Raw genomic sequence first — 72,089 nt, 5'->3', positions numbered from 1 at the left:
CCAAGACCTGCTTTTCACAGTTGTTTTTAACTGTTGCAAATGGAAAAATTTCCACCTAAACTCGTTCTAACAGATATCAAATTTGTGTGCCTTCTTCCATTTCCTCGCTTCTGTCCACCTGAAGCTGATGAAAAATACCATGAACCTTAAATAAACTCAGTATACCAGGCCTTTGCAGACCTACCTGATTCTTTCTTCATCAATCAAAAATGAGATGTATTTTATGAACCGTCTATAACACTGGGCAGCAAACTACAGCCAACCAGGTGTTTTGTAAATAAAGGTCTATTAGACCACAGCCACACTCTGTCTTCATGTTGTGTCTGTGGAAGCTTTCACATACAACAACAAAGGTGAGTAGTTGCAACACAGAACATAAAGGCTACAAAGACTATAATATTGACTACCTAACCCTTTTACAGAAAACTACTCATTCCATCTGGTCTAAGAGGCTAGCTTTCAATACTAACAAGAAGAGCTACCATGAAACCCCTTCCTAACACTTAAAAACCCCTCAGCAAACTATTCAATAAATTTAGTTCTGTGTGTGCGTGTGTGTGTGCGTGTTGCTAGACCTAGAAGCTCCTGTGAAATGGCCTTGATAATCACTCACAAGTGCTGACCCTGCTGGACTTTCACTGTGAAAGTTTACATCCTTTCAGTCAGGGGTCCCACCATGGTTGGTCTCTAGTTCAACTCATTGAACTATCCGTCAGTTTATTTTGTTAAGCTAGGCTGTCCACGTTTTCAAAACTCGTGGCAGGTATGTACATTTCTGGCCTGCAGTTTCCAAGAAATACTTTGTTGTAATTCTAAAGTTCTGACAGCTGAACTTTCAGTATTGCACTACTGTCTACTTGTCTGTGATTTGTCTGTGATTTGTCTGTGACGGGGAGAGAAAAGCAGCCCCTGCCTTCTCCTTGGCCTGTTTATACTCCCGGCTAGGCATAAAGTCTAAGGCCAGTGGTAAACGACACATCATTACATGTGTGCCGTTCAGTATCTTCTGTATAAAATATGGTGAATGATTTAAATACAGTTAACGCTGCCCTTATGGGAGCCATAGCCTCTAATAAGACTATCCATTCATCCTAATTTTTGTGCCTATCCAGTAATGTGGCAAATTTTAACTAAGCGTGGTTAAGGGGACTTACCTAGTGATGCACTGGTGCAGAATCCACCTGCCAATGCAGGGGACACAGGTTCGATCCCTGGTGCAGGAAGATCCCACATGCTGTGGAGCAACTAAGCCCATGTGCCACAACTACTGAGCCCGCATGCTACAAGTGCTGAAGCCTGTGCACCTAGAGACCGTGCTCCTCAGCAAGACAAGCCACTGCAATGAGACGCCCGTGCACCGCAACGAAGAATAGCCCCTGCTCGCCGCAACTAGAGAAAGCCCATGCACAGGAACAAACACTCAACACAGCCAAAAATAAATAAATAAATTTAAAAATAAATAAAAAATAAAACCATGCTGTTGCTATATAAAAAATAATTTAAAAATAAGTAAATAAATAAAAGTGATTAAGACTTACAAAGTCCACATTGGGAAACCCTAAACCTTAACATGGTTTTGAACACCCAGAATTCCTCAATAAAAGGAAAAATAAAAAATAAAATGTTACCATAGTAATGCTTTTCAGTTAATCTTAAAAATTTTCAGGACATAGAGAAGAATTAATCAGTTGGTAAATTCTTTTATAATCTACAGCTGCTCTTGTGCCAATTGATTTTTCAGACCAATAAGTACTTCAGTAATTGTACATGAACTCAAATGTTTCAAAGGAAAAAGAAAAAAATCCATGTCTAATGGCTCCTTAAAGAGATTTTTCCTTCTGCATCTGCAGTTCTGAGGAATAAAAGTATAGCAGTGAGTTAAATGAATAACCATAGACAGTGGATTGCAACAGAAGAAAGAATGCTATGCCTTCTCTGCTTTAAAACAATTTAAAGAATTTTAAGACTTGTTCCATAAATGTAAAAGGGAAGACGTTTTTCATATTAGAAAACTTTCATAATATATTGTCTCCATGTTTTTATCACAATATACAAGTAATGATAGCATAATGTACTTTATATAAATCTGGCATAGTTTCTCACAAAAAGCCTAATTAATCGAAATATCTTCAATTTCCTATGTATGTTGTTCTGGTCAAATAAAACAAAAAACTAAGTTTAAGATAAAAATATAAACATGAATTCAAACTAGTCAGAAAACCAGTGGTTTAGTGATTTGTACACAGTGCAACATATCATCTGAACCTATAGAGCTACTTTACAGAAAGTCTATGTAAATTTAAAAAATGTGTTCCTTGAAGATTTTAACATCAAGATTGACACATTGGTCTTTACAATTTTTTGAATTTAACATCCAAGATCTTTTACTGAAACCTTGAAAATCACTAATGAACATGTTTTGGCTAAAGTTTCCTATGGAAATCAGAATTTTAACATTGAGTAAACAAACATACTTACTTATTTACCATGCAATAATTTTACTCCTATTCTTTCCTACAAATATCAGGGGTCAGCAAACTTGTTCTGTAGAAGACCACACAGTAAATATTTTAGCCTTTAAGGACTATACCGTTGGGGCTTCCCTGGTGGCGCAGTGGTTGAGAGTCCGCCTGCCGATGCAGCGGACATGGGTTCGTGCCCTGGTCCGGGAAGATCCCACATGCCGTAGAGCGGCTGGGCCCGTGAGCCATGGCTGCTGAGCCTGCGCGTCCGGAGCCCGTGCTCCTCAACGGGAGAGGCCACAACGGTGAGAGGCCCGCGTACCGCAAAAAAAAAAAAAAAAAAAAGGACTATACCGTTTCTGCTGCAGATAATCAACTCTGCTGTTGTAGGATGAAAGCAACCATAGACAACAAACAAACAGGAGACACCATGTAACAACAAAACTGTATTTACAAGAACAGGTAGTGGGCCAGACTGGACCCACAGGCAGGCACATGCCAACCCCTATATGCATAATCTTTGATCTTTAAAGGCTTAAATTCTGAAATTTACATTATCAATGTAGAATTTACATTATCTTAATATAAGTGTAATTTTATTCATGATTGAAAATTAAAGCTTTATCTTACGTTATGCATGATTATAGAATGTCTACATACATACATACACTGGAATGATGATGCTGGGAAGAAAAAAAGGTTAAATATGAAAAAGGGGAGGACATGAAAACTATGACTTTATGTACACTAGCTGTTCATCATATGAAGAATAAATAAATATTGTTGGCTTTTGTATACGCAGGAAAAAACAAGCTTAATTTTGTCTCACAAGAATACTTTCAATTTCCAAGAGTCCTTTTGTGCTTTGTTTCTTCCTATAACCATACTCCTCAGGCTTTTTTCTTTTTTTTTTTAGGTTTTATTATATTCTACTTTGTAACGGCTGTGTTCCCAAACTATGAAGTACAATTTCAGTGATATACTACTATTGGCTTAGTTTTGCAGGCTGAAGAACAGGACACATAATGTCAAAATGATGGAAAACATCAAATTAACTGAAGTTTATTGGAGGGTCCTCTCATCATACCCATGTTCAAGAAAGGCAACTGATGTATGTTGTCATGAAATGGTAAGTAAGCCCCCACCTGTTGGAGCAGGGGGCAATGGTCAGAACATTCTGGCACACAACTGTTTAGTTACAAAGGGTCTCCATGTGTCTTCAGAATCTCTCAGGGTGATGACCTCTCTGCTTCCTGCTAGCTGAATTCTATATGCTCCTATCCTAGCTTCAAACACTCCTTAGATTTGCACAAGCATACCAGCTATAAGATTACAATCAGTAGCCCATAGATTGTGGAGACAGCTCATTTGTGGAGAGAGAATTTCATTTGCTATCATCTATCTACATCCTTGAAATTTCCCTTTAGGATAATTCATAAACCTAACAAAAATCTCACCACCACCATCCATTTCCTTTCCTGCTCTTTCCCACAAATAAAAGAACATGGGACTAAAGAAGGTAAGGGAGGAGAGAGAGAGAGAGAGAGAGAGAGAGAAGCAGCAAACTCATAAGGCCCTAGAATATTACCTTGAAGCCAAAGCCGGCCATAGTGCATCCATATGCAGAGGGAGATAAAGTAATGAGGGTTTCCATAAGAGAAAGGAGGGTAAAAAGAGGGAAAGGATAGAAATATAAAGTGTATTAGTCAGTGTTCTGCAGAGAAATGCAACCAACAGAATGTGTATATAGAGAAGAACTGATTCATTTTAAGGAACTTCACTCGATTTTGGAGGCACTGTGAATCCAAAATCTGACGGGAGGGGCCAGCAAGCCTGGAAGCTCAGGAAAGAGTTGTGGTTTGAGTCCAAAGGCAAAATTCCTTGTTGCTTGGGGAAGATCAGTCTTTGTTCTGTTATGCCTTCAGCTGATTTGATGAAGCCCACCCATATCCTAGAGGGTAAACTGCTTTACTCAAAGTCCAACAATTGAAATGTTAATCTCCTACAAAACATACCTTCACAGAAACATCCAGAGTGTTTAATCACATATCTGGGCACTGTGCCCCAGCCTAAGTGACACGTAAAATTAACCATTAGCAGTGAGGAGAAAGGCCTGTGCATTGGGAAACAGGAAGAATCTTTTGTTTCTGATTACTCTATTCCATTGTGCATTCCTACAACGTAGCAGGAATACGTGAGTTCCAACTAACTCAAATACTGTAAAATTCATAAAAGAAAAAAAGGCCTAAAATGTGTCCCAAAAATACTTCTCTAACCCTAATGGGATGGAGTATATCCAAGATTAAAGCAGGAGTCTCTACAGAGTTTTATGGCTTAAAATTTACCTTGGTTCTAGGACTTCTCTGGTGGCGCAGTGGTTGAGAGTCCGCCTGCTGATGCAGGGGACTCGGGTTTGTGCCCCGTCTGGGAATATCCCACATGCCGCGGAGCAGCTGGGCCCGTGAGCCATGGCCGCTGAGCCTGCGTGCCTGGAGCCTGTGCTCCGCAATGGGAGAGGCCACAACAGTGAGAGGCCCGCGTACCACAAAAAAAAAAAAAAAAAAAAAAAAAAATTACCTTGGTTCTCCTTTAAAAATAAACTTTTAATTTTGAGATAACTGTACATTCACATACAATTGTAAGAAATAAAATAGAGATCCTGTGTACCCTTCGTGGTGTTCTCCAGTGGCAACATGTTGCAAAACTATAGTACAAGTATTTAACAAAAATATTCATATTTAAACAATCCATCAATCATATTCAGGTTTCCAAGTTTCATATATATGAATTTGTGTGTGTGCATGTGTATATTTACCTCATGCAATTTTACCACATGCATATGTCCATATATTTACCACTAAATACACAAGAGAGTTTCATTACCACAGAGATTCCTCATGTTGCCCTTTTAGCCACACCCACCTCTCTCCTGTCCCCCTAACCTCACCTTTAACCCATGTTAACCCTTACTATTTTCTTCATAATTTTGTCACTTTAAAAAATATTATAGAAGTGGAATCATGTAGTATGTAACCTACTGGGATTGGCTTTTTTCACTCAATGTAATTTTCTGGAAATTCATCCAGGTTTTTGCTTTTATCAATAGTTCACTCTTTTTCATTGCTGAGTTCCTAATATTGAACCAGCTTTGCATATGTGGAATTAATTCTACTCGGTCATAAGGTATCATGCTATTTATATATGGTTTGATTTAATTTGCCAATTTGTTTGAGAATTCTTGCTTGTATCTTCATGAGAGATACTGGTATGTACTTTTACAGTTTTGTATTTCTGCTTTTGGCATCAAGGTACAATGGCCCCATAAAATAAATTAGGAAATGTTCCCTCTTCTGTTTTCTGTAAGAGACTGTATAAAATTAATCCTTCTTCCAATGTTTCATAGAATACTCCAGTGAAATCATCTGGGCCTGGATATTTCTCTTTCAGGAATTTTTAAATTATAAATTCAGTTTCCTTAGTGGTTATGTAACTATTCAGATAATCTATTTTATCTAGAATTTTGGAATGTGGTTTTTCAGGAATTGTTCCATTTTCTCTAGACACAGAATTCGTGAGTATAGTAAAACTGTTCATAGTAATTCCTTATTAACCTTTTAATAGCTACAGGGTCTATGGTGATATCCCATTTCATTTTTTTTTAACATCTTTATTGGAGTATAATTGCTTTACAATCGTGTGTTAGTTTCTGCTTTATAACAAAGTGAATGAGTTATACATATACATATGTTCCCATATCTCTTCCCTCTTGTGTCTCCCTCCATCCCACCCTCCCTATCCCACCCCTCTAGGTGGTCACAAAGCACCGAGCTGATCTCCCTGTGCTATGCGGCTGCTTCTCACTAGCTATCTATTTTATGTTTGGTAATGTATATATGTCCATGCCACTCTCTCACTTTGTCACAGCTTACCCTTCCCCCTCCCCATGTCCTCAAGTCCATTCTCTACTAGGTCTGTGTCTTTATTCCCGTCTTACCCCTAAGTTCTTCATGATGGTTTCTTTTCTTTTCTTTTTTTTTTTTAAAGAAGATGTTGGGGGTAGGAGTTTATTAATTAAGTTATTTATTTTTGCTGCGTTGCGTCTTCGTTTCTGTTCAAGGGCTTTCTCCAGTTGTGGCAAGCGGGGGCCACTCTTCATCACGGTACGCAGGCCTCTCACTATGGCAGCCTCTCTCGTTGCAGAGCACAGGCTCCAGACGCGCAGGCTCAGTAGTTGTGACTCACGGGCCTAGTTGCTCCGTGGCATGTGGGATCCTCTCAGACCAGGGCTCGAACCCGTGTCCCCTGTATTAGCAGGCAGATTCTCAACCACTGCACCACCAGGGAAGCCCAATGGTTTCTTTTCTTACATTCCATATATATGTGTTAGCATATGGTATTTGTTTTACTCTTTCTGACTTACTTCACTCTGTATGACAGACTCTAGGTCCATCCACCTCAATACAAATAACTCAATTTCGTTTCTTTTTATGGCTGAGTAATATTCCATTGTATATATGTGCCACATCTTCTTTATGCATTCATCTGCTTATGGACACTTAGGTTGCTTCCATGTCCTGGCTATTGTAAATAGAGCTGCAATGAACATATTGGTACATGACTTTGAATTATAGTTTGCTCAGGGTATATGCCCAGTAGTGGCATTGCTGGGTCATATGGTAGTTGTATTTGTAGTTTTTTAAGGAACCTCCATACTGTTCTCGATACTGATGATTTATAGCTTCTCTCTTATTTTTGTCATAATTATAAGAGATTCATCAATTTTATTTTCCTTTTTGAAGAACCAACTTTTTGTTTCCTTACCTCTTGTTTTTCTGTATGAATGATATTGATTTCTGTTTTTATCTCTATTATTTCCATCCATCTGCTTCCTTTAGATTTGTTTTGCACTACTTTTTCAAGTTTCTTCAGGTGTGAATTTAAATTACTGAGTTGAAACATTTCTTAATGTATAATGTGAGCATTTAGTGCTGTATATTTCCCCTCTCATCTTGGCTGTAGCAGCATTCTACAAGTTTGATATGTTGTATTTTCATTCAGTGCTATGTCTTTTTAAATGATTTCCTTTGAAATGACTCCCTGTTTGACCCATGGTTTATTACTGTGTTGTTAAATTACAGAGTCTTTGGAGGTTCTCCTTTTGTCTGTTATTTATATATAGTTTGATTCCATTATGGTTAAAGAATATACCCTTTCATTTAAACTTGTTGAAGTGTGTTTTATGGCCCAGGATATGGACTGTCTTGGTGAATGTTTCATGGGTGCTGGAAAAATAAACATGTATTCTGCTGTTCTTGGGTGGAATGATATACGTATGTTTGTGTGTGTGTGTGTGTGTGTGTGTGTGTGTGTATAAATTAGATTCTGGTGTTTGATTATGGTGTTCAGGTCTACATCCTTGTTGATTTTTTTTGCGATACGCGGGCTGCTCACTGTTGTGCCCTCTCCCGTTGCAGAGCACAGGCTCCGAATGGGCAGGCTCAGCGGCCATGGCTCACGGGCCCAGCTGCTCCACGGCGTGTGGCATCTTCCCAGACCGGGGCATGAACCTGTGTCCCCTGCATCAGCAGGCGGACTCTCAACCACTGCGCCACCAGGGAAGCCCATCCTTGTTGATTTTTGTTCCAGTAGTTCTGTCAGTTGATAGAATACCAACAATTGTCAATAATAATGAATGTTCTCATTTTCTCTTTCTGCTCTATCAGTTTTTGCTTCATGCATTCTGTCATTTGGTTCATATACATATATCTTTCTGGTGGATTGATTCATTATTATTAAGTAATGTCCGTCTTTGTCTCTAATAAATTTCTTTGCTCTGAAATCTACTTGAGTATACTACTGGTTTTTAAAATTGACTGCATGATATGTCTCTTTCCACCCTTTTGCGTTCAATCTACCTATGTCATTGACTTTGATAAACAGCATATTATGATTTTTAATCCACCCTCACAATCTCTCGAATGGTGTAATGAGAACTGTTACTTGCTGATATGTTAGGGCTTATGTTAGCCATTTTATTATTTATTTTACATTTGTTTCCTCTGGTTCTCATTTTTCTGATAACTTGTTTCTTGTTTTTCTGTGGGTTATTTGATTATTACTTAAGATTCCATTTGGATTCATTCTTAATGTTTTTTAGTGCATCTCTTTATAGTTTTCTTAGTGGTTGCTCTGAGTATTAGACAGTATACATGCATGCCTTTTCATGGTCTATTACCACTTGTAGTTAAGTGTGAAAACATTACTTTCATTTAGGTCCCTTTATCTCTCCCATTTTAAAATATCACTTTCTAGAGTACCAGTCTTATAATTTTTGCTTCAGTCATCACATGTGATTTTAAAATCTTGTGGGTAGAAGGAAGATCTATTATATATACTCACATTTGTGTTCTTTTCATTTTTTCTTCCTTCCTAATACGCCAGTATTTCTTCTTATCATTTACTTCCATGTGAAGACCTTCCTTTAGACATCGTTTAAGGGTAGGTCTGCTAGCAACAGATTCTTTTAGTTTTCCTTCATCTAAAAACACGTTCATTGCACTGCATTACTAGAGAATAGTTTTGCCAGATGTGCATTCATCAGTTGACAGTCTTCTTTCAGCACTTGAAGAAAGGGATTGTGCCCCCTCCTTGTGAGCTCCAGCGTTTCATATGGTATCTGCTTGTCATCCCCTCTCCCCTATGGGTAATGAGTCATTTCTTTCTGGCTGCTTTCAATATTTTTTTGTCTTTGGTTTTCATAATTTTAAATATGATGTCTTAGTGTGGATATATCAGGATTCACTTAATAGTCACTTGGCTTCTTGAATCTGCACACTTAGGTCTTTTGCCAAATATGGGAAGTTTTAAGCCATTATTTATTTAAATAGTTTTTCCGTCCCATTCTCTCTTTCTGGGACTCTGATAACATAAACGTTAGCTTTTTTATTCTTGTCCCAGGGATTCTTTTTTCATCCCCGTCTGTTTACTCCCCCTTGTTCAGACTTGCTAAGGTCTACTGACCTGTCTTCAAATGACCTGATTCCATTTTCTGTCATATCAACTCCACCATCGACCCCCTCCAATGAGTTTTAAATTGTCTAAGTTTTAGGTGTGTCATTTCCACCTCACTTTTTGTATACCTTCCTTTTGTTGAAATTTTGTACTTTTTCCTTTGTTTCAAGAGAACTTACAATTGCTTGAAGCATTTTTATGATGCTGCTTTACTTTCCCATCTCAGTATTGGTGTCAGGTGATTATCTTTTCTAATTTGTGATTCCTGGTTCTTGGTATGATGGGTAATTTTCTATTGTATCCTGAACAGTTAGCTATGATGTTAAGGGACTCTGCATCTTATTTAAATGTTTCATTTTAGCAGGAAGTCACTCTGTCTTTAGGTTTGGCTCCCAGGTCCCAGCCTAGCGCTATGGGCTGTGTCTGTTCCAGCGACAGTTTGCAAAACTCTTGTGATACTATGCATGTGTTTGGTTTATTTGGTAACGGTGTTGCTCCCACTTTTCCCTGCTGGTATTTTTGGAGAGTGTGGATGGAGCTTCCCAAAACAGGCTTCTTTGTGTCTCTAGGTAGGGGATGCTGTGGCCCAAAGTAGGAAAAGTTTCACTGCCTGAGCCACTGTTGTATCAGGGTCCCCCTTCCCAGTGTCTCCTGGCCACTTGGTATCTGTCAGTAGGGGAGGAGAATCTCTTCCTCTGCTGGGCAATTTAAGGTGGGGGAGAAGGGACTTGTCCTTGCTGGTGCTGTCTAGCTGCCAGGTGTCTTGCATGTAGCTGGGGAGTCTCAGGTATGTGGGGATGAAGAACACTTTGTGGGACAGGGGGACAGGTATTTCTTTGGCAGAATTGCCCTGGCTGCTAACAGCCAACTACCTAGTGTCTCTAGGTGAGGGGAGGGGAGTGTCAGTCCTGTGAGAAAAGAGAGCACCTCTCTTCACCATTTACTGTTATCAGGGGTTGTAATTGATACCACGTGCAGGTGCTGCTGGGCTCACCTGGTGTTGTCAGCAGGACTTCCGTTCCATCCAGGGAGAAATGAGCCTATTTGGGCTGTCTTTTGCTAGTTTTGGATCCAGGAAGTACTGGGCCACTTTCTTCTATAGGGTGGGGGAGTGTGAGAAGCACTGTCACTATGTTGTTATTCTGGTCACAAGGTCCATTCTCCAGGAAGTAGAGCTTAATTCCCCTCCCTAGGAGTATGAGCTGCACTTACTAATTACTTTTAACAAACAGGGTATGCAAAGAGAAAAATGGTTGATTTCATAGTGGAGAAACCTGTCCAACACTACCTTTATCAAGTGATCAAGGTTAACATCACCAGGATTAAATCATATTGGCATCATGTACCCCTTGATATGGTACACTTCACTTCTGTGGTATTCTTTCAAAAAGTCCATGATGCAAATCTAAGGAGAAAACTTCAGAAAATCCCAAATTGAGGGGCATTCAATAAAATAGCTGACTAGCTCTTTTCAAGTGTCAAGGTCATGAAAGACAGAAACAGTGAAACTGTCACAGATTTGAGGAGACTAAAGAGACATGATGACTAAATGCGGTGTCACATCCTAGACTGGATCCTAGATCATAAAAAAGACAATAGTGGAAAATCTGAATACAGTGTGCAGTTCGTAATAGTGATGTCCCAAAGCTACTTTCTTATTAAAGCTACTTTCTTAGCTTTAATAAATGTGCTATGATTATATAAGCTGTTGCTATTAGGAGGAAAAAGTGAAGTTACCAGTTGCCATTGGCATTCTACTGTAAGCAATAGACTTCATTGACTTATATATTTATTGTTATAGACTTGTAAGTTTCTCTTTTTCTTCCTAGTGGTTTATAAATGTACTCAAGTAGTTTGGTGCTCAAATCATCCCAGATTTGGCCAGTGGGTTGGAATCCCTTCAAACTGGCTCCCCAGTCCTAGTGTCATCCTCCAACATGTTTTTTTTTAATCACTTTTTTACTTCCTGGATCCAGAATCATCTAGTACTTACCCTATCCTAACCCTGGAAGCAGCCAGTAAGCCAAGAAGCCAGGGTTTCCACTAATGGAAAATGGTGTTAGAGACTAAGATCTGGATGCTAGATGTGCTCACTGCTACTGGAGCATTCTTCTTGCACTTGTCAGTGGACACAGAAAATACATGTGTGTATACACACATATACAAATATATATGCATACAAATATGCATGGGCACATAAGCATGTACAGACACACATATACAAATCTTACCAAATCTTAAGTTCACACCAGTACTTCCCGATTCCCGCTCATCCTCATGGGATTCTTCCCTGCTTTGTCCCATTCCATATTTGTATGACTTTTCTTCCACAGTGAAAGTCCACTACTGTCTCCTTGTCTGTGACGGGGAGAGAAAAGCAGCCCCTGCCTTCTCCTTGGCCTGTTTATACTCCTGCCTAGGCATCAAGTCTAAGGCCAGTTATAAACGACACATCATTACAGGTGTGCCGTTCAGTGTCTTCTGTATAAAATACGGTGACTGATTTAAATAGTTAACGCTGCCCTTATGGGAACCATAGCCTCTAATATGAGTACTCATTCATCATTTTTGTGCCTATCTAGTAATGTGGCAAATTTTAGCTAAAAGTGATTGAGAATTACAAAGTCCACTTTGGCTTTAAACATCCAGAAGTTCCTCAATAGAAGGAGAAATAAAAAATAAAATGTTACCAAGGTAATGCTTTTCAGTTAATCACAAAAATTCCACGATGTAGAAAAAAGGTAATCAGTTTATAAATTCTTTTATAATCTACAGCTGCTCTCATGCCAATGGATTTTTCAGACCAGTAAGTACTTCAATAATTGTACATGAACTTAAACGTTCCAAAGGGAAAAAAAATCCATGTCTAATGGCTCCTTAAAGAAATTTTGCCTTCTGCTGCTGCAGTTGTGAGGAAGGAAAGTATAGGAGTGAGTTAAACAAATGACCATAGACACTGGATTACAGCAGAAGAAAGAATGCTGTGCATTCACTGCTTTTAAACAATTTAAAGAATTTTAAGACTTGGTCCACAAATGTAGAAAGGGAACATTTTCAATATTAATCAGAATTAATCCCTGGAAACTGGACAACTTTCATAATATGCCATCTCCATGATTTTAAGAAAATATAAAAGAAATATTAGCATATGTGGTGGTTAATTTTATGTATTAACTTCGCTGGTCACAGGTTGCCATGACAGAGGAAAAGTAGACTTCCTCAATATTAAATATCTGCTCATCAAAAGTTATTGTTGAGGGCCTCCCTGGTGGCGCAGTGGTTGAGAGTCCGCCTGCCGATGCAGGGGATACGGGTTCGTGCCCCGGTCTGGGAGGATCCCATATGCCGCGGAGCGGCTGGGCCCGTGAGCCGTGGCCGCTGGGCCTGCGCGTCCGGAGCCTGTGCTCCGCAACGGGAGAGGCCACAACAGTGAGAGGCCCGCATACCACAAAAAAAAAAAAAAAAAAAAGTTATTGTTGAGAAAATGAACAGAAGAGTTTCAGACTGAGAGGATGTTTGCAAAATGTACAAATGACAATGGACTGGTATCCAGGATTAATAAAGAACTCATAGCACTCAATAATAAAAACAATGAGAAAAATTGGAAAAAGATTTGAATGTATACCTCACAGAGTAAGGTATGTGGTACATATTAATGATCAGAAAGCATACAGAAGGGTTCACTGTCATTAACTGTCAGCGAAATGGAAACCCCCAGAGATAACTCTACACATCCATCACCAGAGATAAAGTGAAAACTGTCGGGGAAGACGTGAAGTGACAGGAACTCTCGTGTGTTTGTTGCTCATGGAAGTGAGAAATGGTACAACCACTCTGGAAAAGTTCTAGTCGTTTCTTATAAAACTACACATACAGTTACCCTATGACTCAGTGTACTGAGTTGAATATTATCCCACCAAAATTAATATCAACCTGGAACATGTGAATGTGGCCTTATTCTGAAATAGAGTCTTGCAGATGTAATCAAGTTAAGATGAGGTTATACTGGATTAGAATGAGCTTTAATTCAATGACTGGTATCCTTACAAGGAGAGGGTGATTTGGATACAGAGACATATAGAAGGAAGAAGCCTATGTAACCACAGAGGCAGAGATGAGAGCGATACAGCTACAAGCCAAGGAATACTAGGGATTGCCCGCAACCACCAGAAACTAACAGAGACAAAGAACAGACTCCATTTCAAAACCTCCAGAAGGAACCAGCCCCTCCAGTATGTTGATGTTGAACTGTGAAAGAATAAATTTCTCTGTTTTAAGCCTCTAAGTTTGTGGTAATTTATTACAGCAACCCTAGAAAACTAATATACCCTAGGTATTTATCCAAAGGAAATGAAAACAAAGGTTTACCAAAAACAAACAAAAAATTCTCAACATAAGAATGTTATAGCAACTTTTTTTTTTTTTTTTTTTTTTGCGGTACACGGGCCTCTCCCTGTTGTGCCCTCTCCCGTTGCGAAGCACAGGCTCCAGACACGCAGGCTCAGCGGCCATGGCTCACGGGCCCAGCCACTCCATGGCATGTGGGATCTTCCTGGACCGGAGCACGAACCCGTGTCCCTTGCATTGGCAGGCGGACTCTCAACCACTGCGCCACCAGGGAAGCCCAATAGCAACTTTTAAAAAATGACTAAAAACTGGAAGCCGTCAAGGTGTCTATTAAGGAGGACGGATAAACAGTCATATATTCATATAATGGAATGCTATTTGATGTTAAAAAAAGAACAGACTACTGATATATGCAACAACATGGATGAAGTTTAAAAACTATACTGAGTCGGGCTTGTAAATTTTGGAGATTAATCTTTTGTCAGTTGCTTCATTTGCAAATATTTTCTCCCATTCTGAGTGTTGTCTTTTCGTCTTGTTTATGTTTTCCTTTGCTGCGCAAAAGCTTTTAAGTTTCATTAGGTCCCATTTGTTTATTTTTGTCTTTATTTCCATTTCTCTAGTAGGTGGGTCAAAAAGGATCTTGCTGTGATTTATGTCATAGAGTGTTCTGCCTAAGTTTTCCTCTAAGAGTTTTATAGTGTCTGGCTTGACATTTAGGTCCTTTAATCCATTTTGTGTTTATTTTTGTGTAAGGTGTTAGGGAGTGTTCTAATTTCATTCTTTTACATGTAGTTGTCCAGTTTTCCCATCACCACTTATTGAATAGGCCATCTTTTCTCCATTGTATATTCTTGCCTCTTTTATCAAAAATAAGGTGACCAGGGCTTCCTTGGTAGTGCAGTGGTTGAGGGTCCGCCTGCCGATGCAGGGGACATGGGTTCGTGCCCCGGTCCAGGAGGATCCCACATGCTGTGGAGCGGCTGGGCCCATGAGCCAGGGCTGCTGTGCGTGCACGCCTGGAGCCTGTGCTCCACAACGGGAGAGCCCACAGCAGTGAGAGGCCCACGTACCACAAAAAGTAAGTAAATAAATAAATGAGGTGACCATATGTGCTTGGGTTTAACTCTGGGCTTTCTATCCTGTTCCATTGATCTATATTTCTGTTTTTGTGCCAGTACCATACTGTCCTGATTACTGTAGCCTTGTAGTATAGTCTGAAGTCAGGGAGCCTGATTCCTCCAGCTCCGTTTTTCTTTCTCAAGATTGCTTTGGCTATTTGGGGTCTTTTGTGTTTCCATACAAATTGTGAATTTTTTTGTTCTAGTTCTGTGAAAAATGCCATTGGTCATTTGGTAGGGATTGCTTTGAATCTGTAGATTGCTTTGAGTAGTATTGTTATTTTCACAATGTTGATTCTTCCAGTACAAGAACACGGTAATTCTCTCCATCTGTTTGTATCATCTTTAATTTCTTTCATCAGTGTCTTATAGTTTTCTGCATACAGGTCTTTTGTCTCCTTAGGTAGGTTTATTCCTAGGTATTTTGTTCCTTTTGTGGTAAATGGGAGTGTTTCATTAATTTCTCTTTCAGATTTTTCATCATTAGTGTATAGGAATGCCAGAGATTTCTGTGCATTAATTTTGTATCCTGCTACTTTACCAAATTTGTTGATTAGCTCTAGTAGTTTTCTGGTAGCATCTTTAAGATTCTCTATGTATAGTATCATGTCATCTGTAAATAGGGACAGCTTTACTTCTTCTTTTCTGATTTGGATTCCTTTTATTTCTTTTTCTTCTCTGGTTGCTTCCAAAATATGTTGAAGAAGAGTGGTGAGAGTGGACAACCTTGTTTTGTTCCTGATCTTAGAGGAAATTGATTCCTTTCATATAACATTTTTGAAATGACAAAATTTTTGAAATGGAGTACAGATTATACTGATTCCCAGGGATTAAGGAAGGAGGGGAGGATGGAAAGGAGGTGAGTGGGTTTATAAAAAGGCACGATGAGGGATCCTTGGAGTTATTTTGTATCTTGACTGTGGCTGTGGACAGCTGAACCTACACAGGTGATATAATTGTATATACGTTCGCACACACAAACAGACACACACAGACATCCACACGCACGAGTGCTAGTGAAACTGGGGAAATCTGCCTGAGATGGATGGGTCAGCTCTATCCATGTGAGTATGCTAGCTCTGCAACACGTTCCACTGGGGAAAACCGAGCAGAGCATGCAAGAGATCTTTCTGTGTTCTTCTTACAACCGCACGTGGACCTATGACTGCCCTCGTAACACTTCCAATTACAACATGACTCATGAAGCCCATGCTCGCTGTCACCTCCTCCACTTCCCCAGGTTACAGTGCCCCGTATCTCTCAGTGCGCAGTGACAATGCAGTGGATATCGCTGGCATGAGCCCCATGACATGGATCCAAACCGTCTCCCTCAAGAAGGTGATTTGACATTGAGATCATGTGACTGATGAATTACTGGCGGAAAATGGAAACTCAGTTGTGCCTCTGCTGTACTTACTAATGGGCACTTGGTGATTTGAAGGCTTAGCTAAGAGTGAAAACAACCACCAAAACCCAAATTGGTTAATTGTTTTACTAGTGCAAGAGCTACTTTGTGATATCGACTTGCACTATATAAGGTAGGATTGTCACGATATAAATAAATGTACTATTTATTTATATAGAGAATATAATACGAATATTTATGTCATACATTATAGATGTTACTTCCCACATTCAGTTTAGTTACTTGTGTTTATTACTAATTTTCACTTAGTATAGTTTGACATACTGTGAAGGAAAATTTTACTGACAAAAAACAAAAAAAAAAGGAAAAGTATATAGCCAAAGCTGTGTTTTAGGATTCTCAATTAGATTCTCACAGATGCATAATAAAATAAAAATTTTGTATCTTTACTATAAATAATTTAAAATTTACATAAAATTTATAAGTAAAAACCTCTATTTTGTTAAAAGACCACTGAAGGTTTAAGAATGATTAAATTCTGGCACATGTGGAGTATATGTAGCAGGAGCCATCAAAAAGGAGTTTATACAGGAAAGGATGAAGGATGTATTTACAATTATATGTAAGATTTTGCCTCACTTTAAACAATATAATCAATGAGAACACTTTTGTAAGGACGGTCCCACTATATAAAATATTAAAATACACTTTTCCAGCGTTCTAAATGTGAACAAGTCACATTTACTGTTTGATAAAATGAATTCACAAGGCAGATGAATCTTCTCAGGATAATTTTTTAGTTGCTAATAACGTTCTAAAAGTTAATATTGCTATTTAAGTTAGTAATGTTCAGATTTCTTTAATCTATGATATTCATGTTTCTGAAATTTTATCAATATGAGTTTGTTAACCCCATTTATTTTCTTTAATTGATGTTTTTGGGGTCTTTATTTTGAGACTACATTATTCTGAGGGGGGAAGTTTAAGTAGAGTATATTTATTCTTAATTCTTTATATGTAAGAAAATAGTCTTATAACTTAATTTTTAAAAAGTATTCATTGAAATGGTAATCTTGTTTATTAATTATTTTAGGTTCAACCCTTGAATAGTGAAGGATCCCTAAATATTTTGCTTTTGGAGACAATTAGATGAATATATTTCAAAAATAAGAAGACAAGTAAGAAATGACTTCTTAGTAGAAGTACTTCTAAGAGATCATGTCTCTGACTGCCCAAGGTCACAGAGCTAGTGAGTGGAGAGGGTCTGTTACAGACACCTGTGCCCTTTACACACAGTCCTGGGATGCGCTCCTGGCAAAGTGGTTCTCCTTCATCCTCGCATAGCAGTAGAGATAAAAGCATTTACTTGTGGCACACTCCAGCTATTTTTAAGCAGGACTGATGGTTGGACATAAGCACCTGGAAACACTAATCTACCATTTGAATGCTCACTGTGAAAATTCATTCACTTCCCAGCAGGCTCTGCGTCCAGATGTGCTCCAAGTTGCAATGCACACGGGGGAAGCAGGTGCGGCCCACCCCACCGCCCTGCTCCAACTTCTTCCACCTACATTTTAGACTCTAGCAGATTTGGAGTGTGAGAAAAGCCACAGGGATTCATTTATCTTTCTTTCTTTCTTATTTTATTTCTAGCATGGAATAGTTAATGTAGCAGAGAATTAGTTTGCTGGGGCTGCTAAAAAGTGCCACAGGGCTGGACAGCTTAAACCACAGAAATGTATTGTCTCACAGTCCTAGAGGCCAGAAGTCCGAGATCAGGATGTCAGCAGGGTTGGTTCCTTTTGAGGGCTGTGGGAGAACTCCTTTTCCCAGACTCTCTCCTAACTTCTGGTGACTTGCTGGCAATCTGTGTGTTCCTTGGCTTTTACATACATGGCCCCTGATCTCGGCTTTCATCTTCATGTGGCATATTCCCGGTGCGTGTCTGTGTCCAAATTTCCTCTTTTTATAAGGACACAATCAGATTAGGCCCCACCCCCCAGTGATTTCGTCTTAACTTGATCATCTGGGAAGATCTTAATTCCAAATAAGGTCACATTCACATGCTCTGGGGGGGTTAGTATGACATCTTCTGGGGGGACACTATTTAACCTATAAGAAGCTCTCTTATTTTCTTTTTGTAGTCTAAGACAGTTTTCAGTGTTTCTGGGTGACATTTTGTTGACTCCTAGATATTAAGAACTTAAACAGAGTAAGTCTTGAGTCTAAAGAGGGGTGCATCTTTCCCCAAGATCAGAAGAGGCAGCAAGTAGAGAATGACTCTTACCTCAGCACCTCTTCCTCCAGCAGTGGACCTCAGAAATGCTTTGCTCAGTTACAATTACTGTAATTATTTTCATTTACAGAATGACTGGCCCTTTATGCTTGCCCCTGAAGCATAACAGACCGTTTTGATACCCTTTAGCCACAAAAATCTGATAGGAGGAAAACATAGTATAGAAATGTGAGGGCAAATCAAAGTGGAAAGACACCAACATGATTGCCCTCTCCTTCTAGTGAAATGATGTCATTTTATAGATAAGAGTCACAATAAATTCCTTTTTAAGTGTTGCTTACATTGAACATTAAATTCTGTTCGTTAATACTCTCTTTTTATTCTTGAGAAATTTGCCATATTTATCCATTTTTAACTTTAAAAAATCAGAGCAGGGGGCTTCCCTGGTGGCGCAGTGGTTGAGAGTCTGCCTGCCGATGCAGGGGACACGGGTTCGTGCCCCTGTCTGGGAGGATGCCACATGCCGTGGAGCGACTGGGCCCATGAGCCATGGCCGCTGAGCCTGCGCATCCAGAGCCTGTGCTCCGCAATGGGAGAGGCCACAGCAGTGAGAGGCCCGCGTACCGCAAAAAAAGAGAAAAATCAGAGCAGTATGATATTTGTTCAGTTAATTAACAGTTGTGAAATTAACATGAGAAATTGGATGGGAGGCCTCTTAAAAGTTTAAAGAATGACATTTAAAAAAAAATACATATAGATGGAGATGAGCTGGTATTTCCTGAAACATCAGATAATCAACAGAAGCAAATGGTCCGACACCACAGCAGCAAGCATCGTTATTCCTTCCGGGTTCCCAGAGGAAAAGGGATGCTACTGAAGGGGCTATGATGACCACCCTCTCACGTGTGGTCCAGAGGGACCACTTGAGGACCATGTGATATTTGAAGTAATTTGGAAGAAAAAGAAATAAATCTGTGAAACTCAGGTGGAGACATCTGTTTGCAGCAGTGTTATGTTTATTTTTCTGTGCAACTTTAAAGAAAACACTTATGTAGTGAGTATGAATGTAAGTGTAATACGTGGATACATTTCTCTGTGAAGGTGGAATAATTGAAATTCGATACTTAAGCCTCCACATAATGCAAATATAGAACACATGTGTACACACACCATAATGTATGTCACTGAAGCATTTTGCAAAGGAATAAATAGTACTGAGCTGCATGTGGATTGATTACTCTCTGACTCTGGAGATGCCTTCCTTTGACTTTAAAAGAACTTTCATTCTCTTATTGCCTATTACTTGGTGATAATTTCTGTAACGGAATAAGTGGAAAAATAAGCTGACCTTCTTTGGATTACAAATAAAAACTTCTCTAGAGCAGTGCTGTTTCTTTTAAAAGAGCCATAATTATATGAAAAATATATAATAGGGCAGAGCCTCTTTGATGTCTGTGGCTGTTAAATGCCATGTGATTTGTACCAAAAACATTAAGGTACTTAATTTTTTAAAGTATCTGGGAGGCACAGAATAACTGAATATTCTCTCCATTCACCAAATTTGTAATTGGATATACCTATCAGTTGCCCTTGAAAAAGTCACCAGTACAATTTTGTCTTTGTCTTTTAAAGTTGATTGCAGTAGCATCTCTGTTGATTAATACCTAACATAATAATTTTTAATAAAGTAGTACTTTTGAAAATGAGGCTGAAGATATTCTGATTTCAAACATGAGAATTCATGAAGCATTCATCTAAATTGACTGTTTCCTTAAAAAAAATTTTTTTTCATCTTTATTGGAGTTTAATTGCTTTACAATGTTGCATTAGTTTCTGCTGCACAACAAAGTGAATCAGCTATATGTATACATATATCCCCATATCCCCTCTCTCTTGCATCTCCCTCCCACCCTCCCTATCCCACCCCTCTAGGTCACCACAAAGCATCAAGCAGATCTCCCTGTGCTATGCAACAGCTTCCCACTGGCCATCCATTTTATATTTGGTACTGCATATATGTCAATGCTACTCTCTCACTTCGTCCCAGCTTCCCCTTCCCCCACTGTGTCCACAAGTCTGTTCTCTAAATCTACGTCTTTATTCCTGTCCTCCCCCTAGGTTCTTCAGAACTGTTTTTTTAGATTCCATGTATGTGTGTTAGCATACAGTATTTGCTTTTCTCTTTCTGACTTACTTCACTCTGTATGACAGATCTAAGTCTGTCCACCTCATTACAAATAACTCAATTTCGTTCCTTTTTATGGCTGAGTAATATTCCATTGTAAATATGTACCACATCTTCTTTATCCATTTATCTGCTGATGGACACTTAGGTTGCTTCCATGTCCTGGCTATTGTAAAGAGTGCTACAATGAACATTGTGGTACATGACTCTTTTTGAATTGTGGTTTTCTCAGGGTATATGCCCAGTAGTGGGATTGCTGTGTCATATGATAGTTCTGTTTTTAGTTTTTTAAGGAACCTCCATACTGTTCTCCATAGTGGCTGTATCAATTATATTCCCACCAACAGTGCAGGAGGGTTCTCTTTTCTCCACACCCTCTCCAGCACTTATTGTTTGTAGATTTTTTTGATGGTCATTCTGACTGGTGTGAAGTGATACCTCATTGTGGCCTTGATTTGCATTTCTCTAATGATTAGTCATGCTGAGCATCTTTTCATGTGTTTGCAATCTGTATGTCTTTTTGAGAAAGAAAGACAGAGCTGGAGGAATCAGGCTCCCTAACTTCAGACTATACTACAAAGCTACAGTAATCAAGACAGTACAGTACTGACACCAAAACAGAAATATAGATCAATGGAACAGGATGAGAAGACCAGAGATAGACTCACATACATAGAGTCACCTTATCTTTGACGAAGGAGACAAAAATATACAATGGAGAAAAGACAGGCTCTTTTTGGCCATCTGTATGTCTTCTTTGGAGAAATGTCTATTTAGGTCTTCTGCCCATTTTTGGATTGGGTTGTTTGTTTTTTTAATATGGAGCTGCATGAGCTGTTTATACATTTTGGAGATTAATCCTTTGTCCATTGATTTGTTTGCAAATACTTTCTCCCATTCTGAGAGTTGTCTTTTCATCTTGTTTGTAGTTTCCTTTGCTGTGCAAAAACTTTTAAGTTTCTTTAGGTCCCATTTGTTTGTTTTTGTTCTCATTTCCATTACTCTAGGAGGTGGATCAAAAAAGATCTTGCTGTGATTTATGTCAAAGAGAGTTCTTCCTATATTTTCCTCTAAAAGTTTTATAGTGTTCAGTCTTACATTTAGGTCTCTAATCCATTTTGAGTTTATTTTTGTGTATGGTGTTGCGGAGTGTTCTAATTTCATTTTTTTACATGTAGCTGTCCAATTTTCCCAGCAGCACTTGTCTTTTCTCCATTGTATATCCTTGCCTCCTTTGTCATAGATTAGTTAACCATAGGTGCGTGGGTTTATCACTGGGCCTTCTATCTTGTTCCATTGATATATGTTTCTGTTTTTCTGCCAGTACCATATTATCTTGATTACTGTAGCTTTGTAGTATAGTCTGAAGTCAGGGAGTCTGATTCCTCCAGCTCCATTTTTTTCCCTCAAGACTGCTTTGGCTATTCAGAGTCTTTTTTGTCTCCATACAAATTTTATGATTTTTTAAAGTCATAATTTACCAAAAGCCCTGTTAAGGACTGGTTTGTGTCCCCCCAAATCCATATGTTGAAACCCCAGCCCCCAACGTGACTGTATTTGGACATGAAGCCTTTAAAGCGGTAATTAAGATTAAATGAGGTCAAGGGTGGGGTCCTCATAGATAAGATTAGTGTCCTTATAAGAAGAGGAAGAGATGCTAGGGATGCACACACAGAGGAGAGGCTATGTGAGGACACAGGGAGAAGGTGCCATCTGCAAGACAAGGAGAGAGGCCTCAGAACAAGCTCCACAGACACCTTCATCTTGGGTTCCCAGCCTTTTGAACCATGAGGCAATAAATGTCCATTGTTTAAGTCCCAGAATGTGGTATTTTGTTACGGCAGCCCTAGCAAACTAATATAAGCCTAAAAGTTTACACTGTGTGCTTTAATCTCACCCCAGTCATCTTGTATTCAATTTTCATTACTTGTATGATTCTTAAACACTGGTGTCTCCTCTTGGTGATCACTTTCTTTGAGGTGAACTTTGATTTCTTCACAGGCTGACGGGAACCACACGGTCATGGCTTCATTCCACCTTTGGGTTACTGCAGCTCGTGACAGCAGGCACCAGCAAAGGACTACTAGGTTGTTTCTTCCAAATATGTGGCATAGCACCTGGCCTTGGAAACGCTGAGGACTTTCCCTATGCTCTCATTAACTTACTAAACTTATTCACGTATTGGTAACGAGGTTTTTTTTTTTAATATATATTGCGTACGATTTATATGAAGGAAGATACAATAAGTTCTAGAAAGACAAAGAAAAATCATGAAAAACATATTACATAACAAAAAAGAAATACATAGATATTAATGAAAACTGGGGTGTGTGGCAAGCATCAAAGCATGATGAGTGCATTACCAAACGATATTCTGTACCATACATGCAATGTTATGAACGTGAATTTGCCCAGTAACGAGGTTTTGATGAAGATCTGAGATGACAACAACACGGCTCTCAGGCCCGAGGCCCTCGGGTGGGATGGGCCCGCCCCACCCCCACCCCACCCCCCGCCCCACCCCCACCCCACCCCCACCCCTTCCCTGGAAGGACAGCCAGCTCCTCGGAGGGCTGTCCTGGAAATGGGCACAGCCCTCTCTCAGGAAGTGATCCAATGTTCTCATGACATAAACCTCAGCTAAGGGAACTTGTACAGACTCAAATTTAATTATAGAATTAACGTCATGTGTAGCACATTGGCCATAATCACGGAGTAAGCCTAGTAATAATAATCACACAGTAATCAGATAGCGATACATAGTGATGTGTCTCTCAGACACACCCCCCCACACACAATTGTATACACCAACCTTTTTTCAAAAAAAACCCTTCCACTCAACAAGATGTAGAAAACAAAAATCACTTGAAATCTGAAGGATTTTCTGTACATAGCTACGTATAATTGAACACACACACATACACTTGTGTCGGTCTACTTAAAGAAATGAAGTCATATAGGATGTGCTCTATTGTACTTCATTCTTTCACTTATCTTGAACATCTTCCATACCATTACATTTTATTTTGCTGCATTTTAACGGATGGATAGCATTTCAATATATGAACTATCCTAGTCTATTTAGCCAGTTCCCTAGTGGTTGGATTATTGTTTGTACATTCCATTTAAAAAATCTTTTCAATATTATAAGCTGTGTGGCAATAAACATTTTGTAGTTACCTCCTTGAAATATTTCTATAATTTATATAATTATCTCTATATTTAAATTTACAGAAGTGGTATAGTATTTCAATAAATTAATAGGAGTGGAACTTCTGGTTGGAAGAGAATGCAAAATATGGAAGTTTTGGATATAGGTTTCACCTACAAAAGTGGTTTTTTTTCTTAATTAATTTATTTTTGTCTGTGTTGAGTCTGTTGCGGCACTCAGGCTTTCTCTAGTTGTGGCGAGCGGGGGCTACTCTTCATTGCGGTGTGCGGGCTTCTCATTGCGGTGGCTTCTCTTGTTGCAGAGCACGTGCTCTAGGTGCGTGGGCTTCAGTAGTTGTGGCTCAGGGGCCCTAGAGTGCAGGCTTAGTAGTTGTGGTGCACGGGCTTAGTTACTCTGTCACATGTGGGATCTTCCTGGACCAGGGCTCGAACCCATGTCCCCTGCATTGGCAGGCAGATTCTTAACCACTGTGTCACCAGGGAAGTCCTACAAAGGTGATTTTTAAATCAATTTGCAGTTTCATATGAGTGCTTGCTTTCTTAAACTGTACCATAAAGTTTTATGATATTTAAAAATGTCATTTCTTGGATTAATAGGGAAGTTCATTATTATTTACATACCTTAACTTGCTGACTCCCCTACCATTGAGAATTGCTTTCTTCCTGTTCCTTTGCCACTCTTTCTATTGTTCCCTTGCAGAGGCAAGATGCATTTGTGTTTGTTGTGTGTGTAGACAACAGTTCCCTCACTCAGCTTTTCTTTAACTTCTAATTTGTTTATGTTAAGAGAATTTTGGTATGAAAATTTAGATTTTATGTATGATTACTTAATTTCTCCCTCTTCTTGGCTTGTCTACTTTTTTTTTTTTTTTTTTTTTTGGCCGTGCTGCATGGCTTGTGGGATCTTAATTTCCTGACCAGGGACTGAACCCAGGCCCTCGACACTGAAAGCACAGAGTCCTAACCACTGGACCTCCAGAAAATTCCCTTGGCTTGTCTATTTGATATACTCTGCTTAAAAAACATTCCCCATATTCACAGACATTTTTGTCCTGGTATTTTCATGCATACATGTGTATATGTGTAAATCTTGAAGGAAGACAGTATTTGATGGACAGCAAGGACTCCCTTGGATGTATGAACATAAACATGTTTTCCCAGGTGAAATGTAGCCGTAACCTGGTGCCCCTCCCAGATGTCCTCTGATCTCCCTCTCCAGCCCTGTGTGTGCTCCAGCTGCCACATGCATGGCTGGCCCACGGGGTCCTCAGGGGACTCACTTCCTTCATAAATCACTCATACCTGAGCCTTCATCTCAGACCTGCTTCTGGGTAACTTGCTGGAGACACTGTCATTCGTGATCTAGCTGAGCCTCGGCCTTTACATTGTGCTTTCCTAGGACAGAATCAACTGGACATGAAAGTGCCCTCGAAACTGTTATGTCCTTAAAAGATGTGAATTGTTTCATAGATCAGAATCTTTTGTTGGGGGCCTCTGGTGTGCTTGGCATCGTGTGCACAGCCCTGCCCTCCAGCAGCCCATAGTCTGGCATGGGGCCCAAGAGATGAGCATTCGTACTTGGGGGAAGAGTTCCCGGTCAGTGGCTGACACAGGGCATCATGGGGAGACAGCAGTGACCCAGCCTGGGAGGGACAGTAATGCCTTCATGGAGGAAGTGACATTGAGCCTGAAGAAGAGAGGTCTCCTTCTCTCTCTGTCCCATCCCCCATCGATTCCCATCAGAACCCCTTCAGTTCCCGGCACTATATTTTTTGTTCTATGTTGTGATCTGTCTCCCCACTGGAACGTAAACTCACTGAGGCCCTTGACTGTCTTGGTCATCATTGCATCACCTGTGCCTCCCAGGAAGGACCTGGTTCATGTGCATGATCCACAGATAACCGCTGGGTCAGCAAATGGATGAGTCACATCAGCAACATTTGATGTCATGACCTGCATTGTCTTCTCCTCCTCCTCCCCCTCCTCTATCATCACCATCGTCATCATCACCATCATCAGCATCACCACATAAGTCTTCCCCAGGCCCCTGCACACAGCAGGGTGTGTAGGTTCATTCCTGGGCCTCTGCCTCCTTGCCCTCAACCAGGGACCATTCAAAACAGCATCAGACCTGATTAGAAATACGCTTGTTTTCAAAGTACTTTTTGGAGGATATACCACTGGGGTCTCTCCTATTTTAGTTGCTTTATAATGAGGATATATGTAACACTTTGATGAAAGATCTTCTGGATCCACCTTAAACTGGCGACATATACTCTTCTCTGGTAAAATGTTAAAGGTAGACATTTCATCCTGAGAAATTCAAAATCAAAAGACAGATTTGTGTGTACGGAAATGATGACAGGAAGGAAGTGAGGTACTTTTACAAAATGGGATAGGATGCTATCCAAAACTTAATGTGGAGTAATCTTTCCATTTAACTGATGATTTGGGTGGATGAGGTGGCACTGAAAGTGATGTAGTCTTTGATTTTCCTTATTCTGTGGATTTCCGTCCACTTTGTATGATGGGAGAACTGTCTCTGAGAATCCGACTTCTTTTTCTCAAAAAACCTCTTCACTTATCTTCTTTGTGCAGGTCTTGGGTTTATGGTCAAGGATGTGTGCACTGAAAAGGCACAATAAAGAGATAAATATACCTCAGGTTGGGACGCATTACCACAACCGGGCCTGCTCTTTCCTTTAAGTTGAGTGAGGTAAATATAGAATATCTTAGAATTTATTTTTTTCTGCCTCAACACAAGTTTATTTCTGCTGACACTGTATGTCCAACGTCGGTGAGATGGAGGCTCCCTCTTGGCAGATGCGTCCACAGTCATGGTGGCAGAGGGAGAAGTGGCAGTTTGTACCTGGACTCTTTTTTGAATATTTTAACTTTATTGGAGGATAGTTGATTTACAGTGTTGTGTTAGTTTCAGATGTACAGCAAAGTGATTCAGTTGTACATACACACATATTCAGAATGTCTTAGAATTGAGGTGTTTGAGCTGTGTTTCAGTAACAGTTTGGGGATGTTAGGAAAATGAGCACCAACGAGAAACACTTTGCAGTTCATTCTCTTGTGGGTTGCCTCCCAAGCTGTTCTCTCAAACAAGCAATAGAAACTATCTTTCTATTTTATTCCTGCACATTCAGGATTCCAACAGGCTGAAATGACAGTGTCTTCTCCAAACTCACTCTGTTATTAGACTCACTCACCTGCCAGGGAATAACATGGGTGAGGACAGTGAACTTCCTGTGATGAGGTCTTGAATGAAGATGGCCTGTGGGCAGGACTACAGTCCCGACTGCACACCTGTCTAAATCAGGGAAGCCTGTGAGCTGCACTGGTAATGCGGTCATACTTTGTTAGGAGCAACTGTTTTCTATGGGGATACAAGCCAGTGTTGATACCAATACACACACATGTCCAGCCATGGGTGGAAAGGGAAGGGACGGTAGTTCTGGGGTGTCTTTGCGGACCCGTAGGCCCCTAAGGCCAGTCCCCACAGCCACAGCCAGATGGGTCCTCCTCCCTCAGTTGGAAGAGATGCTGCTGCACAGAAATCCCACAAGTTCCACAAAGGGGCCCAACTCTCATTTCCCTTATCACACCTTTCGCGGGTGCCCCATGAATTTCCCCACACCCATTCCCCTTGTTGCATCCTCATTGGGATTAAGAGGTAGCGGCCTCCACCACTCTCCACATTGCAATAACCCCAGTGGGACTAGAGGATGCTCCCGCTACGATGAGGAAGACAGTCCTGTCCCCATGGCCAAGACTTTTCCTCTCTGGTCAGGCCACCCGCACAGGAAACCCTGGATGAGCGCAGGGTCAGCCCAGCTCCGTCCCCTGGCCACTTCAGGGAAGCAGAGAGAAGCTCCATAACGACAAGGGCTGCCTCCAGGCTCCATCCTAGAAACTGGTGAGTGTCCAGAGGGCGGAAAGGCACAAAAGCAGCTCCGCATCCCCAGAAGGTTCAGGGAGGCAGAAGACGGTACAGACGCCCCAGAAGGCCCCTGGACGAGCAGGCGTTAGAGAAGGGGGTGATGAGGGGGTCCCTGGGGAAAGTGCGAGCTGTGCGTTCCCAGGGGCAACCTGAGGAGTCCTTGTCTATGTGGAGGAAAGGTGTGGCCCCCTGTAGACCCAGAGCTCCTGTGACCTCCCTCATCCTTCCTTCCTCTCAGGATCGCTCTCTGTGGAGCAGCTCAACACCAACAAGATGACAGTGGCCTGAGAGCATTTCTCACGAAAACGATCTTTGTTCACAATTTACATACATCACTCCAAAGGTCCTGCTCCCACCCACACCTGGCCACACCTACCTCCCCCACCTCCCTAACCCCCCACAATCCCGCTCCCCCTCCCCGTCCTGGTGGTCCTGCCCCCCTCCCTTCCCCCCACATCACCCAGGATCAGCACTGAGAGGAGGAGCAGCCCTAGGCTCCCCTGGGGGCTGCCCTGGGGCCTCGCCCTGGAGCGCCGGCCCAGCTGTTCCCTACTGGCTGCAGGACTTCTTCCTCCAACCACGCTTCTCTGTGACAAACGGGTCACGCTTTCTCTTTCTGGGCTGTGAGGGGCGAGCCAGCCCCAGAGCCAAGGCTGGCCTCCCAGAGACGCCAAGGCCAGCCCCGGGGATGGGCAGCTTCTCAGCAGCGGCTGGGCGTCCACACAGAGCCCACTTCCTCGACTTGGGAGCGGCTGGTGGAGCTGGGCTGAGGCCTCTTCTCTGAGGGGAGGGGGACTGGGGAGCACTGTGGGCCCCCCAATCTCCAGGGGAGGCCAGGCTTGAGGCACGCACAGGACTCTGGGACAGCAGGCAGCAGGCTCTGCAGAGAGCCAGAGAGGAAGGCCAGGCTGGAGAGCTCCTCCTCGTCCTCACTGGACCCGTCCCTGGGCCCTCGGGCCTCCCGGACAGGAGAGGCCTCTCTGAGAAGAGATGCATCCCTGGGTCCCTGTAGAGAGCCAGTGTGCCTTTGACCACCTTGGCTGGCGTCAGACTCAGAAGGAGTTGAGGCCATTCCGGGTGCACTGTGACTGGGGGCTGCCCACACACCATCGTCCTCTTTCAAGGCCAGGAGTCGTTTCTGCACCAGCTGGTAGGAGGGAGGAGGACAGTGACGGCTCCACACACTCGTGTGAGAGGAGGAGCACTGGGCAGTGGGACAATGGCCCTGGGTGGGGGGAGGAGGGGACAGGTGACCCCAGGACTCGAATCCAAATACAGACACTGTGGCAGTCCTGCCATCCTCCTGCACCTTATTCCCAGCTTTGTGACCTTCCCTCCCCTCCCGGCTCCCCATCCTCTCCTTCCTTTCACCCTGCACTGCACCCACCCCAGAACGGGCCCTTCCCCATGCCAGGCGTCCCAGGCAGGGGAGGGATGGACAGCGCTATGTGGCCCTCCGGTCCTGGGGCCCTACCTCTCCCCTGTTCACTGGGGTCCCTCCGTGCCCTCGTCTTCCTGGGTGTCCCTTGTGTCCCCTGTTCTACCGGGGATCCCTCCCTCCTCTGGCTCCCCTGGTTCATCTGGGTTCCCCTGTCCCCTGGATCACCTGGGGTCCCCCTCCCGTGGAGTCCCCTGGCTCCCTGAGTGTCCCTCTCCCTCCCCTGACTCATTTCTTCGGGGCTGAGCCTTTCCTCCTGCTCCAGCTCCTTCTCTAGGGCCAAGAGATCCAGCTGTGGGTCTGGGGAAAGCAAATCTGCCAGGAATCCAGGGTGAATGACTGCCTCCACCTAGAACAGAAAGAAGAGGCTGTGAGCATCCTTGGCCAGGAGTGGCCTGTGAGACAAGAAGGCCAGGAGGGAAAGTGAAAAGCAGAGACCCACCCCACTCTCCTCCACAAGGCGGGGATGGTCAGCACACACACACACACACACACACACGCAAACATGCACATACACAGTCACACACAAAAGAGCACATATACAGAGGCACAAACACAAAGGCATACACACAGATAGACACAAACATATACACACAAACATCTGCGTAAACCTCCCCTAACACCAGGCTCAGGAACAAGGAGCTGAGCTTAAGTCCCAACGGCCTGAGCAGAACCCAGATCTTGGGTGCTGAGTGTTCCATGCCCTGGCATCTTGTAGACCCCAGTCTCCAGGCCTAGCCTACTTTCGTGACAAAGTCCTCCTGGGAACACAGCTTGTCAATGTAGCTCAAGAGATCCGGGTCCGAGTAGGTGCCGTCCTCTTCCTGCTGCAGCTCATTTCCGTTCTCTCCCCATTCTGCATCTGAGTCGCCTGTGGCTGAGTGGACGGGCCCCACCAGCGCCTCCATGATGTCCATATACTCCCTCACAGCCTCAGGTGGAATCTCCTCGGGTGCCTTGGGCTCCGGGGCTCGCTGGGACCTGTGTGGCTTCGGGCGGGAGGGCTGGGCGCTGGGGCCGGACATCCTGGGAGCACAGGCTGAGGCAGAGGAGGAGGAGGGGAAGGACGGTGAGGGGCTCCCGGTCCACCTCCTGACCACCGAGCGCACGCTGGTGAGGGCATTGTTGGGGGACATTGACGTGGGTGTGGGGGGGTCAGGACCACCTGAAGCTTCATGCACAGTTGGAGGGGGGAGGTAAGGGGGCATCTAAGAGAGTCACATGTAAGGAAGTGGGGAACCTCCAATTTTCCAGGGGTGTCCCCATCAAGCCCACTTCTTAGGCAGACTTTGTGTGCAGTCCTTTGACAGGGAGGTGTGAGAGAAGTTACAAAATTGACCAAGTCAATACCCCATAGTGACAAAGGGCATCTGAGACCCCACCCCCCCACCCCCCGCCTCGGTGGCTGTTTTGCTTGAAAGACCAATGCCCCTGTCTTGAAGGACAATGATCCACATGGGAACATTGGCCAACCCTGGGCCCCTGTTACCTGTGCGTTCAACTCCAGTGGGAACCTGGGTGGCTGGCTGAAGGCCCACTTTTGGGGCTGGGGGACCCAAGGATCCAGCTTCGGTGGCGCTGGAGGAGGCAAGCCCTGCGCGCACTGCATCCACTGCAACGGCTGAATCTGCATCTCCTCCTCGGCCTCAAGTTCCATGAACCTGGGGGGTGACGGAGGCACAGCCACCCTGAGAAAATGGCCTGGGTTCTGGAGCCCAACAAAGGCAGCCAAGAATGAGGGATTGGGAGAGGATGTGCCTTGGGGCCGTCAAGGCCCTGTGAGGTGCTGTCCACAGCAGAGAGCTGCTCCTGGAACTGATACAAGATCTGGGACCCTTCCTGCCTCGCCAGCACTGGAGAGCATTCAACAGCACAGACCCAGGTCGCTGCATTGAACCAGGTCAACGGGACACGTGGCTGACCCAGGGGGCACCCTCCTCATGCCCCCATCCAGAGCCACATGAAGGGCTGACAGCCAGAGGCTGGAACAGGCATGTGTTCCCCACAGGGGTCCTTGCCCAAATCCAGGACCCTGGGTTGGGACTGAGAGTTCTAGAACATAGACCTGGAGACAGGGCTCAGGAGAGGCTGGACGATGTGGATGCTGAGCTTAGAGGACAGGCCTTCCTTTCCTCTGAGAGGCGCTTGCTTGTTTGGTTTTGTTTCTTAAACAAAGGGGATTACCGTGGAGCAAACACTGGAAGGGCCAGAGACCCTTGGGCTGATGACAGCTGGCTTCCCCAGCCTCTTCAGGGATGCCAGGGTACCCACTCAGGCCACTTTTCGTGAGGAGAGGGGGTCCCAAATCTATGTCAGTGGCCGCCAGCCAGCCACCACTAAGGAAGCAGCAGGCTGGCGGGTGGAGCTCTTTCCCCGGCCCAGCCCATATGTCCGGAGTTGGACTCCTACTGGACTCACAGCTTCACCCTGCCCCGTCCTGAGACCTTCATGTCAGGGCAAGGGTAGGTCAAAGTCAGGGGAGGGCAGAGCTCCTGGTGGAGGAAGGACAGAAGACCCACACTCTCAAGGTGAGGGAGGGGTTTCTGGAGGACTGCAGGGTCTCTGGGCTGCGGGGCCCCTGTTCCGAGCGACAGCCGTTGTCCTTTGTCCTCTCTGATGAGCACCCCCACGGCCAGACCCTGCCCTCACCCACTCGCCTCACCCTCCACGCAGCCCCTGGGCCCAGGACGCTGACTCACTTTTGCGCCATCTCGTAGTAGATCATCCGGTCAGAGTTGCTAATGTGCTGCCATTCCTGCACGGCTCTGCACAGTCCCTCCTCCAGTGTCATGGTGGGCTTCAGGCGGGCCAGGGATCGAGGCACTGGGCTGTAAGCACTCGGGGTCAGTCTCTGTGCCCAGCCCAGCCCCCACCTGCCTGACCCCGCCCACCAATGTGGACCACACATCACTCAACACAGCATGACTGAGCAACAGGAGGGTGAGAGGCAGGTGTCTGGGAGCAGGGACAAGCCTTCCCGGCGACGGCTGTCACCCCTCACACTCCCTCGAGGATGACCATCCACTCCCAGGCTAGAGCCGGGACGCTGTGCCTTGGGGAGCTCTTGTCCTCTTCAAGGCTGCCTTTTCATAATAAAAATCACCGTCATCAATGAGGCGTGGCATGTGCCAGGCAATCTGCTCACACTTCACAGATTAGCCCAAGGAGTCTTCTGCACGGTCCTCTGAGTGAGGTGTGATTGTCCCCTTTTTACGAGGGAGCGGAGGTTTAGGATGGAGACGCCTGCCAGGCTCACAACTCTAGTGGGAGAGAGCCCGTGCCCTTAGGAGAGCTCTACCATCACCCTGTTCCTAGTGGAATTCTCCACATCAGCGAAGTCGAGGCGTGCATGAAGCGCTCTCCTGGGCCCCGCGCTCCTCCCCCTCCTCCGAAGTGACCTCCCCCGGCCACGTACACTCAAGTGCTGTATGAAAGGACACGTCAGCACAGGAGAGTGCGGCATCCACTCCGGCTCCTCAACGTACACCACGACCCTCTCTGACTGCAAGTCTTCAGGCCATCATGGAAGAGCAAGCTGGCTAGACTCACGGTGGGGTGGGGTCAGTTGAGATAAGGCACATTTCTGCCACGATGTCATGGACTGGCAGGCTCCCCCGTATGACCGACAATGTGCCTTCTCGTGGCGTGGACATCGCCCTCACACCTTGCTTCCAGTATCCCTAGAAACCTAACCTGTGAGTCCATCCCCAGTTCCTCTTTATCTAAGAGCTCCGATAAGCTCACGACCCCCTGAGCGTGCACTCACATGAGAAAGCAGGAAAGAGCTTCTGCATCAGGACTCTGGGGAAGGTGTCCCCGGGCCAGTGGCTTGAGGCGCTGCCACCGTCGGAAGTTACTGTACACGCTCTGGTGGTTAGAGCAGTCCTCCTGCGAGGCATAGGGCTGGGTGGTGTCCAGGCTGCCCTCCCTGGAAGTGCCATGTGGCCATGGCCCAGAGTTCACTGGGCGAATGTTAGGGGTCATCTGGGCAGCTGGTGGTGGAGCTTGAGGAGGAAAGCCTGGGGTCCAGCCTCCCTTGCCAGCCTGAGTAACTCCAACAGCTGGAGCAGTCACAATGGTCTCCATCGCAGGGGTTGCTAAGAATATGGGTGCAGGACATTCAGCACTCCCGCTGAGGGCCCCTGGAGCGCTCCAGTTGAGGGGGCCCTGAGGAACGATAAAGGTCTGAGTCTGGGGGGCCTGCACTGGCCTCCCTTGTGACCTGACTTGTACAGTGAAGTTGCAAGCCCCAGGGGCACTGGGGCCACAGCCACCGTTAGCCACCAAAGGCATCCTGGGGAAAGCTGGTAGCAGCAAGCTGCTGCCAGGAGGGAATGCGGGGGCGACGAGAGGTGGCAGGTGCTGCTCCCAGGGTGGCCGGTGCTGGGCGCCAGGAATGGGTGGAGGAAAGGGCACTGCCGTGAAAGTAGACAAGGAGGCACCGGGGTTCATGCGGACATCCGTTCCCAGCACTGCAGATGCTGTTGAGGCAAAGGAAAGGAGTGAACGGAGGAGGAGAATGGGCAAGTGGGACTGAGGCTTTCTGCGGCATCAGAGTGTAAATCTCCACAGATGAGAGACTCTTGGACAAGGGAAACTGCAGCGTGCAAATGTCTTCAAGTGATTTTCATGCCCTGACCTCCAGTTGAGAATTATTCCACTGGTGACCCCACGCCCATCCACCAAGCTCCCTGAACCCTGCCTGCCGAGAAGAAATTGCCTCAGCAAGCACTCACTTGGAGAGCCTCCCTAAGGCACACCCTGGCACCTAAGCCTCACAGGCTGTCTCCCAAGACCTGGAGCTGTGTGGACATCCGCTCTGTGAGAAATGCCCCTCAGCCGGCGTACTAGCAGGTAGGGGCCTTCTGCAAGGTAAGTTCTAGGCACCCAAAGGCCCTTTGTGGACAGGCACTGTGTAAAATATTAGGGCTCCACCTCCTCCTCAGTCCTCCTTTTCCTGATGCTCAGTATAAATCCCCTCTTGCTTTCCTAGCCTCACAAAACAAAACAAAATGCTGGAAAATGTCTCTAATGGAATCCTGATACAAACCCATGACACTGGCCCAGAAAGCACCCGCATCTCAGAACAACCCACAGCAGATACGTGACATGGGCCAGGTCCTGCCAGCCCCTCCCCAGTGCCCAGAGTCACTGTCATCACTCAGGAGTTCTGTTCCTAGGGGTTTGGGGTGGTCTGAGAAGTAGGCGCGTGTCCCTTAGATTCTGTCCTTTCACAGCCAGTGATGGCTGCAGAGGATTAAACAAGGGCCAGGGAATTGTCATGTTACATTGGTCGTGGGAGTATAGACTGCCTGTGGTCCTTCCCCTTCCAGCTCCCAATAACGGAGAGACAACCCGAGATGCAGGCATAAGCCAGATGCCATGGCGATCAAGTTGTCTGAAACACATCCCCGTTCAGGAGAACAAGGTACACACCACGGTGCACCTAACTAACCAGAACAGATGTCATAGGACGTTTAATAGTAACACAGAAGATCATCTTCCTGATCCTGGGCTACACTCCTTCCCCCTTTAAAAGAGGAAGCAGCCTTCATAGACATTCCACCCGAAACAACCCCACTCCACATCTGTTCCCTGTCCATGAAGGAGTGACATGAAATAGGAACAAACTCTTCCTCTCAAGGCAGCCTGAGGGTCCACCATGAGATACTGGACAAGATGAAGTAGGTCTGAAGTACTGCCATTCCACAAAAGGAAGAACAATTCAGAGCAACTCAGGAACCTGAGCCCTCTCTTGGCTGAAGTTACATGTAACGTTTGCCCATCCCCTGTTGAATCCAAGGCAACAGTTACGTGAACTGACAAGTGAGCTCTGGGCTGGGAGGAGTGGACGAGGTGTGGGCTGCGGCACAGGCTAGGCAGAGTAACCCCCTGCCTAGCTCTCGGAGAGGACACTTCACTGCAGGTGTGGCCACACACAGCCCCATTGAATAGTTTTCTCACCAAGACCATCTCTCCCCACGGCCCCCTGAGATACAGTATGCTCCTGTTCAAATCCCTTTGAAAGATATGGTGAGGCAAGCTTCAGGTGCCTCAGGCACACAAGACAGCTCTAGGCTTTCCTCATGACCCTCCCTGTGTCACCACCAGGACATCACACACATCCTTACACACACGTTTCAAAGTGGCTTGTCTCCCTTCTAGAAAGAATCAGACTGTCTGCTGCCATCCTTTCTCCATAGCCAGGGCAATTCCTCTTGATCCACCTCCAACGACCCCCCGTCCCCAGGGCAGTCTCGGGTTTCTTCAGGCTCCCCAGTCTCCCCAGGTGAAATGTCCTTGTGCGTCCAGCGCTCTCTTCTCCCTCTACTTCAGTCTAACTAGGTGCCCACAGTTAAGTGTCACGTGTGAACCCGAAGGATCTGAGGATGGCAGGGTCTCTGAGGACACGCCCCCAGCCTATAGGCTTGCCTCCTATTGAAGCCATCCTGCAGGCTTGGGCACGGACTACTGTGCCTGGTAGCCTCAATGAGAAAAGTCAAGACCAGGAGCCAGAGAGCGACCTGCTTCAGCAAACGCTCGGGATCCAAGTCAACGAGGGACACGTTTGAAAGTAAACAGGAAAATGCGGGCTGAACCGTTCTGCGGTGGGGGAGGGGCAGAGGGCACGTGGGTCGGGGTGGCGTGCGCTGGGGGGACATTCCGCGCTGGGGGGACATTCCACGAGGGCTCTGGCGGGGAGGCAAGAACCGGAAGTTCCTTCCACCTCCCACAGGGGCAACACAATTGGCGTGTGCCTCTTTAGGCAGTTTATAAACTGTTGTTTTGATTCACGGCACCGAGGCTGAACATGACAGTCCCTTCCTTTCACGTCTTTATCCATCAACCTAGGTTTTTTTTTGTTGTTTGTTTTGTTTTTTGAGGTACGCGGGCTGCTCACTGTTGTGGCCTCTCCCGTTGCGGAGCACAGGCTCCGGGCGCGCAGGCTCAGCGGCCATGGCTCACAGGCCCAGCTGCTCCGCGGCATGTGGGATCTTCCCAGACCGGGGCACGAACCCATGTCCCCTGCATCGGCAGGCGGACTCTCAACCACTGCGCCACCAGGGAAGCCCTGGAGCTTTTATAATGAAGGAAAACTTAAATGATTTGCAACCAATAACTTCATACTAGAGGAATGGTGAGGCAAAATATTGTACCCAGGCACTCGAGAAAGGCAGGCTTCCTTGTTGCTTCCTCCCTTTGTTCAGTCATTCAACCAATTATTTACAAGATTCTCACTCATAATTCTGATAGAGTATTTGAAGGACTCTTCTCAAGGCCACTGATACAAAAATTGCACTGTGCAAAAATTAGCCAGTCCCAATTCTGCAATCACTTTTGTAATACTTCAAAATCCTACACCCCACAGACAGAGATAATCAAATTAGCCCAAATGTAATTTGGGAAGACCAGTCACAGAAGGGAGTATCTAAAGGTCCTTTGGATCATGATCTCTGGCTATTCCTGCACAGAAGGTGGGGGCGGGCATTGACGACTGAGAAAAAACATCTCTGGACATGCATCACAAGCCTCAGAAGACAGTTCATCTTCCACTCAATCGCGAAACATTAAAGAAACGAAGAGGTACCATGTTTGTGTCTTGTGGAGTTTTCAAGTCTGCACTTGGAGGCGCTTAGTGCTGTTACATGTGAGGGGTCTTCAGAGGCATCCTGTTGAGTGAGAAATGCTCTAATCTTGCATTTGACCAGAAAGCGGATCTGATGATTGAAGTTTCTTTGGGAAGTATTACAAAGTCAGGTCAGTAAGTTGATCCCGCTACTATTTTTGTTGTTGTTGCTGTTGTTTTATTGTCAACTGAAATTCTGCAAGATATTATAAAAAAGGAGGGAGGGAAAATAAAATTGTTCCCATACTACCTGTTGAAATTGGCCCAGATTGTCAACTCTTTCTCAAAATTATTTTTTAAAAAAACCCCAAAACCGTACAAAGGAAACACCTGTGAACACTGAGAAAAAATATTCTAGTAGAGTAAATGCGTTGGAAAAACTCTAGGAACGGAGTCAGGAGACAGTATCTTAAGAGTGTTTCCCAGGTCTGAAATTCTTTGCGAGCACTGTTCTTTAACGGAAACTTCAGGTGTGCTTGGAAAAAGGACCTACTGTTTTTTGAAAGGCATTGACAAGAACCAAGGAACTGCAGTCCAAAGGGCATGAAAGTACTTGCCCCAATTTGAGGCTACTGTGCTTACAGCGGAGCTCTCCAGAACTCTTTGTAGCTAAGTGCATGGGTTTCACGAGTGCAATATAAAACTCACGAGTGCACATCTCACAAGAGCTGGTTTATAAGAAGAGACCGTCACGAAGGTTCCGGGCGAGGAGCGTCGCCAGAGAAGTTAAGCAGCTTGCCCGACCCTCCATTTCTCTCCTCTCCTGCAGAGACCTCCGAGGCCCGCGCACCCCGCGCCTGCACGCCCGCGCACGCCCGCGCACGCCCACTGGGGCGGGGCTCTCGGGCACGCGGACCGCCGTCCTCCAACGGCTCCCGGCGTCTGTTGGGGCAGTTTGCTCCGGAAGACAGGAGCGCAAGCGCGAGCGGGGAGGGTGGGGCCCCAGTGGCTGTCCGGCGGGGGAGGGGCCTGTCACGGCGGCCTCTAGAGTCAATTATAGGAACCCTGAGGTAAGGGGTACGGGGACTCTTCACCCCTCCGGTGTCACCGCTCTGCGCTGTTGTTCACCCTGTGGGTTATCTGTGCCCTTGTCTGTGTAAGGAGACTCCCCACAATGTGGATTCACGCCCCCATAGAGCTCGAGTCCCTTGAGATGTTTGCCCCAGGGTTATCGGCACCACTGGGGAGCCGGCTGCATGAAGGGCTCAGTGATTGCGGGGCCTACAGTGGGGGGTGAATAGTGTGTGCGAGCTATTAAACAGGTGCCGTTCTAGTCTGCGCGTTGTGAAGAGTACAAAAGCTAGAGGGACGTTCTTGCGAGTTGAAAACCCTCATCTGGTTCCGAAGGTGCAGCTCAGGTGATTGGAACAGGAGCGAAGATGGAAGGAACACACTCGTCGCTTCACTGGTGTCTTCCCTCTTATCATAAAAACATCCGTCAACACTTACGTTCAAACTGCGTTCTTTTGTCAGTGATGCGAGCAACTGTGCCGAATGTGGTAATAGACATGTATTTGTAGTCTGGTGTCCAGTCATGATGGATTGGCAAGCATAGGTGGGGTCTGTACATATTTAATTGGTTGGTGGGAGTCTGATACGTAGTCAAATGTGTGGGTTGGTTTTGTCCGTGGATATTTGTGTTTGAAGGGGGGTCATGCCTGTGTTTTTGTGAGAGTGTGTAAGCGTGAGTGTTGTATTTGGAGGGTGTTGAGATGTGACGCAGGCATACTCAAGGAGTTGGTGGTTAGATGTTTGTAATTTGGTGTTTGGGGAATATGTTTACATGTGTTTTTCACCCATGAATGTGGGGATTTGTGTGTGTCTAATGGTGGATTTGGAAGGATTATCTGCATATGCATAAGGGCAATGTCAGGAAAAGTAGTGGTGTATATGACTTTGGGTGTCCAGTCTGTTAATTTTGTATATATTTGGGGAATGTAGGCTGATCATTTGTGTATTCAGGGCATGTTGTATGGTTATGGGGTGTTTGTGGGTGTGCATTTTCAGGAGCTGTCTATGTATATTTGGATGTGTAGAGGGCAAGTCTGTGACTATTTTATGGGGCTGGTGGATGTTGAATGTGTAGGTATGTTGTGTTTGTATGATCCTGTATTCTGCAAGATGGCAGAGTTCATTCTGTGTGAGAGGTTGGGAATGTGGGGTTATGTATACACCAGTAGTGTGGTACTGTATGTGTATTTGGAACAAAGGGCGTATAGGGTGACATTATTGCCTATTTGTAGTGTACTTGGTAATTGTGGTTCTATTTGGGACTTGTGGAGAGTTGTGTGTTAAATGAGTTTGTGTGTGTATTCAAGAGGCATGGCCACTTGGAGGAATATTTGCTGAGGCTGTGCATTTGTAATTTTCAGTAGGAGCCTCTTAGGCTTATGTATTTTGGGAAGTGAGTATATGTGTATCTGATAGAGAGGTGGGGTTCTATGTTTCTACAGGGAAGATGGACAATTGCATTTGTATGTATTAGAAATATGTGATACGGGTATTTGTTAGTACTTGCATATGTGTGAGCTGGCTCCTGATAGCTAGGGATAATTTGATATATGGAAGTTGTTTCATAAATGGTTTGCTGGAGATATTTCCATGTATCTTACTTGTGTATTCTAATCCGTGTGCTTGTCCATCATCAGGTGCATACATTATCAAAGTTTGTTCATAAGGTATGGAGTTGTTAGGAGTATTCAAAGTGTATTTCTTTGAAGAACGCTAGGGTGTTTGTACATGTGTTTGGTAGGAGTAAGAGGTGGTCTGTCTATATATTCAGGGTGAGGGTAGAAATATATATATATATATACACACACACATATACAGTTTGTATGTTGGAGTAGTGGTGGGGAGCTTGTATTCTGGAGAGGTAGCATAATGTATAGTGTTTGGGAGGGGATCCATATGTTCAGGGGTTAGGAATATTTGCATGTGTGTGTCCATAGGTGTGTGAGAATTGTGTATGTATATTAGTAGGACTGCAGAGGTTGTCGGTGTTTTTCTGTTTTGAGTGTGTCTGAGCATTTGGGGTGTATACTCATGAGTAGTTTGTGGATGTGTGTATTTGTGATTTGTGAGTGTAGCAGGAGGCTTCGAGTCCTCTATGTGTCTATTTCAAAATGTAACGCCTGAAGAATTTAGTGGTGTTGCTTGTATGTGTGTTCTCAGTATTAGTGAGGTGGACTTATATGGACAGTTGACCCTTGAACCACACGGGTTTGAACCACACGGGTCCACTTATAGTGGATTTCCTTTTCAGTAACTACTACAGGACTACTACAGGATCCATGGATGCAGAGCCACTGCATGGAGGGTTGGCGCCCTAACCCCCAAGCTGTTCAAGGGTCAGCTGTCTTTGATAAGTAGAGGTTATTTGTGTCTGTGTGTGTTTTTGAGTTCCTGGGGCTTCTGGGGTGTGGATTCTGCGAGATGTGGGAGTTTCGTTTGTGTGTTTGGAAACCGGTAGACGGTGTGGGTTACGTGTGTGTGTGCGGGAACCCTGCAGTCTATGTATTTTAGGGCCGTGGGATTGCATATGGGTCTTTTTTGGGGGTTGCACATGAGACAGTTGTGTACTTGGTGAGCCTGTGTGTTTAGGTACTCAGTGTGTACATCTGGATGGCATATTGGTTGCACAGGTTTGTTTTCAGGCCCATGTTGTGTGTGTATATATAGTTGTGAGAGTGGAATGTGAATATTCAGGGTGAGTAAGGTTTCATCTGTAAAAATTTAGGTAGTAAGAGGTGGTCTGTTTGTGTATTTATTCAGGGTGAGGGTGTGTGTTCAGCATATATATATATATATGTACAAACACAAACGTATATGTGGTGTCCTTTTGGTTATGTATCTGTGGTGGGAGTGGAGGGTTCTCCTTGGGGTGTAAGTGGATTCTGTGCACATATTCACAGGAAAAGTTATGGGATGCGCTGGAACTGGTTCATACTGTCTTGGGAGAGTCAGTGGTGCATATCTCTTCCCAGCTGTGTGTTTAGTGATGTCAGGTGGGTAGCTTGAAATTGGTCATGCTGGGAATATTTATACCATGTAGATACCATAAGTGAAGTCTTTCCCGCCTTTCTCGGAGAGCTTTTTATCAAGCACTTACCAGCGTACCACTGATGTGCGTGTTTGGATTGTGTATGTATGAAGCAAGAATATTTGGGCATCGGTGGGCACGTATGGGACACTCATGTGAATTGTGAGTGGGGCATCTGGGGCTATGGGCCCTTGTATATGTGCATTGACCCTGGTAGTTGTGAATCATTGCATTGCTCCTATCAGGTTGGTCTGTTCTTTAGGGCCAGAGAATCCCCATAAATGTTGTTGATTTCCAGTAGAAATCATGCAGATGGATACAGGGGTGTCTGTACCTTAGGCAGGTGGACACTCCTTCAGCATTTGTGTGGTCCTAGCATCTGGGTCCCTAGAAGGGGGGGCCTGGTGGACAGATGGCCATGCAGAGCAGAACCTTCACAGGTGTGTTGTTGGCGTGACAGGCAGCAATCGGAAAGTCATGGGGCTTCCTGGATAGGAGGTCAGATGACCAACGGCTCTCCCAGGAAAACCCCCTGAGAATCAGCTGGACAGCTACAGGCGTTCCTGGCTCTCCTGTGGAACAGCTGACGTGCAAGGACACCCTCCACATGGGGTCCAGAGCCATGTGTCCCTGAGCCCAACTGCCCCAGGGTGGTGGGGACTGTTGCGTATCAGGCTGGTCCACTGTATCACTAGGTCTCAACCAACCTGTCTCCTGGAAACCTAAGTCCTCACGGATAGGCAGGACCTCTAGGGATCACTGAGCTGACAAGGACAGAGGTAGGGAGCCTTTGTCCCTGAGGGAGAGTTGGGGACTGAGACCTGGAGAGCCTGGGGAGTCCCACTCTGAGGAGATACGGCTCTGATGTTCCCAAACCCTTTAGACATGTTCTCTGTTCTTTTCCGAAGGCTCAAGATGCTTCTAGCAGTGGGAAGCTTATCTCAGTTTCATGTTTCTCTGCTAGGATGAACTGACCCTTTTATTCACTATTCCACATCAAGCTGCAAACCCCTCAGAGGGAACCATGTGATCGTTGTAGCCACCAGCTGACCCCACAGCCACCTTGTGCCTCCCTTGGACCCACCCAAGCATTTCTGAGCCTTCTTTATGGTGAGTCTTGTGGCCTTTTCTCCCTCATTGTGACTCCTCCTGCCAATAAAACATGTTGTGAATGTTAACAAAAGGAAACCTCCACTAGAATTGGAGTCTGGAAGGCCCGTAGAGGGAGCTCTCATGCCGTGCCACTCATCATCAATTACCCCAACAGGAAGAGGTCATTTACTGACGCCAAAGAGGAAGTGCAACCACTTTACTACCCCAGCTGGAGGAGGGAAGACTTCCTTCCTGGCCAGCAACAAGAAATAGAAAATAGAAATAGCTAATAGAAAATTCCGCAGTTTAGCCAATGAGACGCCGTTGTCACCTGAAGTTTTACTTTCCTCCAGTGAACTTTCATTTTTTCCCTTGATGATGACTTTCTTTCCTTGTCCCACCCTCCTTACTATACAAGTCTTCTGGGACTTCCCTGGTGGTCCAGCAGCCAAGACTCCGCGCTTCCAATGCACGGGGCATGGGTTCGATCCCTGGTTGGGGAACTAAGATTTCCACATGCCATGTGGCATGGCCAAAAAAAAAGAAAGCCTTCCATGTTGTGTAACCCATTGGAGTATCTCCCTTTCTATCAGATGAGATGCTGCCTGATTCGTGAATCGTTTAATAAGGCCAATTTATTCAAAATTCAAAGTAAATCTTCCAATTTACTCAGTTAAATTTTGTTTTTTAATACATTGGGGGCATGCAGAGGTGGCCACTAACAGTTTAATATGTATCCCTCCAGAAATGTTCTGTATAAAAATATGTATGTGCACTTTTCTAAAATCCACTCTTATGATTGCTACTGCTAACAAGATGATTTTATGATTAAATGCTTATCTTTTTAAAAAGAAAAAGGTAAATATATTGGTGGTAGTGATGGGATCTGAAGGAAATTTCTGATAACATTTGGGACAAGGAGAAACAGGTGTGGTGCCCACAGCTCCTTTGAGTTCACTGTCTTTCTTGCCATTCCTGAAGGTTGTTGGTAAGCTCCTCTTGGTTTGAGCTCCATTCTCTTTGCGTTTGTGCTCCCAATCTAATTGGCTTTCCTTTACAGGGCAGGTCAGTTTGGCTGGTAGAGGATTCTCCTTGAGGCCAAACCCCTAGCCTTTCAGATGGAAATTCCCAGGACACAGTAACATCTCTTGGTTATTGCCAGTATATTTTTGAGTGGTAAACCATAACCCCTAATTTTGTTCCCTGGATTCCACACTGGGCACTGCTGACAGTGTAGTCTGCACTTGCCCATCTGTTTGGAATCAGCCCCCAGTTTCCATGCTTGGAGCTGTTGGTGGCGGCTATAGTTCTCCATTTTGTTTGGAATCAGTTTGCAGTCCCCATTCCTTGGGATTTGCCGTTTGGATCTTTTTCCTCAGTCCAAGGATCCCTGGGAATCGGTGGTGGTGCATACCAGGCCTTCTTTTGTCCAGGACATAGTAACATCTCTTTGTTACTGCTGATATATTAAGGCGCAGGTTTTTTGTGTGTTCTTTTGGGTTGACAAAGGCTAGCTAAGGAAATGAGATCCTTTATCGCCAAAGAGTCGAGAATGCCAGCTTCTGGCACACCTGCTTATTTTATATGTAAGAACTATGGTCCTGGAGGTTGTAGGTATTTAGAAGGATGGCAAAATTATACTAATATTGATCTAGAATTACAGTGGTCATTGTGGGGCATGTTCCAGTTAGACAAGATTGTACATTTAAGGAAAACACTAGAGAGCAAGGGTTCACGGATTGCACAGGGAGAATGAGATGCCTGCTTTACTTGGTATGTAAAAGTTTACAGAAGGTTTCAAGATTCCAAAATAGCTTCGTTTAGAGACTTAGAACAAAAAGCTAATGAAAAATTAAAGAGACAAAAGGTACCTGGAACAAAAGACCACAGGACGGATGTGACTGCGGATTTAACTCCTGCTGCCCCCCCTGGCCTTCCTCACCTGAGTACTCTTGTTTTACTCATTTTCTGTCTGAAATACTTGTCTGTTCCAAAGAGAATATTGAACAATTGCCATTTAAAGTAAAACTACCTGAGGCTGCAGGTGAGCCCCCTCAGGTGTCCTTTACCCCTTGGTCAAAGACTGAACTGAGAGCTGTAGTCAAAGAATTCTCTAAACCTTGGAGGAACCCCCAACATTTTTTAAAGAACTTAGAGTCACTGTCAGGGCGTATGTCCCCAAACTGCTAGATCTTTATCCACTTGTACACATGTTGGTAGGACTGGGGGGAGCCCCAGAATGGATGTGGGAAGCAAAATGACATAATCCCTAGGATGATGTTCAAGATCCTCAACCTAAAAAGGCTTGCAGAATAACAACTAACCTTTTATAAGCTATTCCTAAAATCTTCCCTGCTCACACTTGGTCTATTATTAATTGGCCTAATAATGATTGATGTATTATTCACTCATACAAACAAAAGAGGGGTGAATCTGTGGAAGACTTTAGAGCCAGTTTGGAAGCTCTCTTTTTACAGCAGTTGGTGTTCCAAGGAATAAAAAGGCCACTCAGCCTGCTTTAACTGCCCTCTTTGTAAGTGGATTATCTTCTGAGATTAGTGGATTGATCAAAGGGCAGAAAAGAGGGTGGGAGGCTATAGGCCTGACTGACTATAGCTGAGCATTTTGAAAGGACCTTGGAGCAAGATCACAAACAGAAATCCACCAAGCTCATAGCCTTACAGTTACAACAGCTCTAAGGCAAGGGACACAAAATGACACCTGGGTCTCCCCCATTACAACCTCCTAGGGGTCCATGATCAATTTGATGACCCAAAGTTGATGTTTCATTTGTAATCAGTGAGGACACTGGAAAAAGAGGTGTCCTCAAAGGTCCTATGCAAACTCTTCACAAATGCTCTCATACCGGTCTCAAAGGGAGGGCCCCCCATGACCCTCTCCCCTAGTTGGCAGAACTCCAGATGTTCTCTGGTAAACTATTACCAGCAATGACCTTAAACAGCCCAGAGGAAAATATAATGAAAAACTGCCAAATTTTAGTTGATACTGGAGCTATGCTTTCTACTTGAAACCCCACTCTCATATTTTACTTTGAAATCTACATTAAACTCTAACCCTAACTGTAAACATAATTACCTAACCCTTTAACACCCTACCCCTAGCCCTAACCAGAGCTGTGCTTTCTACTCTAAATCCCACCCTCAAAGAACAACAGGTCCCTCTGAGTAAAGAGGATGTTTCCATAGTGGGAGTGCCTAATACAGTTCAGAGAGAATTTTTATCTCAACCAAGATTCCTTTCTGCTATGCAGTATAGCCCCAGTTAATCTATTCAGTAGAGATCTCTTTGCTAACTTAAAAGGGCCAGTACATTTTGCCTCCAGTGGAGATCTCGCCTTAAAAATTCCTGATCAACCTGAACCTGATCAGTTATGTTCCTTACAATCTGTCCTGGACATAAAAGCGGAAGTTCAACAAAAGTTCCCTAATTGGATGGAGATGCCTGCAAATTTGGGGGCTACTTCTGACAGTGTTAACATGAGAAGAATAAAAAAATGCAAACCTATAAAGATTCAGATAGATGTAGCTAAACCTCTCCCTAGGTTTCCTCAACAGCTATTAAAGCCTGCGGTCATACAAGGTCTCATAGCTATTGTAGAAGACTTAATTGTCCAGGAGGTAATCATTCCTGTACTCGTCCCTGCAGCATGCCAATCTTGCCTGGTTGGAAACCTGGCAGGATGGCGATTTGTCCAGGACTTGGGAGCTGTTAATAAAAATAGTTTTTCCCTGTTTTCCTGTTGTTCCAAACCTAGCCACCCTTGTGTCACAAGCTTCAACTGACTTGAAATGGTTTACAGTTGGAGACCTTTGTTCGCCTTTCTTCAGCATCCCGGAGACCCAACAGCCAATATCTACATGCCTTTACTTGGAACAATCAACAATATACCTGCACTTTTATGCCTCAAGGGTTCACTGGGACTCCTTCTTTTTTCCTCCCAAGTACTTCACCAAGATTTAAGTACCCTCTAGTTCCCTGAGAAATCAGCCTTTTTACCATATGGAGATAACCTCCTGCTGTACTCAGCTACTGTAAAGATTCCATAAGGCATTCATAAGAGATTCCATTTATTTGCTGCAACAGTTAGCTGAGAAAGAACACAAAGGAAAAATTACAATTATCCGTAGACGCTGTTCATTACCTAGGATGTAATCTAAGCACTGAAGGAATTCAGCTATCTCCAGAGAGAATTAGGCTGATACAGGAACTTCCTAGACTCACAACTAAGTGCTAGCATTGTGGATTTCTAGGTTTAGCTGGTTATTGCAAGTTCTAGGTTCCAAATTTTTCTGTTACCTCTTCCACTCTATGAACTTATTAAAGATTTAGTTCCTGAATCCTTTGCTTGGGAAGATAAACATAAGCGGGTTTTTATAAGGCTAAAACAAGCACTGCAAGAGCTGCCTGCCTTAGGGTTACCCAAATGATCAGGTTCAGGTTGATCTGGAAACTTTTTTTTTTTTTTTTTTTTTTTTTTTTGCGGTACTCGGGCCTCTCACTGTTGTGGCCTCTCCCGTTGCGGAGCACAGGCTCCGGACGCGCAGGCTCAGCGGCCATGGCTCACGGGCCCAGCTGCTCCACGGCATGTGGGATCCTCCCGGACCGGGGCACGAACCCGTGTCCCCTGCATCGGCAGGTGAACTGTCAACCACTGCGCCACCAGGGAAGCCCGATCCGGATACTTTAAGGTGAGGTCTCCACTGGAGGCAAAGTGTATTAGCCCTTTTAAGTTCGAAAAGAGATCTCTACTTAATAGATTAACTTTAGGTTATTCAAAACCTTTTACTTTATTTGTGCATGAAAGGCATAGTCAGGCCGCGCAGAACTGTGTGAGCATGGTAGTAAACACAGGCCTATTGCCTGTTACAGCATACAACTTGATTCAGGTGCTTTTGCCTGTCTCAGTTGTCTTAAGGTTATAGCCACAACTGCAAACTTAGTGGAAGCCTTGGCAGATTTGACTCTAGAAAATGAAGTTTATTTGCAAACTCCACACGTTGTCCACAGTCTTCTTAACGCTGCATTGACAACATTTCTCTGCAAGTGTCACTAGATTAACTTCCTGTGAAATCCTGCTTTCACCACCTAATCTTTAAACCTTACAACGTTCTCAATCCTGCTACACTACTACCTCTGACTCACAAAGGTGAGGGCCATGACTGCAAGGTAACAGTGTCCCATGGGAATTCCCTGGTAGTCCATTGGTTAGGACTCCGAGCTTCCACTGCAGGGAGCGCGGGTTCGATCTCTGGTCGAGGAACTAAGATCCCACGAGCCACATGGCACGGCCCAAAACAAAAACAAAACAAACAAACAGAAAACAGTGTCCCGTTTTGTGACACCGTGTCCTGAGTAAAGATGTTACCAAGTCCAAGCTTGCTCTGCTTGCCGCACGACAGGCCATAAATCGGAGATGAGGTGTTGGGGCAAGGAATGTGACTTTATTCAGAAAGCCAGCAGACCGAGAAGATGGCAGAGTAAAGTCTCAAAATAACCATCTTGTCGGGGTTTGGGTGCCAGTTTCTTTTATCATACAGAGATGGGGAGGAGATGAGGAGGTAAAGTAAGAAGGCCATAAGTTTTGCGAATAGCCCCTGGAATGGCCATCCTCGGGGAGGAGATGTGTTAATTTCTTCTTAATTGTAGCCATCCACAGGTGGACGGAGTCCATATGTTTCCCTGAACAAAGGCACTTTGGTTTAACATTCAGACAGAGGGACAGGGTTCCCCGAGGCAGGCCATTATGTACAGGTACAGACAGTATCCTTTTAGTGAACAAAAGCAGCGGAAGGCAAAGGTTAAATAAAAGGAACAGATCCAATGTGTAGTCCGATTTGGCTCTTCCCTGTTACAATTCCCTACTGTCAGTGTCCATTCCACAGTCTTGTGGATAAAAGGGGGTGACGGCCCTTCTAATTGCTTCATCAGGTGGATCTTTCCGGGAGTGTCCACCATTGGTGCCAGTGTTCCAAACGTTGGGTTTTTGGTTTTTTGTTCCTCTCTGGAAAGTGTCTCCTTTACACCTGTAGCCTTAAAAAAATATTCTCAGCCTAAAAGTTGAGAGTTACTATCTCTTTGATGGGAATTTGGAGGGCTTCAAGCCTGGGAGGCATCATCTCAAGTTAAGGACTTTAGCGCTTTGCTATGTACGGGGAAGATGCAAGAGTCTGGGCTCACTGAAACCGTTCATTTGATCTGTACCTCAGCTGTCCGGGGCCTGTGTCCTGTATTCTCATATCCTGAGTTTCGTCAGGGCTCACCGGCTCACGTTGGGGGGCTGCGGTCACTAATGACTGATGTGTCAGGAAATATTCCATTTCTCAGATCCTCTCCTCTTGGTCAGGATTTTGACCAATATTTGGGAGACATTTCAGGATCAAATTTTGTCCCACGGCACTGGGAGGCTCATCCCAGGTCAGGGGAGAATTCTTGATATGCCACTCCAGGTGCTAGTTTTTGGATTAGGCCGTATTGATAATTAAAGATCTTTTGGATCCTCTATCTAATTATGATCCAGGAGACATTTTCCCTTGTTGCTTCCTCCCGTACCTAGAATCACACTATTACAATTATTTCATGTTATAAATGTGGTCTATTTCCTCAAGACGTTTAGCCATTGAAGTATTGTTGGAGGCCTGGTTACATACTGGGTACTGTAAGAGACACCAATCTTATAAAGTAGACAGGATATAAGTAATGCAGCTAGTAACGTTAACAAAGACACAGTACAGCAGGGAGACACAAAGAGCAAACAATCTGGAAACAAAGAACAATGATCAGTATAACTACTTGTAATCCAGTTGCAACAGCGAGCGACCAGTGGTACCATAACTGATTTAGTGAGCCATCCGCTGTTTCAGTGTACCAGCAGTGCGTACTTAGACAAGCATGGCTTAATCTTTGAGACAAGCATATGCTACTGGCAGGATCATCCAGGTAGAGAGAAAAAGATAAATGTTTCAATTCTGCTTACAAGGGTATAATTTAACAAATGACTGTAAATCATAATTAGTTTAAGGGGAGAGTTTTGCTTACACCTGGAAAACAGATTTAAAACAGTCATTTTTCAGATAGAAACCATAAAAATTATAACCATAATTATAACCAAAATTATAACCATAATTATAACCCTTTTACTCAGGCATGTGCAACTAATCGTTTTTGTTAACAGCTTTATGAAGCCATCAGGTTTCCCATTAGAATTCTTCAAGTTCTTACCCAGTTCACCTTTATGGTTTGAAAATCAGAAACTTGTATTTTTCCAAAGGACCTTTCTATAAATCTTCTTGAAGAGGAAGCATTTTTGCAAAGGCATCAGAGTGAAACCATGACTGTGTACAATGGTGAAAGACTTAAGAAGGCACGTTTAAATCTGATTACAGTGCAATTGAGAAAGTAACGTGGTTACTGCGGTGACATGCAACACTTTCAGATAATAAAGAGAATTCTGACTGGTAACATTTTACCAGGACATACCAAATTTTAGGAACTCCATATAATCTGTAGAATACCTGTGTCATTTGGCATACAATATAACCTAAGAAGATTTATTGCTTATTTGACAGCACTTCCCATGTAATTCAACCTAATTAGTTAATATCTCTCTTTGGGGTGTTTCAGGGGCCCTTTGAAGCACCCCAAAGTTAGCTAGAGGTCAAAGGAACTTCATTATAATTTGATTTGGGAAGTTTTGTCAAAAAAATAAGAAAAGGGTTTAAAACAGCCAGATAAGATCACGTGTCACTGTGAAACAATAGTTATTCACTTAGCCAAAGTAACAATAAAAGATTTCAAAGGCAAGTACAGAACAGATCTCTTAAAAGGTAGAAAAACTTAAAATCTGGTATCAAAGGCAGTCCAAAATCTTAAGAAACCTTGTCTTCTTAACAGAGAGAAAAGCGAAATTCAAGTTGTGCACCAGCTTACTTTTAAAATTTATTTACTCAATTAAACTGATTTTAAACTTAGTCCTGACCACGTACAGAACTCTTTTTTTCAGGGTCCACTTTCCATAAACCTTCTGTCACTTACTTTAGCACAATTCTGACTTTCAAGTGGTCAAATATCTGGAGAGATTAATTTTAGATAGACCTTCCTAAAAGATAATTATTTTAAAAAGTTCACCTAAAGCTCTTATCTCATTTGCATTTTCTTTCCTTAAAAGTTTCTTCACATCAAGTTATTTCCTTGCTGACAAATTTGCAACAGATATGACAAGATTTTATTTAGCTTATATTAAACCTAGGCACAATAAAAGTATTATACTTAATGTTGATGACTCTAACAGCATGTCTATATTAATTAGATCAACAAACGAACGTTAATACCAGGTCTTAATTAATACTGAATATTTCCCAGTTCACATGAACCTGAAGCTCATTTAGCTCAGTTTCTCTTGTATTTAGAATAGTTTGGTGTGTAAGTGCTTACTTTTCTTTAAGCCAGTTAAATAGAGCTCATCCACAAATCAACCTCAGCAATGTTATCCAAAGACAAAGACACATACAAGGACACAAACATACAGAGAAATCATGGTTGTCATTTCAGAATTTCAGCACTGAGTCAGGTACAGCCATGTGAAGCCCATCAGTTTACAAAAAGTGGTTGGATTCAAATTAGGTTTCTGGCAGATGGAACAAATCAAACTCACTTGTCTAGATGGCTGAATTTTTACAGAGACACTTAGGTTTTTTATTTATCCTTGATAAGTCAGTTTCTAAATTACTTTACCCTCTTTCAAAAAGGTGCATTTTAAAAAGATGGCAGAGATGAGAGTTCCTGAGAAGACCAGAAAGGACATTTGCATCTCAAAGATACAGGTAAGTTTTTCCTAGGATGACTTTGTTTCCCCTTTGTTTAATATTTACAAGCCTCTTAAGATAAACAGGGAGGGTTTGGGGAGTGGTATCTATTGGAGAGTCAATCAACTCGTTCCCCACTGTCAAAGTTCCCTGGGGCTTCCCCACTGTCAAAGTTCCCTGGGGCTCCTGTGGGGAAATTAGAATCGGACGCCTCAAGTCCAAGGGAGTCCCCTGGCCTCTTATAGGATGTCCGCCCAAGGGAACTTGCCCTGCTGTGGATGTGGCTCCTAGTCCAAATTGGGTGGCTTGTGGAGTCTTAGATGGTGATACTAAATCAGGCTCCTGTCCTCTGGGGGTTAACACAGAAACTTCTATTTGATCCCCGTGGGTAGGGGAAACAGGAGGTGGTGAATATGATGGCGGCATGGGGGGAGGGTGGGCAGGTGGAACAACTGCCGGTGCAGCTTGCTGTTTTGCAAAACACTTCTAACTGCGAGATCCTATAAAAATTGAGTGAGCCATTTAGGGGCTACCGCCCTTCTGATCCTATATTTTGGGTCCACACCCTATTACAATAGTATACATGTCTTTCTTAGTCATAGGCTCAGGGCTATGTTACACCCATTTATCTACTATAGGCCCCAAAGGGCTCTCCTTCAGGGTTGATGGAGTATTTCCCATTTTGTACACCAAAACGCAAAAGACGCAAACAAATTCTGGCATCAGTGCACACAAAACCAAGACCAAAACCAACGAACCAGTTCCCAAATCGGTTCTGAGGGGGTGTAGTGGTGTAGAGAGCAGCCGTCTGGTGCAGAAGCCCACAGGCAGCTAGGAGGAGCTGTGTTAGTCCAAAGGCTCTGGGACACATAGTCCATTCTCAGCCCAGAAGGAGCAGCCAGGGGGAACCAGTGGGAGGGCTTGACTAATTGAGCTTTGTGCCTGCTATAAAGCTTATTGTTTAGCTCTTCGCCAGTAAACTATGGAGGGTTTGTACGTGGCTGCATAAATGGGTCTAAGAATGATGGACAAGTGTGGTATTCGTTGCCTCCAAAGTGTGGAGAGACCTAAGTAAGATGTGTTGGGCTTGCTATAGTGTGTTGGGGGGCTGAATAGCTAACAGCTGAGGTTTAGCTGCAAAAGGAATTTCCTGGCTTTTAGAGGATCAGTTAGTGCCCAGAAATTTAATAGTTGTGGACAGCCCTTGCATTTTATGTGGGGCAATAAATAGCCCACCTGTATGTTATAGATGGGTCACCAACCATGTTAGGGCCTTGTGCACCAGTCTCCTGAGGGGCTGTGGATTAGAACATCAGTATAGTGCCAGACGGTGCAAGGGGACACCAGGTCTTGCCAGCAAAGACTGTGGGCAATAGCTGGGCTGTTAAGATAGCCAGTAGGCAGACAGGTTAAAACATACTGGGTGCCTTCTGAAGTAAAAGTAGACTGCAGCTGGGACTCCTTAATAACTGGTACTGAATAGAACATAATAGCTAGATTGTCACAGCAAAGTAATTCCCTGGAGCCCTTTGGATATCCTTAATGAACTGGACAATGTTGGAAATGGGAGCCTTAATAGTGGGGATCAACATTTATATTTCAGTAGTTGATTATAAGTCACCACTCATTAATAGCAGGCTTTAATAGCAGCCAAATGGGGAAATTGAAAAGGAGAAATGGTGTGTTTAATGACTTCTTCTTTTCATAAATTCTGAATTATGGGCTGCAATCCCACAGCCCCCTGTCATACATGTTATTGGGGGATATTTACTGTCTTAGGTGGCAGTCTTATGGGCTCCCAGTTTCAGCTTCCACCAGGAAGGCCAGGACTTTGGGTTTGTTCCAAATGGCGTTGCAGTACATCAAGGCATCCATAGCTGAAACGGGAAAGGGCAGGGCCAAAGGGTCTACCACCACTAAAAGATTTTTAATAAAGATTGTTTCAATAGTGACGTTCAGTGGAAGTTGAATGCTTTCTACTCCCCTGACTACTATGCCTTGTAATCTAAAGTGTGGCCCTTGCTTATAATTGGAGGGGTTCCCAGGAGGCACTGTAATTCGAGCTCCAGTTGTCAATGAGAGCCATAAGAAAAGCTGTTTATGTGTGTCCCAAGGATAATTAGAGAAGTATATGGGCAAGTGTCCCAGAGGAGGGCCACGCTCCAGGGACCTGCCAGGTCCCTAAGGCAGAGGCGTTGGCAGAGGTCAGGGTACAGGATTCGGAGAGGTGATGGCTACCCATCACTCCAGTCTCCGGAAGAGTCTGCAGCGCCTGAGCAAAAATTTCTAACTTGTGCTTGGGCGGTCTCAAGTTTACGTCATTAGGGACCCCCGATCTCCAGAGCTGCCCATACAGGGAGGTCTGTTAGTCATCTCATGAAGGATGGAGCTGTGTGATGGCACCACCCCTTGGTGGAGACCAGTAAGGGTCCCAGAAGTCACTATATCCCTTAAGGTCCTCTGTTGGGTTCCTGGCCAGTGGGGCAGCCGGGCCCATGTGCCTTTACTGGCAAGCGAGCTTTGGGGCTTCCGAAAACTTATCTTTTTCGTATCCAGCTACAACATGGATGCAGTCCCACGCCTGCTGTGCTGTATCTGACGTTTCATGGCTTTATAGTTAGGGGGAACACCCTTCTCCGCCTTCCCTTGGACAAAGTTTTCTAGAAAAATTGGCCTTTCTATCATGGTATAGTTACATGTCTCTGTTTCTTGTTCATGCTGGTCATCCGATGTTTTGGTGCAATGGATGGTGACAGGGAGCACCTGGAATGGAGTCTCCTCTTCCTGACTCATACGCTGCCACTTCCTGTTTAGGGTGTCCCAGTCAGCCTGGGTGGGGTCAAGGGATGATTTGCAACAGCAGCAAGAAATGCAGCAACATAGGAGGCACTTACCTCAGCGGCATTTGCCCGTTCAGGGTACCATGATGCCCCTGGTACAGCTACCTCTATCATCGGTTAGGGCTGTGTGGGGAACTCTTGGATGTAAGTTTAGGGTATAGGATGGTTTGGGGTAATAGTAAAGCTGTGTAGAGACTGTGTATGTGTGATCTGGGGAGAGGTGAGGGGCATGAGTGCCTTTGTGAGTGTACGGTTGGTGTAGCATGGTGTGGCTGGGTGGTGGGCTGCTTCTGGGTGTTTTGAGGCTCTGTGTGCAGGCATTTGAGGAGAGGTAGGGGTATGCATTTTCACGCTTTGTGTGTTGGATCCGTGTGTATTCGGAGTGCAGGGGTTATACACATGCTCATCCTGTAGGGTAAGAGTCCAGGGAGTGTATTTTTGATGTGGAGGAACTTGCAGAGATTGGGGTTGTCAGTGTAGACTGGGGCCACCAGCTGTGTGTGTGTCATCCGGGGATATGACAGAGGCGGTTTATAGCGTCTCAAGAGGGAGATGGGTGTGTGTTTGTGTCGGGGGCGTGAGGTCAGGATGTGCTCTGGGGAGTCTTCAGGGGCAGGTTGGAAACATTGGGTCTCTCTGATGGTATGTTGTGTTTGTCTCAGCTTCTGAGGCATTGTACATACGTGGATGTTGACAGCTGTGTGCGGGCTGTATGTGTTCTATTTGGATTTTGGGGGGTTGTGTCTTCTATTAAGAAGTCTGTGAGTTTGGTTTGAATATATTTGGCTATTGTTGAAGGGTTTGTGTGTTTGCATTGAGGGGTTATATGGGGTTGGGTGGATTTTTGTGGGGTATGAGGATTTAGGTGTTTGATTATCAGGGGCCGTTGGGGGTGTGTTTTTGTATTCAAGACTGTGGCTGTGATTTTATTGGGGTTTGTAGTGCATGTATATTGGAGCAGGAGGGTTCTGGGCACACAGTCAGGCATTTGCTCATAAGTAGGGAGTTTGTGTGTTTGAGGATGTTTGGAGCTCTGTGGGGCTCTGTGATGGTGGCACGGGTGACTGTGGGCAGGTGGACTGTGTGTTGGGCTGGAAGGGAAACTCGAGGGCCTGTTGGGGACTGCGAGGCGCCCATGTGAACTCCCACGTGGACTGACCTTTGCTCCTTCTGATCTTCTATGGCTTGTACGCATCCTGATCTTCTGTGGCATCTGCTCCCCTGGAATGGCCAGCGATACTCTGCTCATTCTCAGCCAGATGAGTCAGGAAATGTCACTTCCTCTGGCAGCTGGATGTGCCTCTTGCAAGTGAGTGGTCCTGGAGTCCAGGGTGCAGGACTGGTGGACAGATGCAGAGTGAAGCTGATTCCCCCATGAGCCCTCTCCTCAGTGAGGTGGCCAGGAGGTCAGGGCTGTATCTCCAGAAGGTCAGACATGGCCAGTCCTCTCTAGAATGTTCTGGAGAGGCCAACTCGTTGAACGCACCCTGCCAGGAGATAAACAGACCCTGAGGACAATTCCTAAGGGAGAAGTCTATACCTACCCATCTTCCACTTTCTCCTTTGGATGGCCTCTACCACAAGGTAAAAGCTAAGCCCCCTCACACGGCCTTTCTTGGCCTGGTCTTACTGAGCGGCCAGTCTCTCCCCACATCCTGGCTCACTATGGGCCCTCTGGTGATACCAGCTAGAGGGCTCCCTGCATGTCAGTTCTCACCTCCTTCCCTTGGCCCATGCTGCCCTTGCTGTTTGTCCTGCTCTTACTCTCCCAAGGCTGTTAAGTCACCCTGTCCAGGTGGGAAGGATCCACTGAAAATGCACATTTGAGTAATTACTGCATCACCTGAGTCTCTAGCATGTACCAGGCACTATGATGCTTGCCAAATCCATAAAAACCCCACAAAGCGGATATGCTATTAGTTGAACTTTGCAGGTGATGAAGCTGAGGTTCAGAGGTGAGCAAACATGACCAAGTACCCTGTATGTACCTGAATATCAATCAGACTGGTCAACGTATCCAATAAAGCCAAACATTAGTCTGATCAGTAGGCCTAGGTGCAAGGCTGTAAAGGTGCAAAATATGTCCCAGCACGAGAAAGAGCAGTGCCAAGTACCCCAGCAAAGAAGCAGTGTTCATATCTTGCTTTCTTAATCGAAATAACTGCAAATCAACCCACAATTTCCTACTCTGTTAATAGGAGAAAAATACCAATGTGCGTTGTCCTGTAAAACTACCTTAAAAGAATATGTATGATCCCGAGTGCGTTAGTAATGACCCCAAATCATCATCATGAAGTTGGGATACTTCTTAAAACACTGCAAGTCTTACACACTGGCATATAGAATCTGTAAAGTCAGTTCTTCGGGTAATGATGGTAGATAGAAGTGGCCCAGAAGGACAGAAGACAGAAAATAGAGCAGAAACTGTTTGTCCAGAGGTGACAATGGGTCATAGCCAAGGTTCAAGCATTACGAGGGAGGTGGTGAAAATAGTAATGGGCATAGAGTGTAACAAGTCAAGGATATCTAATGTAGTTTCTAATGAATGTTTGTGAAAGACATATAACTAAAAAGATAATAGGCTGGGAGGTGAAATAATACAAAACATTTGATATATTTTTTACAAGGATAAAAGAAGATAGAAATGAACATTAAAGAAGTAGGTCTTTAGAAATAGAAATAGAATATAGAAAAACTATAAGATGGTTAATAACCTCACAATATGATGAGGCAACTTAGATTTATTTTGTTGAAATAAATTGGTAGACTATATTTACAGTAGTTTTAAGTTTAAAGAGAATTTTTGAGCAGAGTATTGAGTTCCCATATACCCCCGCACATCTATTCCCCAAACCACAGTTTCCCCTATTATTAACGTCTTGCATTAGTGTGGGGCATTTTTTTACAATTGATGAGCCAATGTTCATACATTATTATTAACTAATATCCATAGTTTACATTACAGTTTACTCTGTTGTATACCCTATGGGTTTTGACGAATGTATGACAAGCATTGACCATTACAGTATCATACAGAATAGATTAAGTGCCCTCCGTTTTCCAGGATGTCATATAGCTGAAATCATACAGCATGTATGCATTTCAGTTTGGCATCTTTCATTTAGCAATATGCGTTTAGGGTTCCTCCATGTCTCTTCCATTTAGTACTCTTATAGCTCAAGCTGCCATAACATAATACTATAGGCTTAGTGACTTTAACAACTCACAGTTCTAGAGGCTTGGAAGTCTAAGATCACGGTGCTGGCCAATTCAGTGCCTGGTGAGGGCTCTCTTGCTGGCTTGCAGACAACTGTCTTTTCACTGTGTCCTCACATGTTGGAGAGAGACAGAAAAAATTCTCTGGTTTCTTCTTATAGGGGCACTAATAGAGCCTAATCCTCATGACATCATTTAATCTAATTATCTGCCAAAGGCCCCATCTCCAAATACCATCACTTTCTTAGAGCTTGAATATATGAATTTTGGGGGAACAGAATTCAGTTGACAGTCTCATTCTTCTAACAGTATAAAATATGACTAATAAAGAAAGCTCATCATTAAATTATCTCTTTTCTAGCAATACATAGATATTTACGTGCTGTTTTAAACCATTTATATTTTTTATTTTTACATCTTTATTGGAATGTAATTGTTTTACAATGGTGTGTTAGTTTCTGATTTATAACAAAGCGAATCAGTCATACATATACATATGTTCCCATATCTCTTCCCTCTTGCGTCTCCCTCCCTCCCACCCTCCCTATCCCACCCCTCTAGGTGGTCACAGAGCACCGAGCTGATCTCTCTGTGCCACGTGGCTGCTTCCCACTAGCTATCTATTTTACGTTTGCTAGTGTATATATGTCCATGCCACTTTCTCGCTTTGTCACAGCTTCCCCTTCCCCTTCCCCATATCCTCAAGTCCATTCTCGAGTAGGTCTGTGTCTTTATTCCTGTCTTACCCCTAGGTTCTTCATGACATTTTTTTTACATATTAATTGGAGTATAATTGCTTTACAATGGTGTGTTAGTTTCTGTTTTATAACAAAGTGAATCAGTTATACATATACATATGTTCCCATATCTCTTCCCTCTTGCGTCTCCCTCCCTCCCACCCTCCCTATCCCACCCCTCCAGGTGGTCACAAAGCACCGAGCTGATCTCCCTGTGCTATGCGGCTGCTTCCCACTAGCTAGCGACCTTATATTTGGCAGTGTATCACAGCTTACCCTTCCCCCTCCCCATATCCTCAAGTCCATTCTCTAGTAGTTCTGTGTCTTTTTTTTTTTTTTTTTTTTTGAGGTACGCAGGACTCTCACTGTTGTGGCCTCTCGTGTTGCGGAGCACAGGCTCCGGACGCGCAGGCTCAGCCGCCATGGCTCACGGGCCCAGCCACTCCGCAGCATGTGGGATCTTCCTAGACCGGGGCATGAACCCGTGTCCCCTGCATCGGCAGGCAGACTCTCAACCACTGCGCCACCAGGGAAGCCCCAGGTCTGTGTCTTTATTCCTGTCTTACCCCTAGGTTCTTCATCACATTTTTTTTCTTAAATTCCATATATATGTGTTAGCATACGGTATTTGTCTTTCTCTTTCTGACTTACTTCACTCTGCATGACAGACTCTAGGTCCATCCACCTCACTACAAATAACTCAATTTCATTTCTTTTTATGGCTGAGTTATATTCCATTGTATATATGTGCCACATCTTCTTTATCCATTCATCTGATGATGGACACTTAGGTTGTTTCCATCTCCGGGCTATTGTAAATAGAGCTGCAATGAACATTCTGGTACATCACTCTTTTTGAATTATGGTTTTCTCAGGGTATATACCCAGTAGTGGGATTGCTGGGTCATATGATAGTTCTATTTGTAGTTTTTTAAGGAACCCCAATATTGTTATCCACAGTGGCTGTACCAATTCACATTCCCACCAGCAGTGCAAGAGTGTTCCCTTTTCTCCACACCCTCTCCAGCATTTATTGTTTCTAGATTTCTTGATGATGGCCATTCTGACTGGTGTGAGATGATATCTCATTGTAGTTTTGAGTTGCATTTCTCTAATGATTAATGATGTTGAGCATTCTTTCATGTGTTTGTTGGCAGTCTGTATATCTTCTTTGGAGAAATGTCTATTTAGGTCTTCTGCCCATTTTTGGATTGGGTTGTTTGTTTTTTTGTTATTGAGCTGCATGAGCTGCTTATAAATTTTGGAGATTAATCCTTTGTCCGTTGCTTCATTTGCGAATATTTTCTCCCATTCTGTGGGTTGTCTTTTGGTCTTGTTTATGGTTCCCTTTGCTGTGCAAAAGCTTTGAAGTTTCATTAGGTCCCATTTGTTTATTTTTGTTTTGATTTCCATTTCTCTAGGAAGTGGGTCAAAAAGGATCTTGCTGTGATTTATGTCATGGAGTGTTCTGCCTATGTTTTCCTCTAAGGGTTTGATAGTTTCTGGCCTTACATTTAGATCGTTAATCCATTTTGAGCTTATTATTGTGTATGGTGTTAGGGAGTGATCGAATCTCATACTTTTACATGTCCCTGTCCAGTTTTCCCAACACCACTTACTGAAGAGGCTGTCCTTTCTCCACTGTACATTCCTGCCTCCTTTATCAAAGATGAGGTGACCATATGTGCGTAGGTTTATCTCTGGGCTTTCTATCCTGTTCCATTGATCTATATTTCTGTTTTTGTGCCAGTACCATACTGTCTTGATTACTGTAGCTTTGTAGTATAGTCTGAAGTCAGGGAGCCTGATTCCTCCAGCTCCGTTTTACGTTCTCAAGATTGCTTTGGCTATTCGGGGTCTTTTGTGTTTCCATACAAATTGTGATATTTTTTGCTCTAGTTCTGTGAAAAATGCCAGTGGTAGTTTGATAGGGATTGCATTGAATCTGTAGATTGCTTTGGGTAGTAGAGTCATTTTCACAACGTTGATTCTTGCCATCCAAGAACATGGTATATCTCTCCATCTATTTGTATCATCTTTAATTTCTTTCATCAGTGTCTTATAATTTTCTGCATACAGGTCTTTTGTCTCCTTAGGTAGGTTTATTCCTAGAAATTTTATTCTTTGTGTTGTAGTGGTAAATGGGAGTGTTTTCTTGATTTCACTTTCAGATTTTTCATCATTAGTGTATAGGAATGCCAGAGATTTCTGTGCATTAATTTTGTATCCTGCTACTTTACCAAATTCACTGATGAGCTCTAGTAGTTTTCTGGTAGCATCTTTAGGATTCTCTATGTATAGCATCATGTCATCTGCAAACAGTAACAGCTTTACTTCTTCTTTTCCAATTTGGATTCCTTTTATTTCCTTTTCTTCTCTGATTACTGTGGCTAAAACTTTCAAAACTATGTTGAATAAGATTGGTGAGAGTGGGCAACCTTGTTTTGTTCCTGATCTTATTGGAAATGCTTTCAGTTTTTCACCATTGAGGACAATGTTGGCTGTGGGTTTGTCATATATGGCCTTTATTATGTTGAGGAAAGTTCCCTCGATGCCTACTTTCTGCAGGTTTTTTATCATAAATGGTTGTTGAATTTTGTCAAAAGCTTTCTCTGCATCTATTGAGATGATCATATGGTTTTTCTCCTTCCATTTGTTAATATGGTGTATCACATTGATTGATTTGCATATATTGAAGAATGCTTGCATTCCTGGAATAAACCCCACTTGATCATGGTGTATGATCCTTTTAATGTGCTGTTGGATTCTGTTTGCTGGTATTTTGTTGAGGATTTTTGCATCTATGTTCATCAGTGTTATTGGCCTGTAGTTTTCTTTCTTTGTGACATCCTTGTCTGGTTTTGGTATCAGGGTGATGGTGGCCTTGTAGAATGAGTTTGGGAGTGTTCCTCCTTCTGCTATGTTTTGGAAGAGTTTGAGAAGGATAGGTGTTAGCTCTTCTCTAAATGTTTGATAGAATTCACCTGTGAAGCCATCTGGTCCTGGGTTTTTGTTTGATGGAAGATTTTTAATCACCGTTTCAATTTCAGTGCTTGTGATTGGTCTGTTCATATTTTCTATTTCTTCCTGATTCAGTCTTGGCGGGTTGTGTATTTCTAAGAATTTGTCCATTTCTTACAGGTTGTCCATTTTATTGGCATAGAGTTGCTTGTAGTAATCTCTCCTGATCTTTTGTATTTCTGCAGTGTCAGTGGTTACTTTTCCTTTTTCATTTCTAATTCTATTGATTTGAGTCTTCTCCCTTTTTTTCTTGATGAGTCTGGCTAATGGTTTATCAATTTTGTTTATCTTCTCAAAGAACCAGCTTTTCGTTTTATTGATCTTTGCTATCGTTTCCTTCATTTCTTTTTCATTTATTTCTGATCGGATTTTTATGATTTCTTTCCTTCTGCTAACTTTGGGTTTTTTTTTTTTGTTGTTGTTGTTCTTCTTTCTCTAATTGCTTTAGGTGCAAGTTTAGGTTGTTTATTCGACATGTTTCCTGTTTCTTAAGGTAGGATTGTATTGCTATAAACTTCCCTCTTAGAACTGCTTTTGCTGCCTCTCCTAGGTTTTGGGTTGTGGTGTCTCTCATTGTCATTTGTTTCTAGGTATTTTTTGATTTCCTCTTTGATTTCTTCCGTGATCACTTCGTTATTAAGTAGTGTATTGTTTAGCCTCCATGTGTTTGTATTTTTTACAGATCTTTTCCTGTAATTGATATCTAGTCTCATAGCGTTGTGGTCAGAAAAGATACTTGATACAATTTCAATTTTCTTATGTTTACCAAGGCTTGATTTGTGACCCAAGATATGATCTATCCTGGAGAATGTTCCATGAGCTCTTGAGAAAAATGTGTATTCTTTTGTTTTTGGATGGAATGTCCTATAAATATCAGTTAAGTCCATCTTGTTTAATGTATCATTTCAAGCTTGTGTTTCCTTATTTATTTTCATTTTGGATGATCTGTCCATTGGTGAAAGTGGGGTGTTAAAGTCCCCTACTATGATTGTGTTACTGTCGATTTCCCCTTTTATGGCTGTTAGTATTTGCCTTATGTATTGAGGTGCTCCTATGTTGGGTGCATAAATATTTACAATTGTTAAATCTTCTTCTTGGATCGATCCCTTGATCATTATGTAGTGTCCTTCTTTGTCTCTTCTAATAGTCTTTATTTTAAAGTCTATTTTGTCTGATATGAGAACTGCTACTCCAGCTTTCTTGTGATTTCCATTTGCATGGAATATCTTTTTCCATCCCCTTACTTTAAATCTGTATGTGTCTCTAGGTCTGAAGTGGGTCTCTTGTAGACAGCATATATATGGGTCTTGTTTTTGTATCCATTCAGCCAATCTGTGTCTTTTGGTGGGAGCATTTAGTCCATTTACATTTAAGGTAATTATCGATATGTGTGTTCCTATTCCCATTTTCTTAATTGTTTTGGGTTCGTTATTGTAGTTCTTTTCCTTCTCTTGTGTTTCTTGCCTAGAGAAGTTCCTTTAGCATTTGTTGTAAAGCTGGTTTGGTGGTGCTGAACCCTCTCAGCTTTTGCTTGTCTGTAAACGTTTTAATTTCTCCATCCAATCTGAATGAGATCCTTGCTGGGTAGAGTAATCTTGGTTGTAGGTTTTTCTCCTTCATCATTTTAAATATGTCCTGCCAGTCCCCTCTTGCTTGCAGAGTTTCTGCTGAGAGATCAGCTGTTAACCTTATGGGGATTCCCTTGTGTGTTATTTGTTGTTTTTCCCTTGCTGCTTTTAATATGTTTTCTTTGTATTTAATTTTTGACAGTTTGATTAATATGTGTCTTGACGTGTTTCTCCTTGGATTTTTCCTGTATGGGACGCTCTGTGCCTCCTGGACTTGATTAACTATTTCCTTTCCCATATTAGGGAAGTTTTCAACTATAATCTCTTCAAATATTTTCTCAGTCCCTTTCTTTTTCTCGTCTTCTTCTGGAACCCCTATAATTCGAATGTTGGTGCGTTTAATGTTGTCCCAGAGGTCTCTGAGACTGTCCTCAGTTCTTTTCATTCTTTTTTCTCTATTCTGCTCTGCAGTAGTTATTTCCACTATTTTATCTTCCAGGTCACTTATCCGTTCTTCTGCCTCAGTTATTCTGCTATTGATCCAATCTAGAGTATTTTTAATTTCACTTATTGTGTTGTTCAAAAAGAGGAAAAGAGGAGAAAATCATAAATCTTGCTCTCAAAGTCCACCTCCTCAAGTTGGGATGATACGTTGTGTATTCAGGTATTCCACAGACACAGGGTACTTCAAGTTGATTGCGGAGCTTTAATCCGCTGCTTCTGAGGCTGCTGGGAGAGATTCCCCTTTCTCTTCTTTGTTCGCACAGCTCCCGGGGCTCAGCTTTGGATTCGGCCCCGCCTCTGCGTGTAGGTCGCCGGAGGACGTCTGTTCTTCGCTCAGACAGGACGGGGTTAAAGGAGCCGCTGATTCGGGCGCTCTGGCTCCCTCAGGCCGCGGGGGAGGGAGGGGCACGGGGGCGGGGCGAGCGTGCGTCGGCGGAGGCCGGCGTGACATTGCGTCAGCACGACGCGCGCCCGTGCGTTCTCCCGGGGATGTTGTCTGTGGAGCCCGGGACCGTGGCAGTGGCGGGCAGCACAGGCTCCCGGGAGGGGAGGTGTGGAGAGTGACCTGCGCTCGCACACGGGCTTCTTGGTGGCGGCAGCAGCAGCCCCAGCGTCCCACGCCCATCTCTGCGGTCCGCGCTTTCAGGCGCGCCTCGCGCCCGTCTCTGGAGCCTCCTTTCAGCAGCGCTCTGAATCCCCTCTCCTCACGCACCAGGAAACAAAGAGGGAAGGAAAAGTCTCTTGCCTCTTCGGCAGCTCCAGACTTTTCCCCGGACTCCCTCCCGGCCGGCCGTGGCGCACTAACTCCCTTCAGGCTGTGTTCACGCCGCCAGCGCGCTCTGACGGAAGCCCGAGCCTCAGCTCCCAGCCCCGCCCGCCCCGGCGGGTGAGGAGACAAGCCTCTGGGGCTGGTGAGTGGCGGTCGGCACCGGTCCTCTGTGCGGGAATCTCTCTGCTTGGCCCTCCGTACCCCTGTGGCTGCGGTCTCCTCCGCGGCTCCGAAGCTTTCCCCCTCCGCCACCCGCAGTCTCCGCCCGCGAAGGGGCTCCTAGTGTGTGGAAACCTTTCCTCCTTCACGGCTCCCTCCCACTGGTGCAGGTCCCGTCCCTATCCTATTGTCTCTGTTTATTCTTTTTTTTTTGCCCTACCCAGGTACGTGGGGAGTTTCTTGCCTTTTGGGGGGGGTCTGAGGTCTTCTGCCAGCGTTCAGTAGGTGTTCTGTAGGGGTGGTTCCACGTGTAGATGAATTTCTGGTGTATCTGTGGGGAGGAAGGTGATCTCCGCGTCTTACTCTTCTGCCATCTTCCCCCAGGCCCCTAAGGAGTTTTATTAGCAACTAATCAAGATGTTTTTTCACAAGGCTCCCGATTAGCTGTTGGTATACTGAGTGAATCAGAGTTAGCGTAGTTTCTGATTTCTTTTACATTGTCAATGTGGATGATCATCTTTTTACTGCTGGGGGTGGCGGTGGTGGGGAGTGAGGGAATGTTCCTTTCCTGCTCCTGATGTTTCAGTCCTGTCAAGAGAGCTCGTAGGGTCCTCTCAGCGCTGCTTCTTTACTGACTCTGCCCCAGGGTGATCAAGTGACTTATATAGAAAGCTTGACAAGAATTAAGTGAGCATGCTTGCCTTGGCTAATTCTGTTCTCTCCCTTGAGAGTGTGAGTGAGTGTCTTCTGTTTCTCTCATTCTGTGTATTACTAGTTAGTAAATCTGCCCAATTCTGCGGTTCAGTTATGTGATCATTTCATTCAAACTGGATTCTCAAGCCAGGGTTATCAACAGTAACAGGAATATTCGGCCCTCCATCTTTTCTCTTTTATCTTCTTTCCTAATTTATTCCAAACCAAATGGAATTAAGGCATTGTACTTGCTGAAAGGTAATTAGAAGTCCCTAACACTTGGTGCATTACCTGGGAACACTGAGAAATAAAAAGAAAGGAGCAGACATTTTGGAGAGGAAGATGTCCGTGTGGAAAATCTTTTGTTACTGCCAAGGAAGGTAGTCTACTGCCTTGGTCTTTAATGTATGGTGGGAGGTTGAGACCTTTGACTGTTTGAAAATATTTAGGTTTGTGCAGTAAACTGCTGAAGCTTAGAAAACGTTTAATGCATGCTGTATAAATGTGCCGTGCTTGCTGGGAGACTAATAAACGTGGAGGCTGAACGCAAGAGAAATTTACTCTCTCACAGTTGTAGAGGCCAGAAGTGTGCTGTCAAGGTGTCCGCGAGGCTGCTCCCCCTACTGATGCTCTAGGGAAGATTCTATGCCTTGCCTCTTTCAGCTTCTGCGGGTTGCCAGCTTCCTTGGCTTGAGGCCACGTCACTCAGTTTTGGTCTGTGTCTTCACATTACTCCCTTTCTGTGTCTGTATCTTCTCTTTTGTGGGTCTCAGGTATCCCTCTGCCCTTCTTGTATATTAAGGACAATTGTCATTCTATTTAGGACCCATCCAGCTAATATAGGATGGAAATCCCATCTCAAGATCCTTAATGATATTTGCAAAACCTTTTTTTTTCAAATGAGGTAACGGTCAAGGATTAGGACATGGATATATCCTTTTGGGGGCCACCATCCAACCCACTACACCAGCCATAAGATACTTTGATTTGGGCTGACGGCTGCAGCTTATGGTGTGGGAGAGTGGCTGTTTCTTTCGAGCCACTTAAGTAAAGGTCTGATATAAAGAAAAGGGGCATTAGGGAGTTGCAGGTGACTGAGCAATACCTGGAGCGGAATGAATAAGGCACCTGGAGGGTCTTTAGTATACAGAGACCTTTACCTGGCACTTGACTTGAGAGTGTGCAAGAGTTTACAGGGCAGGAAAGTCTCAGGCAGCCGTCCACCTTGCCTTCCTCTTCAGGTACAGTTTTTCCCAAGCAGGCTTGACTGAGACAAAGACTCAATTGTAAGGAAAGCATGTTTTATAGAACTTGTCGGCATTGACACATATGGTCTACCGTAGGCTCAAGTGACGCCCTTTACGTGTGGACCCAAGCTGACACTGGATTTGTCAATTATATTGGAGAAAGAAATGTTGTCCTAAAGGCAGCCGCCTTTGGTCTATGTAGTTCCATAGCGGGAGGCAGTGAAAATGGCCATGGCGGCATAGGACTGTCAAATCTACGCCTCAGACCTGGGGGTGTAATGTCACTCGACAGAACCCATAAACAGTTCAGTACTGCAGTGTAAACAACAAGGACATCAAAGAGGAAGGATAACTCAAGAGACCATGTGTGACAGAGGCTCAGGGCTGTGCACTGCACACGGCAAATTCATAGTGACAAATCAATGTCAAGCTAAAAGTTTCCTCCTGGTTCGAAGTTCGCAGGTCAGAAATTTCAGTTAAATGGCATAGACTAATGGACATTCTAGTGAGGCTAAAACCAAAGAGACTTTATCTTTCTCTCAAATGCCATTGAGTTTCTGCTATGTTCTTTGGTCAAAGTCTTTACTGGATTCCGGGAACAAAAATGTGCCTAGTTTCACTCTTCTAAGAGTGGGGGATTGGCTTGCTTTTGAGATTGTTTTTAAATTTGGGGGATAGTGCTGTAAAATCAAATTGTATCTTAGTAACTCTTTAGACTCTTTAAAAGCATGGTTCATGAGAGGGTTGATAAACTGATAAAACAGCCAAGGCCCTGAGAGACCCACACCCGTGTCAGTGACAGAAGTCCAAGCTACAGATACTGAAGGAGCCCTCAGTCCCATTCAGGCAATGAAAGCCCTGTCACTGAGAATGAACCAAATGTACGTTTGGGAGGATGGTTTATGGACATTTAGGACTTTGGATTTTTAACCCACAGTAACAAGGAAACTTGATTTCAAAATTGGGATTTAATACTTTGGAACCTTAATTCATAAGAGCGTGTAATGTGTGCCCTTTTAATTTCTCTGTGAAGAATTTGATATTGGTAAAGGTGTACTTACACATTTGCAACATTTCTATGATTTCTGAATTGTATTACTGGATGCTTTTATGTATTTAATCTTAGTTTGTCATTTGACCTCATCAAATGTCTATGGTTAGCTATGTTGTGGCTGGCTGGTAGAACAAAAAGTTGTTTCTGATCATTGGATATGAGTAGCCTTGGAGTTTATTTGAATTAATGCAATTTCTCACCCATATCAGAGACTTCTGGGATGAAACTCTAAGGCATCCACCAGCAGTTCCTGGAGGCCACTCAAACGAGTAGCCCCATAAAAGTGTGAGCAGGACTGTCCTGATAAAGGTCTATTCTTTTTCCTGAAGGGAGAGCCATATTCCATTAATTATAGGCTTAAAAGCATCGTTGAGTGGGTCAAGAGATTGAAAAAACCAGGGGAGCATTAGTGACAGTTTCCCTTCTCATTCCTACGGGTACCAGCATGTGAAAGGAATTTGATTAGTATAACTTTTAACCTCCCTGCTCTTATGTTCACTGACCCTGGCTAGGTGAGGTGACCTACCTGACGGGCAAAGTTGGGAAGAATAACTGGCCATGCTTTGCTAAGCTCTTCTTTCCTTCGTCTTGGGAGTGAGTCTGGTGACAGAGAGAGAAAAGTTCTCTGCTCCACTGTGGACATGCCCCTCTCACCTGGGTTTGCCTGGAACCAACTTGCTGCAACAAAGTGGGTAAGTCTGGATAATTCTAGAATTCAGTTGACAGACTCACTTGGCTATGTCATGAAGCCCCATTTTCCAACATGGGCTCTAACAGTAACAAGTGACATAATGTGTGGGCTCCAGTGCAAAATGAAAATATAGTGCCTCTTGTTCAAACTGCAAAGAAAAAGTCTTGTTGAAAGTATTTGCACTGGGGTGCATAGTGTCCTCCCCAAATTCATGTTCACCTGGAACCTGTGAATGTGCCCAAGTCAATTCTTTTTTCAGATAGAATCGAGATAAGATGACATCATACTAGATTAGGATGAGCCCTAAATGCGTTCTGTGGGTTGTTCTCTCTTCTCTTTTTCATACATGTCATCTTTTTCAGCAGAATGTTTGGCTAATATTGGGAAGTAACACGAGTAAGAAAGGATATGATAAGATTCCTCGGACATTCTTGTTTCTTAAAAAACAACGCTTTCTTTCTGTGTTAGAAGTAAGTTCAGATTCAAATGGAAAGCATGGCCTCCGCATCTGTTAACACCTTCACTTAGTCTTGGATGTGACCAGTAGCACAGAATTCTGGTGGAACACAGTCAGACTCCAAATGGGTTCCAAATAAACATGTCATGGAAAGCACACCATAAGCAGGGTGAGAACTAGATGTGAATGGGGCAGCAGGACTGGTGGCAGACACACACATTGCACACGTCTCCTCTGCTCACGCGTATATTTTATTGTCCCATAAACTTTACTTACAGAACGCAAGTGCAAAGATAAAATCATTTAAGAATATTAAGACAGCAATATCAGAGCATGAAACCAAGCAAGTGTGGGGCCCTTCTGGGCATGGTTCCTCTGGGACTTGATAAACTGGTAAAACAGCCAAGGCTGTGAGATACCCACACCATGTCAGGGACAGGAGTCCAAGCTACAGATATTGAAGGGGCCCTCAATGCCACTCAGGCACTGAAAGCCCTGTCACTGAGAATGAACCAAAATATAAATTTAGGAGGATAATTTATGGACACTTAGGACTTTGGATTTTTAACCCACAATAACAAGAAAACTTCATTTCAAAAGAAAGTGTGAGGTCTTTAAGTTTGCTTTCGTTATTGAGGGTCCTTTGTGGTTACATATCAATTTTGGAGTGGTTTCTTCTATTTCTGCAAAAACAGGGGATTTTGATAGGCATTTCATTAAATCTGTAGATAGCTTTGTGTAACATGGACATTTTAACAATAGTTCATGAACATGGGATGTCTTTCCATTTATTTATGTCTTCCTTAATTTCTTTCAATACTGCTGTAGTTTTCAGTGTACAAGTGTTTCATGTCTTTGGTTAAGCTTATTGCTAAGTATTTTATCCTTTTAGATGGTATTGTAAATGGAATTGTTCTCCTAATTTCTTTTCCAGATTGTTCATTGTTAATGTACAGAAATGCAAGTGATGTGTGTATGTTGATTTCATATTCTGCAAACAAACTTTGCTAAGTTTATTCTAATACATTTTTTGTTCTAATAATTTTTTTGTGAAATATTTAGCACTTTCTACATCTTTTTCAATAGTTTCCCTTTCAGCCTAAATGTATCCTTAAATCTAGGGGACATTTTGACCTCCATCTTAGGCTTTCGTCTTATTTCTCAACTTATTCAGTCTTAGTTATTTAGTGTTCTCCTTATTGTTTGCCACTTTGGAGAATCCAACAAAATGTTCTGCTCAACGTGAGACGTTTTTCTCTTCCGCCTCTGAACCTGAATATCACTTATTACTTACTTCATTCTCTTAGCACTTAGCATTCGAAGTTTAACGGGTGATCTTTCTTAAAGGAGGCCAATATGCTCACCGAATTCAAGACCTCTGGTGAGTTGTGTCAAGTGTATAGGAATCATATTAACTTGTTGGCTGTTAGCACCCCTGGAAACATTTCTAAAGTGGCCTTTGACATTGATATTCAGGTATATTGAGCACCACATTAAAGAGTTTAACAGAATAAGAGTAGGCTGGTCTTTCCTAAAGCAGAGTTTATTCAAGGGTGACCTTTTAGTAACCTGCATCAGGCTCATCCACATTGAGTCAGTGAGTGCCCTCAACCCCCCTAAACTGTAAACTTTTTTTTTCTTTTTTTTTTTGTGGTATGCAGGCCTCTCACTGTTGTGGCCTCTCCTGTTGCAGAGCACAGGCTCCAGACGCGCAGCACAGGCTCCAGACATGCAGGCTCAGCAGCCATGGCTCGTGGGCCCAGCCGCTCCGCGGCATGTGGGATCCTCCCAGACCGGGGCACAAACCCATGTCCCCTGCATCAGCAGGCGGACTCTCAACCACTGTGCCACCAGGGAAGCCCCTGTAAACTTCTTATACACAAGAATTATGTTTAATAGCTCTTGTTCCCCTTCCCTATACCTAAACATACCTGAATAGAAGGTGCCTCTACGAACAGGTGTTGCTTTAGTTTAAACTACATTAAGTACATGTATATGTTCATTTCCCTCTGGGAAAGGAGGCTACTTTCCACAGGATTCAAATATCAAGCCTTTAAACTTCCTTGAACCCATAGATATATAAATAGTTGCATAACTATCCTCCCTCTATACAACTCTAAGATGATCATATCAAAGTATGGTCATTAATTGTTTTTAATTGCAAACAGATAATAAGCAAAGTGTAAGGAATTTCTTCCACCAAAGTAAAGGCCAAAGTTCAAAAAGTCAAATTAATATGGGATTTGTTACTATTCTAAATAGTAAAGAACACTGACAAGAAATATCACAGTGCTGGTTGCTATTATGATCTTTTCATTTTCCATTACTGTTGTTTATATTATCTTCATGGGATTTCAGTGAAATTATCAAGGTTTTTTAATAGTCAATAAAAAACAAAATGCCTTGAAATGCCAATACAAAGAAAAATGAGTCAGAACATGAAAAAATGTTTTAGACAAGTTGACGACATATATTCTTTACTCATTTCTCTTTTTGAGACAACTTCCATCTTATTCACACCCACATGTACAATACACTGAATAAATACAACCCCATCACTCGATGGTGATAAAAAAAGGAAAGATAAGCCTGTTCCAGAAAATCCCTCTATTCCTAGTATCTTGTTGCATCTGGCAAAAAAGAGCATTTTGAAATATTCTCTAAAGTTTTGTATTTTATTTTATAATAATTTACTTATTTATCTCAATGTAAATATTAAAAACGCATGAGAAATATGTTAACATTTGGCAGTTGACTATTCTTATCTATTTCCTTAATGTTTCCTTTGCCTCCTATGATGATCTTTTGGGATAGACAGCACATACCACTCTCATACTCCCCAGACTCTACAGCCCCATACACATGCAAAATAGCTTGTGTGGCGATGTGTTAACATACACTTGGTTGAGGCAGGAAGGCTGTAGAGTACATCGTTTTTACACCTCAACATTTTAAGTGTTTTGGAAAGTAACCCTAGTTTGAGTGCAAGTTCCATCGATTTATCAAATGCATTTCAGGTATACCTAGGTATGTCCAGTCAAATGGTAAGGCTATATTACTGGGGGACTATTTACATGAGCAAGTGAAAAGAAATCAGTGAAAGAATATATTATAACCAAGAGTCAGATATAATAGGTCAATCAAATAGAATGTAGATCCCAGAAACATATCCACACATATAAGGACAATTGATTTTTCAACAGAGGTGCAAAGCCAATTTTGAGGAGAAAGGATAGTCTTCTTGACAAATGGTGCTGGAAGCATGTAGTACATGGATATAGTGCCTAGGTAGCCGTATGCACAAGTATGACCTTTGATCCCTACTTCACACCATATAAAGAATTAACTAAATGGGGATCAAAACATAAATCTCTAAAACTTGGACAAAATCTTTTTGACCTTGGGTTAAGCCTAGAGATGACACCAAAAACAAGATCCATAAAAGAAAAGAAGTAATAAATTGGGTTTCATCTTTGGAAGCCATTATTAATAAAAGAAAAGCCACAGGTTGGAAGAAAATATTTACAAATTATATACCTGAAAAGACTTGTGTCTCTAACAGGTATAGAACTCTCAAAACTCAGTAATTAGAAAAAAAAATTTTTAATTAACAATATGGGTAAGAATATTTAAAAAGAGATCCTGCCAAGGAGGTGTACGGATGCAAATAAGCACATGAAGTTGCTCGATGTAATCAATTATTAGCTCTATGGAAATGAAAGCCCCAGGAGATACCACTACACACCTATTGAAAGGCTAAACTTAGAAACGTCCAACCACACCAAGTACTGGTGAGGCAGCGTAGGAACTGCAAGTCTTTTACGCTAGTGGGACGGAGCATAGTACAGTCACCTCAGCCAACAGTTTGGCCGTGTCTTTATAAGTTGAACGTACGCCTACCGTATGACCCAGCCTTTCTGCACCTGGATATTTATGCAAGAAAAATGAAAGCATATGTTCATACAAAGACTTGTACATGGATCATCATAGCATCTTTATTTTTACTAGACAGAATTGAAACAACCTCGAGCGCCCATCAACAGGTGAATGAATAAATATACTGTGGTATACCCATACAGTGAAACACTACTCAGCAAAACAAAGTGATAAACTATTGACACCCACCAAAATATGAATTACTCTCAAAATAATTACTTTGAGTGAAAGAAGCCAGATAAAAGAGTCCTCAGTGTGTGAATCCCTTTATATAAATTTCTAGAAAAATGCAAACACGTCTATAATGAAAGAAAGCATATCAGTGCTCACT

The 72,089-nt window shown here is 43.6% G+C and overlaps 1 long non-coding RNA gene across 2 annotated transcripts; it reads left to right on the top strand.

The window, feature by feature from the left end:
• Positions 1–41,972: 41,972 nt before the first annotated feature.
• On the top strand, positions 41,973–67,560 carry LOC308610254. Of its 2 annotated transcripts, none has more exons than XR_014014479.1 (3): positions 41,973–42,062; positions 50,810–50,884; positions 67,187–67,560. It is a non-coding gene; the product is annotated as an uncharacterized lncRNA (long non-coding RNA). The 2 variants fall into 2 exon arrangements; XR_014014480.1 differs by lacking the exon at positions 41,973–42,062 and adding an exon at positions 47,121–47,211.
• The last annotated feature ends 4,529 nt before the right edge of the window (positions 67,561–72,089 follow it).

Source organism: Mesoplodon bidens, assembly GCF_964165515.1.
Source record: "Mesoplodon bidens genome assembly, contig: HAP1_SCAFFOLD_270, whole genome shotgun sequence".
Classification (NCBI taxonomy): domain Eukaryota; kingdom Metazoa; phylum Chordata; class Mammalia; order Artiodactyla; family Ziphiidae; genus Mesoplodon; species Mesoplodon bidens.
This window is presented reverse-complemented; position numbering and strand designations above follow the sequence as displayed.